At 44.2% G+C, this 60,948-nt stretch overlaps 2 protein-coding genes and 1 non-coding gene across 6 annotated transcripts; 2 read left to right on the forward strand and 1 right to left on the reverse strand.

Moving 5' to 3' along the window:
- The first annotated feature begins 4,643 nt into the window (after positions 1-4,643).
- Positions 4,644-4,807, forward strand: LOC116666851. Its single transcript, XR_004323677.1, has one exon. It is a non-coding gene; the product is annotated as a U1 spliceosomal RNA (small nuclear RNA).
- Positions 4,808-28,100: 23,293 nt separating this feature from the next.
- On the reverse strand, positions 28,101-59,237 carry PRMT2 (protein arginine methyltransferase 2). 4 transcript variants are annotated; one of them, XM_032485283.1, is made up of 11 exons: positions 59,082-59,237; positions 57,440-57,536; positions 49,295-49,402; positions 48,480-48,662; positions 44,743-44,904; positions 43,659-43,823; positions 33,023-33,198; positions 31,267-31,396; positions 30,429-30,565; positions 29,241-29,412; positions 28,101-28,624 (listed from the first exon to the last, which is right to left on the reverse strand). In XM_032485283.1, the coding sequence occupies exons 2-11, from the start codon at positions 57,476-57,478 to the stop codon at positions 28,592-28,594; spliced, it is 1,305 nt and encodes a 434-aa protein (XP_032341174.1). In that variant the 5' UTR covers positions 57,479-57,536; positions 59,082-59,237; the 3' UTR covers positions 28,101-28,591. The 4 variants fall into 4 exon arrangements, with proteins under 4 accessions (XP_032341174.1, XP_032341035.1, XP_032341108.1 ...); XM_032485144.1 differs by having other exon boundaries at positions 44,674-44,904; XM_032485217.1 differs by having other exon boundaries at positions 44,674-44,904; positions 57,440-57,539; positions 59,082-59,217.
- On the forward strand, positions 57,573-58,379 carry LOC102513367 (60S ribosomal protein L39-like). Its single transcript, XM_032485416.1, has one exon. It carries the CDS (start codon positions 57,734-57,736, stop codon positions 57,887-57,889), a length of 156 nt encoding a protein of 51 aa, XP_032341307.1. The 5' UTR covers positions 57,573-57,733; the 3' UTR covers positions 57,890-58,379.
- Positions 59,238-60,948: the final 1,711 nt, after the last annotated feature.

The raw sequence follows: 60,948 nt of genomic DNA on the forward strand, positions 1-60,948 counted from the left end.
ATGGGCTCCTCACTCCATTTTACAGAGCTCTCTTATCAATATCAACTCCATGTTGATTTTCCTTTCATAAGTGACAGAATCCAATCTGAAGAGTCTACATATGCATTGTATAACCCAATTTATATGAAATTCAGGAAAAGGGAAAACTAGGAGGTGGTAAACAGATCATGTGAGAGTTTTGAAATATTCCATGTAATACTTTAGTGATGTACATCTGCCAATATCCATTTGTCTAAACCCATAGTTCTCTATGGCCCAGCAAGTCAATTAAGTGATCAAGTAAGTGGTAGTGTCACAGGATAGAATACAGGATGTAAAAAAGAATCTGTATTAGAAAGGTATGGAAGCACTCACTGACACTGGTGGAGCAAAAGTTGCCAGCCTCAGTAACTGTGGGAATGAACAGAATGTGTAGACTAAAGGGAAAACATACTGCGCAGAATCTATAAAGTTCCATTCCACAAGGGTAGGAGCTAAGAATGCTGAAACCATTCATCTGGAGTAGAATGAGAAATGAATTGAATGGATGGAAGATGGTGGGAATGAGGATTCTCACTGTCTAACTGGGAGTTATGGATAAGCAGGGGGAGATGTACACTGTCCATATGATAATGGATCAGGTTGGAGGCATCAGCATACACTCGTCTTCACCTTAATATGAATACAAACAGTTCCACATAGAAATCTTTATAATTAGGAGTGTATTCTATTGGGGAGGGAGAAATTTCACTTCTTGTGGCTTTATAATTAGGAGTGTATTCTATTGAGGAGGGAGAAATTTCACTTCTTGTGGCTGGACAAGAGAGCCACAGGAGAAAAAGAAATTTTAATTCCTATACACAAAAGTCTCATAGAAATAGGAAGTAAGTAGTAAAACCAGGCAGATTTTATACATCTAGAAAATTATTGAGTTGTTATGAATTGACAGCCCAAAGAAATGTAGCTTTGGGGTACTCAATTAATGAAGAATCTTAATAGAGTTTGGGCTTGGGGGTGGTAAGTTAAAGAAGTAAAGTTATGTTTACGTGGGCTTCTGAACCTTTCAAGTGACAGATTTATTTCCTGCTTTTAGAGAGATAGAGTGGGAGTCAGAGTGTCCCTCTTCCTTTGGCCATTTTCTAAGTAACTTAAATTTTAAACAATCACTATGTAGTTGTGGTAGATTTGAGGGAAGGGGCGGGGAGTTGCTCCCTGAGCAACAATACACATAGGTGGGAAAACAGGCATACATTTCCTTGCATTGTCGGCTGAGGACATTTTCCTCCCATATGTAAGTTCTTAATACCATTCTCTAATAAAAGGACCCAGGACTCTTTGAAGAGATGGCTTATACTAGAAGTGAGACAGTAAATATATGATTCAGAATAATCTTGAAACTTGTATCAGAATATAAGGAAGTACCAGGGGTGGGGGGACCAAAATATGGAATGATCTCAAAGGAAACAGGAGCCAATGAAAAGAGGTCTCAATAGCCAAAGCAGGAATAGACAGAGCAACCAAATTCTGCATTGCTGGATTCTAATCAAAGATTAAAATAACTATCCATGTGTCCACAGTGATGAAGTTAAATGATGACATAGGTTTTTTGTTATTGTTGTTGTTTTTTTTTAAATAAATGGAATTGAATAGAATTCTCTCTATGCAGGAGAATTCCTAATAATCAATGGCATCCATCAAGGAGGTGGAGATAAACCCCCATCTCCCGAAATGTAGGTTCCACATAGTGACCTCCTCCTGTTTAGGTCAGAAGCAAGAAAGGTCTGAGATCCCACTGCTGGGCATGTATCCAGAGCAACACTCAAATGTGAAAAGACACATGCACTAACTGATTTTTTTACAACACTGGGCAGCATTAAATTGGGGGGGGGGGATGGTGCCAGGCAATTGTTTATCCAATGAAAATTTTTCATTTCCAAGAGAAATGAAATTGGATCGTTGCTTCACACCACATACAAAATTAACTCAAGGTACATAAAAAACTTAAATTTAAAGACAGGTAAAGCAACAATCAGCCCTCATCTGCTGAATCCACATTTGCAGAATCAGCCACCTTCAGATAAAAATAATAATAATAATAATTGGAGAAAGTTCCATAAAGAAAAACTTGAATTTGTTGCATGCCAGAAATGTTTAAATAATATTTCATTTTCTTCACAATTACTTACATATCATTTACATTGTATTAGGTTTTATAACTGATCTAGAGGTGATTTAAAGTATACAGGGAGATGTGATTAGATTATTTGCAAGTACTACACCATTTTATATAACAGATTTGAGCACCCACAGATTTTAGTATCCACAGGGTGTCCTGGAACCAATACCTCACAGATAGGGAGGGAAGCCGTATAAACTCTCAAAGAAATAGTGGGGATAAGTCATCATGACCTTGGGTTTAGCTATTTTTTTAGATCTGAAAGCAAACACAAGCAAGGAAAGAAAAAACTAAATTGCCTTTCCTCAAAATTAAAAAACTTTGTACATCAAAGACGCTATCCAGAAAGTGAAATGACCACAAACAAAAATCAAATAAAATATTTGCACATTACATAACTAAAAAAATTTTTATCAAGAACTTTTACAACTCATAAAAACACAAAATCCAATTTTTAACATAGTAAAAGGACTTAAATAGACCCTTCTCTAAACATAAACTTTGAAAAAAATGTGCAGTATATTTCTATACGTATTTACAGGTAATATAATGTATATGTGTGTGGTCAAACTGTAATAATTCTACCTAATAAAACTGAAAAAGGAAAAAAAACAGCAAAAATAAATAAAATTAGATTTTTTTTAAAAAAAATTAAATACACCCTTCTCTGAACAAGACAAATAGTCACCAGGCACATGAAAAGATGTTAAAAAATCAGTCATGATGGAAATGCAAATTAATACCATAATACTGTACCTTTTCAAGCACACTAGAAGCTGTACAAGCAAGAAAATTAAAAACAACCAATGTTGGTAAAAATGGAGGGAAATGGAAACCTTTAAACATTACTTGAAAAAGTTGACAATGGTACAGCTTATATGTACAGTTTGTCATTTCCTCAAAAAGATAAAAATGCAGTTACCTTATGGTTCAGCAATTTCACTCCTAGACATAGAACACAAAGCATTAAAAACAGGTGTTGAAACAAACAAAAAAAATTGTTTGCAAATATTCATAGCAGCACTATTCACAATGGCCCAAAAAGCAGAACAATTGAAATGTCCATCAAAGGCTAAATAGATTAACAAACAGGGTATATCCATAAACCGCTCTATGATTCTGCCATATAAAGGAATAAAGTGGTGCAGTCATGGTGGAGAACCACATGGGAGTTCCTCAAAAACTTAAACATGGGGTTAACATGTGATCCAACAATTCCACTTCAGTGTATATATACAAAATATTTGAAAGCAGGAACTGGTGTTCAACCACATTCGTAGCAGCACTAATCACAACAGCAAAAGGTGGAATCAACTCAACTGTCCACCAACGAATGAATGGTTAAACTAAATGTGGTGTATACACAATAGGAAACTACACAGCCTTAAAAACTAAGGAAATTATGACACATGCTGCAACGTGAATAATTCTTGAAGACACTATGCTAAGTGAAATAAGCCAGACACAGAAGGACAAATATTATATGATTCCACTTACACCAGGTATCCAGATGTCAAATGCAGAGATAGAAAGAATGTCATTGCAAGGAGCTGAAGGAAGTTAGTGCTTACTGGATACAGTGTTTCACTTGGGGAAAATGATGAAGTTCTGGAGATGGACAGTGAAGTATCTGTACAACAGTGTGAATTTAGTTAATACCTTAGGACTGTGTATTTAAATGGTTTAAAAGGTAACATTATGTTCTGTATTTTTAATAACAAAGAAAAATGTGAATGAAACACTAATGATACATGTTACATCCTGGTTGAACACTGAAAACATTCTAAGTGACAGAAGCCACACAGAAGAGGTCAAGATCATACTCATCTTATGCACTTCAAATCCATTAAGATTTTGAAAAAGAGGGAAAGTCTCAATAATAGTTTCAGAAAAAGAAAACTAGATCAGAATGGAAAAATACATTTCCCTAAGTTGGGGCAATGGGGAAGGTTGAAGTGGGCCTGTGGATGGGATTACAATGTGGAACCATAAAATTTCTTCATTTGGGGTTTATGTGCTGGTTCCCTGAGAGAGTATCCCAGTTTTAGAGCATTTTGTCAGGTGGTAAATGTGAGTACTTTGTAATCCTATTTACAGTTTTTTATATGTTTGAAATTACTAGAAAATAAATTACTTTTCAAAACAACCATTGTCAACACCGTGTTGAAAAAGCAGAGAAGACATCAGATTTCCCTTATAGAGGCCAACCCTTAACTAGATTCAGTTCACCCAAAGTTCTGATAATAACCACCCTTGTAGGAGTCCACAGGTAATTTAGAGGCCCTGTAGGAAGATTAGGAGACACTGTGTCTTGGGTGCTGTGGATGACCTGGATGGAGTCCAAACAGGGTGATTTCTGATTTCTAGTTTTCCATAACAAATCATCAGAAACCTGTTAGAACTGATGACTGATTTTAGTACAGCTACAAGGAACAAAATCAATAGACAAAAATCAGTTGTCTTTCTACATGAATAATGAGACATCATCATACTTACCTGGCAGGGGAGATACCGTGATCATGAAGGTGGTTTTCCCAGGGAGAGGCTTATCCACTGCACCTCGGATGTGCTGACCCCTGCGATTTCTCCAAATGTCAGAAAATCGACTGCATAATTTGTGGTAGTGGGGGATGGCATTCGTGCTCTCCCTTAGGAAAATAAACAAATAAATAAATAACGGGACATTATAAAGAGACTTTTTAAAATCCCATTTACAATTGCATTCCCCCCAAAAAACTACCTAGCAATAAATTTAATCAAGGATGTGAAAGATCAGAACACTGAAAATTCTAAGACACTGAGGAAAGAAACTGAATAGACACAAATAAATGGAAAGATATCCTGTGCTCATGGATGGAAGAATTAATATTGTTAAAACATCCATTCTAACCAAAGCAATGTTCAAATTCAAAGCAAACCTGGTCAAATCACTATGCCCTACATCAGAAAATAACAAAACCCTGTAAATTGACTATACTTTAATAAAATAAGTTTCAGTGTCATTTTTCACAGAAACAGAACAAACATCCCTACCATTTGTGTGGAAACCCAAAGGACCCTGAACAGCCAGAAGGATTCTGTGACAGGAGGACAAGCTGGAGGCATCTCCCTCCCTGACTTCACACAGCATTACAAAACTACAGTCACCAGAACAGTGTGGAATTGGCACAAAAACCAGGACACGGACCAGAGGAACAGATAGAGAGCCCACAAATAAACCCAGGGGTATGTGGTCGGTTAAGTCACAAGAAAGGAGCCCGGAACATATGCTTAGGGAAAGGACAGTCTCCTCAATAACACTGGGAAAACTGGACACCACACACAAAGGACATGGCACACTCTACACCACACACAAAAACTGACTAAAACCCACAGTTCCCCACATCCAGCCCTTCCTCTCCCTGGCCCTCTGAGGAGGGATTCCCCTCAGCAGTCAGCCCCTCACAGGAAAATTCTCACTTTTTCTTCCTCCTCACCCTGCCTTCAGTGCAGCAACTCCTGTCGGGTCCTGAGGAGATTGGGGTCCCTTCAGCATGGACATAACCCCCTGTTGTCTCAAAGGCCCAGCAGGTCCAGAGGAGACGTGGCTCTAGTCAGCTGCGCAGGAAGCCAAATCCTCGGGCTGAACGTGTGTTCCTGCCACAGGTAGGGGAGGCGGGCTCTGGGCCCTGCCGGCCAATGGGAAAGCACAGGCTCAGCCACCCTCACAGCCAGCGGAAGCTCCACCCAAGGGCAGCTCAGCTCAGTCCACTACACTACGGACAGGAAAGTGTGGAACAAGCACCCCTCACAGCTAGGGGCCCCACCCCCCTGAGAAGAGTTCAGCTGAGTCTTTTAAACTGGAAATTCAAGCTAAAATAAAGCCAAATATCCCTAACTTCTCCAAACAGCTAAGGAACAATTCATTGGAAGCCATATGGAATGAACTGAATGGAAACAGAAACTTTAACACTTACAACAAATTCACTCAAATTTATTCACACACATTTAAAATCCAAAATTGAGTTATAGAGATAAACAGAAGAAAATCTATATGACCTTGCATTTGATAACGTAGATTATGACCTTTGAGTTTTATCACACTACACGTAAAGCCAATCCACAAAAAAAGTAAGATTATGGACTTTATAAGATTAAAGACTTCTATTCTGAAAGACCTTATTCAGAAAACCAAGACAAGCCATAAAACTGTGAGAAAAATATTTACAAAACACGTATCTGATAAATGATTTGGACTCAAAATATACAAAGAATTCTAAAATAACCCCATAAAAAATGGATAAAGATCTGGACAGATACCTGATCCAAGAAGACATACAGATCATAAATAAGCACACAAAAATATGCCATCAGGGAATTACTAATTAAAATCAAAAGAGATCATGACACACCTGTTAGAACTGCTAAACTCCAAAAATATGACAATCCCATTGCTGGTAGTGAGGAACAACAGAATTCTCCCTCATTGCTGGTGGAATGCATGGACAGCCACTTCGTAAGACAGGCTGGCAGTTTTTCCCAAAGCTAAACAAGTCTCACCTTGGGATTCAGTAGTCCTGCTTCCAGTATTTAAGCAAGAAAAACTATGTCCAAAGACATACTGGGATTCAGTTATGCACAGCAGCTCTGCTCATAATGGCTAAAAACTTGAAATCAGGATGTCCTTCAATAGATGAATGGATAAGCAATTTGGGGTACATCCATGTCAAAAAGAACAGAATAAGGCACCCCAAAATAGGCTTCTTTGTCATAAGGATTAATTTAGTCTAATTTTAAAAAATAATCTTAGAAAACTGAGTGGATGTTGCCCTTTTGTAAGTGGCATTTACATTTATTAGGAAAATCTACATTTGTAAGTGTGTCCCTCTTTGTACCAGAAATAGAAGGCTGATTAAACCTTAACTAACTCTTATCAATAGAGAAGTCTTGACTTAAGTCTGCATAACAAACACACCTTTGTTTACTGAGCTTTCATGGTAACCCACCATAAATGACTTCCTCCCTCCCCAAGGCCTTGCTTTTGTTTTAAACTAAAGATCATATTTAAGGTGATGTCTTTGGCCATTTCTGGGGGGGGGAGGGGGCTCAGTTTTCCTGGGTATCTTCCCGGTATACTGGAGGTATATGTGTTATTGAACTTGTTTCTTTCTCCCGATAATCTGTCTTATCGGGGGGGGGGGGCTGGGAGGTCTCATCCAAGAGCCTAGAAGGATAGAGGGAAAACTGGTTTTACTCTCATATACATGCAATGGAATACTACTTAGCAATAAAAATAAAACCATCAACCCACAGAAAGACATGGGCAAATCTTACTTGTATGTTACTAACTGAAAGAATCCAGTCTGAGGAGGCTGCACACAGTAGGACCCTATTTAGGACAATTATGGAAAAGGCAAAACTACACACATAAGCAGATAATGGGGTGGGGGTGAAGGGTTGAAGTGTTCCTTGTGATAATTTAGGTTGTGTCACTATGAGTATGTCTAAGTCCATACATTTGTACAGCCCAAAGGTCAATCATAATCTATTCAAATTTAGTTGATTAGGGTGTAGGAGTGTTGCAGAATGGAACACACAAAGTGACAGAATCTAACTATTAGAAATGGGTGGAAGGTAGAGGGCAAGTCAGTAGAGGGCAAGAGGTGCTGACCTAGATTAACTTTTGAAATGTACAGAATCATTTTGCAAAGGCAAAATGGACTATTGTTAAACTGTGGGCTTTAATTTATAAAATTCTTTCTGGGGTGTAGTAGCTAACAGTTCTAAAACTGAGACAGGAGGGAAAGGGGCAGGGCACAGCCATTCAAGGAGTGACAGCAATTAACACCAAAATGGTGGAAGACTCAACTCCCACGTGGCCTTGAGGATTAAGTTGGCAGGAGGTTTGACTTCTAGTAGACTTTGAGTTTCATTATATGCTCATTGAAATAGCATGATAAATAACATGTCCACAGGAGCCATGACAGTCCCAAGGCTAACCACAAAAGGCCAAAGAATGGGTGGTGGCCCAATACCTGTGAATCCCAGCCCCTTCCCTAAGGTAGTTGGAATGGTCCCACCTGTAGGCATGTGAAGCTACAGAGCCCATAAAAGCTGGCAACACCATGCCTAGCAGCCATTTTTTGCTCCCTCCTCTTTGGAGACGGCCCACACTCTGTCTATGGAGTGTGTACCTCCTTTTACTTTAACCTGAGCACCCAATTCCCACAGCTCTTTCCTTGCCTTTCTCTTGCCTTACACTCTATGCAGTATGTACCTCTCTAAATAAATCTACCTTTACTCAACTGTGGCTTGCACTTGAATTCTTTCCTGCATGAAGCCAAGGACCCACACTTGGCAGGGCACATCCCAGGGACTCAACCAAAATCTGGGACATGGCCTTCCTCACACCCCACATCCATTTTCCTGCATCATCTCGGGGAGCTTTTCCTACAAGGGTCTGTTGGGAGAGGAAGGGATGAAAGAGCTGGGAGCTGGTGGACAAACCCTCACCAAGCACCTCTCACTTGGGCCATTTAGGAACACAAAGGGCCTCATTCCTGACTGAGGAGGCTGTCCTGGAAGGGGGCATTCCTGAGACCCACTTTCATCCTCAGCTTTGGGGTCAGGGTCATGGTGGGGGGCCCTTCACCCAGCACGTGTCTCCAGCTGACACTCTGGACATCTGATACATCAAAAGCCACCTACAAGGCGATCCTCCTATGAAGACCTCTGAGAGGCAAGTCAGAATGGGGTAAAGTGGGCTGGAAGGAATAGGAGCACGCCTTACCAAGGATGCCATCCTGGGTCCTTCCAAGGGCCAAGGTCTCAGGGGATTCCAGCTGCTGGACCCAGTCCCTTCCACTGCTCTCATTGACCCCCTTCCTTCAGCCTCTACACAGTGATAAACAAGTTTCTTAACACATCAGGGATTCAAGGAGTTCTCATTGACCACCCAGGGGCATACAGTTTTTGCCTAGGCCCTGGTCCTCCAGGTGTGCAGTGCTGAGCAGGCATCATGGGGGCCCCCACAGAAGTGTAGGGGGCGACACTGGACTGGACTTGTTCCATTATCCAATTTTGGACATCTCCTGAGCAGCCACCATGAACCAGGCCCCAGGCCAGTCACTGGGGATGGGGAGGCAGAAATCCCTCTGTGCTCAGACAGAGGATTGCCTGGGAGAGGGACCACAGTGGGACCACGGACCCCAGACGCACCCCCAACCAAAACCCTGAGCACTGACTCAGACCTCTAACCACACCAGACCCCACCCATTCCCAGAACACCCAGGGCTGAGGTCCATAACATGGGAGCATATCTCCTCAAGAAAACAGACCTGGGAGTGCCCTTGCCCCCGATGCAGCCCCAAAGTGCCCAGAAACCCCACATGCCCTAGTGGAAGGTTTTCACCCAAACAGGTGAACAGATCCGCAGGCTGGAGTTGGGGATAAGCCCAGAAAATCACACCCAGTGGTGGAAATGATGAGATGCCCAGACCTTTGTGAGCAGCTATCCCCTCCCATGAGTCCTCTCCCTGGACCCCTGGACCCTGGAGCACTGCCAGGGCTGGCAAGAAGAGCTGGGCTGAAAGCTTCTCTTTGCCTTGTAGTTGATCATCTCTTTCTCACACATGTTGGGGAGTCTTGGAAAGAAATGATGATTCTGTGATATGGGAGCACAAACTTGGGTTAACAAACTTTGATATGGTAATCATTGCTTTTACCAGATCATATTCCCACCTTTATGTATCCTCACCTTTACATAAACACGTAAGAAATGTATAATCAAAACCAATGCTTTCTATATTTCTCATTATACTGCTACTTCAAAGCAAAATGTCCAAAAGCATAAAAGGCTAAACTCTAGATACAAGTCAACACCTTATCTATGGAATTTAGGTTACATTGCCTTGAAGCTGCTTTGCCAGCAGGAATCTGCTACAAACTGTCTCCTTGCCATAAAAAGCAGAGACATGCTTTGCCTAGTTTGAGGTCATAGATTCAGGGCTGCTTGTGCTCATGGAAAACCATAACTTGTCCCCTGCGCTAACCAGCAGGACATGCTTCGCTCATCAGGCACAGGTGGATCGTGTGGGCTGCTCTTGCTCATAGAAGACGGTGACTTAGCCCTTAGCTGGGGACAGCTGGGCTGCTTCGTGTGCTTAGACGATTTCTGATTGTAGTATGGAGACTTTGTGGTGGTCTGGGTTTTCATTATTAATTATTTGGAACACTGTAACCTTGCTCATGATTGTTTGAGGCTTAAAGTAACCATTTGTACTATCAATATTGTAACCTTCTCCCTAAGTATAAATTAAGATTATAATCTCTTTTTTTTCACAAGCTGAAACTGCTGAGCTGCATCCCTGCACATACACCATGCCCTTTATTCATTCCTATGACGTATTTTACTTTGACTCTCTGTTTGATTATTCTCAATAAATACAAGGGCTTGGGAGGGCTTGGAGAGTTGGGCTCCAGGTCCCTCTCACTCTCTTGACTTAATAAAGTCTTGAGTAATTTTGTTCTTCCGCAGTGGGACTTTTGCTGGACAAAACCCACAATGAACAGAACCCACACTGTGAGATTGGTTTTTTCAAGTGGTTTTCTTCCTTCTGATGCTGAAACACAATGTTAGGGGCAAAGGAGCTTGATGCTGCCAAGGATGGACCAGAGTAAGGAGAAGTCGGAGCTGGGCACAGTTTGTTGCCCTCTGTCTCCCTGGGCTAACAGCCCCTAACAAACCTGGTAATGGAATTTCCAGTCATTCGTTCATGGCAGGAGGAGGTGGGGCAGGGGAGGACCGGGATCCTTTCAGCACCGTGGACATCTCCAAGCCAGCGCCATACACCCAGGTAGCTCTGCTCTGTATGCGTGATCCTGGTAGAAATTACATCTGGGCTCAGACGTTGTTAGTTTTCCATTCCAGGCTCCATGCCAGTGGCCCATCTGGCTGGGCTGTGGCCATGTACTTGCCACGGAGCTCGGGAGGCCAGCCCTGGGGTTGGTCAGCACTTGGCAGCAGCAGGAAATGTGACACGAGCCACAAGAAGGGGGCTTATAGGAGGGTCTCAGCTACAAGCCGAGTCACTGGGCTTTGAGTTACCGCTCCACAAGTGGCTCCTTTCCTGGAAAATTTACTTGTGGGGCAGCCTTCTCGGTCAACTCAGAGCTTCAAAAATGTCTAGTTTGATTTGGTGTGAACTAATGTAGTATGACGGGACCTAATTTGATCCTATTGACTTTGAGGAGGCTGAATTAGCTACTGTCCAGCCCTATTTCCAAAACGCACAAATATTGCCAAAAAGGAGACCCCGTGAGGTCAGGCAGCCCTGCACTGGAGGCCTGGTCTCTGGTGCAGCTCCTTGCAGACTGAAGACCTGGCATGCAGTTTGCAGAGATCACTGATGCCCTTGCTCCTTGGATGGTGAGAAAGACACCAGCTGGAGTCACAGCTCCAAGAACGTGGTACAGACCGTGGGAAACCCCTTGTCCCACCGGGGCCAAGGCATGCATGTCTGCACGATCGGGCCACGGCTCAATGAACAATAATGCAATAATGTCTCCTGGACCCAAGGAAGCAGCCCAGACACGCCCTTGCCCTGTCTGCTGGGCTTCTGATTTCTCAGATCTGATGCTCACAGTTCTGGTCTCTTCCTCTGGTCAGCGCTGCCAGCAAGCCTTTCCTGCAACAGTAAATGCCTCCTGCCTTCCCATCTCTGGGCTCCAAATTCACAACACTATGTTGAATATCAAGGGTGGTAGAGGCATCCTTGCCCAGTTTAAGATCTTATGGAAAAGTGTCTTAATAGGTCATCACTCAGCTGTTGATGGACACTTAGGAAGCTCCCATATCTCAGCTATTGCAAATAATGCTGCTATGAACAAACACCCTGACACTCATATTCTCAGAGGGACTCCAAATATAATGCTATCCTTTAGGATTAGGCTGGCCTGAGATGGGTGATATCGGGTGTAAAATATGCACTTAGCATACAATCCATCAATTGTACTCCTGGGCATTTATCTTAGAGAAATGAAAACTAACATTTACGTAAAAACCTGTACACAGTTGTTCATAGTAATAGCCAAAACTGCTGTTTAATTGCAAGAGCCCAAACTGCAAGACAGCCCTAATGTCCCTCAGCAGGTACGTGTAAGTTGGTACCTCCACACTGGGAGTCTTACTCAACAATAAAAGGGATTAAGCTCTTGAGACAAGCAACAACTTGAATGGACCTAGAGAAGAATGCTAAGTGATGAAAAGAAATCCCAAAATATTATATGCTATAAAATTATATTATTGTATTTAGATAATGTTTTGCAGAAACAAAATTATACTGATGGAAAACAGATTTATGGTGGTGATCTGGGTGTGAGTATAGAGGTAGCATGAGGGAGACCTTTGTAGATGAAACAATGTCGTGTCTTGATGGAGTCAGTGGTTACATGAAGCTACACGGTGGTAAGGTGACATGACTACACGTTACATCCATGTCAAACGTTTTTACATTGTACTATAATTGTGAAAGATGCAGCCATTGGGGAAACTGGATGAAGGGCTAATAGGATTTCTCTGTACATCTTTTACAACTTTCTGTGAATCTACAATTTTTTCAAAATAAAAGGTTTAAGTTTTAAAATGTAAATTTTTCATGTGTTCAAAGTTGCACAAGTTATATCACTGAGTATGTACTGCAAATTCAAATAAAAATTATGGTCTGGTCGTTGAACAAGATAAAGCTATACGCTTGTTTGAATGGAAATTTCAGAAATCTGAAATTCAGCTCTGAATAGCCACCACCCCAGCCTCACAGATGCGGCACAGTGGCCAGCGTAACACTGAATACCGGCACAACATCTGCCAGCTGAGAGAATTAAACTTCTGATTACCTTCCTGTCGTTGTTCTGGAACCCTGAAGGATAATTACCGAGCTTTAACTCAGGAACAATCTATTATTACCTCAGAAGATAATTGGGCACTTGAAAATAATCAGCCTAATAAGTAACAGGAGACACAAGGCATCAGAGAGGGCGATTTAGACTCCTGTGAACCTGCCAGACTGGGTCCCTGTGCACAGGACATTTCCACTTTGGATAACAAGCTGGTTAGTGCCCCATGGGAGATGAAGTCACATAGCTCCTTCCCCATAACTCTGGCAGCATATCATCAGTTTTCAGAACCGCCTGTGAGTCACCCCCCTTACCGGGTGCTACCCAGACTGGCTTTGGTAAGGACACTGGTGTGACTGGGGTCTCAGGGCTGCAGAGGAGATATTAAGCCCTTTCTGGAATTTCTTCTGAACATTCTATTCTCTTCTTTCTAAATCTAAAGTCATTCTCACATCGCTTACATTCCCCTCTCTATTTCAGTTTCTTCTTTGTATTGATTTTTTGTGGCATGATTACATTGTGGTTTTACTCTACGAGCTAATTTGTGCTCTCTCTTTTTTCTTCTTTGTGAGTTTGGCCAGAGGTTTGTCAATTTTATTTACTTTTTCAAAAAAACAGCTTTTGGTTTGGTGGTTGATTTATTCTATGGTCTTGTTAATTGCTATTTTATTTATTTCCTCCCTAATCTTTATAATTTCCTTCCTTCTCCTGCCTTTTGGGTTTTGTTTTGTTTTGTTTTGTTTTGTTGTTGTTCTTTTTCTAATTCATTCAGCTGGTGGGTTACATCATTTATTTGAGATTGTTCTTCTTTTTTGAGGAAGGCCTGTATCACTATAAACTTCCCTCTTAGCACTGCCTTTGCTGTGTCCCATAAATTTTGTGTGGCTGTGCTTTCATTGTCATTTGTCTCAAGGTGTTTTTTAATTTCAGCTTTGACTTCCTCATTGACCCATTGTTTTTTTTTTAATAACATATTGCTTAATCTCCATGCTTTCCTTTTTTTCTCCTTTGTTTCTCTGTTGTTGATTTCTAGTTTCATGGCATTGTGGTCAGTAAAGTGCTTGAGATAATTTCTATCTCCTTAAAATTGCTGAGGTTTCTTTTGTACCCAAGTACATGATCAATCCTGGAAAATGTTCCATGTGCACTTGAAAAGAATGCATATCCTATTTTGGGGGGGTGTGAAGCTCTGAAAATATCCACCAAATCTAATTTTTCTATTGTATTATTTAGTTTCTCTGTTGCCTTATTTATTTTCTGTCTGGAAGATCTGTCTAGTGATGTTAATGCGGTGTTAAAATCTCCAACTATGATTGTATTCCCATCAATATCCCCCTTTATCTCTGTTAGTAATTGTATTATGTACTTAGGTGCTCCTATATTGGGTACATATATATTAATGAGTGTAATATCCTCATCTTGTATCATTCCTTTAATGACTATAAAGTGTCCTTCTTTATCTTTCTTTATGGCCTTTGTTTTAAAGTCTATTTTGTCTGAAATCAGTACTGCAACACCTGCTTTTTTGGCTTTTCCATTTGCATGGAATATCCTTTCCCATCCTTTCACTTTCGATCTATATGTGTCCTTCTCCCTAAAGTGGGTCTATTGTATGCAGCATATTGAAGGTTCTTGCTTTATTATCCAGTCTGCCACTCTATGCCTTTTGACTGGAGCATTTAGTCCATTAACATTTACAGTAATTAATGATAGATGTGTGTTTATTGCCATTTTGAACTTATCTTTGCAGTTGAATTGGTATTTCCTCTTTGTTCCTTTCTTCTTCCTTTTGTGGTTTGGTAATTTTCCTTTGTATTATCATGAATTTTATTTAGTTTTAGTGACTCCCTTGTAAGTTTTTGGCTTGTGGTTTCCCTCTTTTTTAAGTCTATTAGCCCATTACTATAACTGTTTTTATTAAACTGATAGTAACATGATCTCAAACCCATCCTACCAAGAAAAAAATTTTTTAAAGAAAGAAAAAAAATTCTGTATTTTCCTGCCTCCCTCTCCCACTCTCAATGATTTGTATGTCTACTTTTATGACTTTGTGTTTATTTTATTTGTAATTTATGAGTTATCACCTTTCCAGTTGTGACTTTCTCATTTCTGTAGCATCCTGCTGCTTTTCTATTTAGAGTAGACCTTTCAATATTTCTTTTAGCATGGGTTTAGTGTTGCTAAACTCTTGTAGCTTTTTCTTGTCTGTGAAATCTTCATGTCTCCTTCTATCCTAAAGGATAGCCTTGCTGGATAAAGTATCCTAGGCTGCATCTTTTTTTCATTCAGAACTTTGAATATATCTTGCCACTCCCTTCTGGCCTGTAGTGTTTGTGCAGAGAAATCAGCTGAGAGCCTTATGGGGGTTCCCTTGTAACTCACTCTTTGCTTTTCTCATGCTGCTTTTAGGGTCATTTCTTTGTCCTTGACTCTGGCCATCTTGATTATGATATGTCTTCATGTGGGTCTGTTTGGGACCCTCTGAGCTTCCTGCACTTGGATATCTGATTCCTTCTTTAAGTTTGGGAAGTTTTCAGTCATGATTTCTTCAAAAACCTTTTCAGTCCCCTTTGATCTTTCTTCCCCTACTGGGACCCCTATTATGAGAATATTGGCATGCTTTATATTATCCCATAGGTCCCTTATGCTATTTTAATTTGTCTTTATTTGTTTATCTTGTAGCTCTTCTGATTGGGTGCTTCCATTGTCCTGTCTTCTAGGTCACTAATTCGTTCCTCTGCATTATCTAGTCAGCTTTGCACAGCCTTTAGATCATTCCTCATCTCGGTCAATGAGTTTACCCATTCTACTTGGCTCTTCTTTATAGCTTCAATTTCATTTTTGACATATTTTATATCTCTAAACACTATCTCTTTTAATTCCTTCAGCAATTTGATCACTCCTTTTTTGAAATCTTGATCTAGTAGGCTATCAGTGTCTATTTCATTGATCGTTCTTTCAGGGGATTTCTCTTGTTCTTTTAATTGGAAATGGTTTCTCTGCTCCTTCATCTTGCTCATACCTCTCTGGCACTGTGGTCTATGGAGTATCAGTTATCTATTGTGGTCCTTAAGGAGTTTATCTATCTAATGCCTGTGTAGGAATAAAACTTAGGGGAAAAAAAAGAGAGAGAGAGAAGGAATTTTAAAAGAGGGGAGGAAAAAAGGTTTGAAAAGAGTGTATAATTAATAATAGAAGAGTAAGTTGAAGCAGAATAGCAATTGGGTTGAGACATTCTTTTAAAGCCTTTAAAAAAGGGGGAAAGAGGAAAAGATGTATTTGAAAGCTGTGTGTAATCAATAACAGGACCTCAAAACCCAAGAGAAATAAAAATGAATTAAGAAGTAAAAATTAAGAGGGTAATAGAAAATAGAACAGGTTAAAAACACATTTAAAAAAAAAAAAAGGGGAGGGGGGGGTTGGTGTTCTCCTGGAGACTGTGTGCTTTTAATGTGAAGTCTTTCTGTCTTTGTCCTGTTTTGGAAGCTCAGCTTGCTGTTTCCAGAGGCCCCCCGTTGGCGCCCTCGTCTGTGCTGCTCCCAGTGCCTGTCGGCAAGCAGATCGCGCCTCCTCCCAACACTGGGTCAGGTGCAGCTCTCCTCTGCCGTGGGCGGGCAGGTCACTGCCCCTCCCGATGCCGCAGTCAGATGTTGCAGACTGGCCAGGTAGGAGGGTGGGTCGCGCCCCCTCCCAGCACCGTGGTCAGGGTCTGCGTTCCTGCCGGAAAGGCAGGGGGCCGCCCTCCCTCTCCCAGCACCAGTCAGTCCGCTGCTCTGTGCTGCTGCGCGCTCCACCTCGGGTCGGCGATCCGCAGGCGGGCTCAGGGAAGACCGAGGAACAGCCTTGTCCCTGCTCCAGGCCAGAGCCCAGCTCCTTGTTTGTCTTGGCGGAGCAAGTTCTCTGAGGGACCAGGACGGAAGGATCCTATCTGCCTCGGGCTGTAGACAAGTCTCGGTCTGGCTTTTGAAGCTGCTAAGTCCTTAGGTGCGGATGCAGGTTTCGCCCCCGCCCCCACCTGGGTGCTAAGCACCGGAGGATATGGCTGCTGTGCCTGAGCCCCGCCTCTCTTCCCCCGAAAACTTTCCGTGGGTTTTCAGAGATGGGGGTATACACCCTTCCCCCCAGGGCACATCAACCGTGTTGTTTTATGGAGGGCCCACGTTGTTCTGCCCTGTACACCCACAGCCACGGCGCGCAGCCCCCTGCAGTCCCCCAGGGCTGCCTCAGTGCAGGGGACGCCGTCCTCCGACCAGCTCGGGCAGCCTGGCCCTGCCCCCAGCTGCCAGCCCGCGTCTCAGGCTGGGTGTTGCGGGGACCCTCTGTGCCCGTTTAACTTAGTTCTGCCAGTCAAGGGCTGGTCTGTACAGATCCAAGCCTCGGAGGCTCCCCCTCTGTCCCGCTGGCCTCTCAGTTGGAGGGGAGACCCAAAGAACGAGCGCCAGTCCTCTTCTGCCGCTCCCTCCCCGCAGGACCCGTCCCGCGCTGCTTTGCCTTTTCTTCTTTCTTTTTTCCTTTTCTCCTACCAGATTTTTGGCGTCTCTATCTTTTGAAGAGGACGATGTTCTGTCAGAGTTCTGCAGGTGCTCTGGTTGGCTGAGTGGGTCTGTGGATGTGAGTCTTGGTGCATTTGTGGGAGAGGGTGAGCTACCAGTGGCCTTCTACTCCGCCATCTTCTCTCTTCCTCTGTGCACAAGTTTCTGTTTGAACATCTGTTTCCTTTTATTTGAGTATATGCCTAGTTGTACAGTTGCTGGATCATGTAGTAATTCTGTGTTTTACTTATGGAAGACTCACTGAATTCTCTTCTGTGAAGGCAGAACCACTTCACCTTTCTACCAACAATGTCTGAAGGGTGCCAGCTTCTCCACGCATGTGTCATATTTTCCTTCTTTTGGATTATGACAATCCTAATGGGCTTGAGGTGGCATCCCTTTGTGGCTTTGATTTGCATTTCTCTAAAGAATAATGGGGTTGGTCATCTTTTCATGTTCTTATTGGCATTATGAGTATCTTTCCTGGAGAAGTCTCTGTTCAGTGTCTGTGCCCGTGTATTAACTGGGTTGTTTGTCTTGTTGTTGTTGAGCTGTAACAATGTTTTACATATTTCAGCTCCTAGACCCTTATCAGATATATTATTTGCTAATAATTTCTCCCACTCTGAGTAGTCTCCTCACTTGCTTTATAGTGTCCTTTGATGTACACAAATTTTTAATATTGTGAAATCCAATTTATCTGTTTTTTCCTTGTGTTGTTTTGCTGCTTTGAATGTCATATTTAGGACACCATTGCCAAATTCAAGTACATGAAGATTTGCTCTTTGTTTCTTCTAAGAGTTTTATAGCTCTTCAGTTTAGTTATTTGATCTATTTGGGGTTAAGTTTTGTATATGATGTGAAATAAAGGCCCAGCATCACTCATTTGCATGCAGGTATTCTGTTGTCCAGCACTGGACACTGTTCTTTCCCCCACTGAATTGTCTTGGCATCCTTGTCAAAAATCACCTGATCACAGATGTACAGGTTTATCTCTGGATTCTCTCTCCTCTTCCACTCACTGATATCTCTAGCCTTGTGCCTGTATTACACTATTTAGTTATTGCAGCTTTGTAGAAAGTTTGAAAATCAGGAAATGTGAGTCCTCCAACTTTGTTCTTTTTAAGATTGCTTTGGCAATTTAAGGTCCTTTGAAATTCCATAGAAATTCTAGTATCAGATTTTCCATTTCTGCAAAATGGACACTGGGATGTGGGTAAGAACAGACTTGAAGCTGTAGGTCACGTCAAGGAGCACTGCCACCATCACGACACTGAGTCTCCCAAACCATGGACATAGGGTGTATATTGGCTCATCTGGGCCTTCTTTAATTTCTTACTACTGTGTTTATTAGATTTAGTGTATAACTCTCTCACCTCCTTGGTTAAGTTCATTCCTAGGCATTACATTCTTTCTAACACTATTGTAAATTCCGTTCCTTAATTTGGGGGGGTTGTTCATTGCTGGGGTATAGAAATACAATTGAATTTTGTGTGTTGATCTTGGATCCTACAACTTTGCTAAATTCATGTGTTAGTTCAAGAAATGTCTTCTTTTTGGCAGGTTCTTTAGGGTTTTCCACATACAGCATCATGTCATCTATGAACAGACATAGCTTTCCTTTTCCTTTCCAATACTGACAATTCATTTCTTTTTCCTGACAAATTGCTATGGCTGAAAATTATAGCGCAGTGTTGAATGGAAGTTGTGAGAGGAGGCATCTCTGTCTTGTGCCTGATCTGAGGAGAATGGAAGCTTTCAGTCTTTCACCTGCTAGTACGGTGCTGCATTCAGGTTTTTTCATATATGTCCTCTCTTGTGTTGAGGAAGTTCTCCTCTACTCCTAGATTATTGAGTGCTGTTGTTTTGGTTTGTTTTTTTTTTGTTTTGTTTTGTTTTTTGTTTTTTCAGGAACAGATGATAATTTTTTCAAATTCTTTTGAAACATTATTGAGATGATCACGTGGATTTTTCCCTCAGTGCATTGATGTGGCCTATTACACTGATCTTCACATGTTGAACCACTCTTGCACTTCTGGGAAAGATTTCACCTGATTGTAGCATGCCATCCTTTTAGTATGGTGCTGGGTTCAGTTTGTTCTGACCCTGTTCAAACTGTGATTCACCCTGCCCTTTCCACCTGGGGGTGGAAGTAGAAATGGACAGACCAGCCAGTCTCTTCTCCAGATAGGCTACAACAGTAATAGGGGCAGTTTGGTGTCACCTGAATGGGTCCCTGGGGTACCTGGGCATGAGGCAGAGGTGGGAGGAGCGTTAATGACAATGACATGGAGGCATTTTGAGGCCACTTTTTGAAGTCTTCTTCCCCCTGTTAGATGTCATGCCTGGAAATAGCCAACATCCCCTGTGCCGTGCAGCCACAGATGTTGTAAACAGAGACTAAAATCCTCTAAGATAATGAATTTCAGACCCAAAGTATTTGAGATACAGTAGGAACTGCTAGTTTCAGCTCAGTTTTCATACCTAAGCTTCCACCGTAGGCAACCCAAGAAAGCAGAGGAAATTAAACTTAAAGCAACTGTAAGAACATAAATAATAAAGATCAGAGCAGAAATCTATGAACTCAGAGCACAGGAAAACAGTAGAGAATATCAAAGATCAAGAAAGTTCGTAAACCTCTAGACAGTTTGGCCAAGAGAAAAAGAGAAGACATAAGATACAGAACAGGAACGAGCAAGAACATAACTAATGATCCCCGAGGCACTTAAACACTAGTGAGAGCACAAATGCCACAACCGACTCAAGCTTGTCAGTCTGATAACTCACACGAAGTGGACCGATTCCTCCAAGGACAAGCCACCAAAAGTCACTCAGAAGAACTAGGTAACCTGAATACCTTGTGCCTATTAAAAAAACTGAAGTTATGTTTAAAAACCTTTTGAAAAACTCCAGATCCAGATGGTTTCAGTAGCAAATATGCCAAACGCTTATAGAAAAATACCAGTTCTACACAAGCTCTCCCACAAAATGCAAGGGAAAGGAACACTTACTGAATCACTTTTTAAGGCGACCTGTATTCATGTCAATAGTCGATCAGAAAATGACAGACCACTCTCTCTCATGAACACGACACAAAAATTCCAAGCTAAATATCAGCCAATTGAATCCAGCAATATATAAAAAGTGTCACTTTTAAAATTTCAGCTATACCAGTGGGTGAATAGTTGTAATAATAAGACTGACTCTGTTTTTTGGATGCTTGCTGTCAGCTTTTAGGCATGTGTACTCACTTTTTCCCCGTGACTCATGTCTGGTCAAACTGATAAGGAATCTAAGGGCTCCCTCCTTTGGTGCAAGTAAGAGATTCAAAGCATTCAGCCCCTGCTGGCAGGTGTGAGCCCTCACCCAGGCCGCATCTGGATCACAATAAAAAAAAATAAAAAAAATAAAAAAATAAAAAACCCAGACCAATTTCCTTTATACTCCTGCTCTAGCCGTTTTGAGATCATCTCGGGAGCTTTGTCCTGCTCTCCCAGACAGAGCCTCAGCATGTGAATGACAAGCCTCTCCCTACCCCTTGACCTGTCAGTGGCATCATCAGTCTCAATTTATGATTAAAGGGAACAGTCGAGTAGAAGGATACAGGAGTCACGAGACACATCGGTAGGCAGTAGAAGGCACTGCAGTGTGTGTGCACTGACTGCAGGGAGATTAGGGTAATTCTGAACTCTCTAGTCTCAGCAGATCAGTGGAGCCCACGCTTCAGATTGGAGATTTAGAATGAGATGAAGGTAATCTATAACTTGGCCGTTGATTTTGAATGTGACCATAATATCTTCTTTTATCTTATATTAGTTAACCTTATAACAAACGTGACAATAAAATATAACTGAAGTCAGATATGTTTTGTACCACATATTTATGTATGCTTCAGTAATTATATATGCTCATTTGTAAAAATGAGCTATATAATACAATAAACATTTGAGAGAATATCATTGTACAGATGCTACTGGCATTCACTATGCATAGAACGGTAAGAGGAGTTACAGTTTTAAGTAAACTGTCTCTTAACACATAAAGATAGTCTTCAGAATCAGCAGAACGTTTCTAAGAGAAACTGACTGGAATAAATGGTGAAAACATGATACTTTCTGTTTTCATAAACGTTAAATTCTGCTCTTTAAGTATCTTGATGGTCCCTTGGTCTGATGTAGCTAAACATTTGACCATCTTGCAGGAAGTCTCCTGGAAAATTAATACATTCACAGTTATTCTGAATCTTTACATTCGTAATCAAATTATCTGTCTATAGGACGTGCTGATCTTGGTTTGAAGATCTAAGAGAGACTGAAAGACTATGATTTCCAGTGACGTGATTTTTGGGATCTTCTTCACCTTTCAAATTTGTATTGGGTTCATGGGGAATTCCTTGTTATTTTTGTTGTATATGTACATCTTCTTAATTCTCCCTCATAAGAAGAAGCCCGCAGATACGATTCTTGCCCACCTAACTTTGGCTAACACCCTATCACTCATATTCAGAGGGGTCCCAAATATAATGTTATCATTTGGAATTAGGCCCAAGATGGGTGATATTGGATGTAAAACAGTGCTTTACATTCAGAGAGTTACCCGAAGTATTTCTCTGTACGCAACCTCCCTCCAGAGTACATTTCAAGCTGTGACTATTACTCCAAGTAATAGTAAGTGGGCCTGGATCAAAACCAAAATTTCTACGTTTATTCAACCCTCTTTACTTTTTGCCTGGATCATCAACATGATCATTTATACTGAGATCATCTTAAGAACTGTGGCCAACAGGAATGCCACTCATGCTGGTCCTGGGTATTACACCGCTACTTGTAAAACCAGTGCCTATAACCAACATCTGGCAGCAACATTTCTAAGCACAACATTCACTCGAGATTTGTTCTTTCTCTCTCTAATGACATGTAATAGTATCTACATGGTGAATATTCTTTTCAGACATCACAAAATAGCTCAGCATGTTCGCAGTACCATCCACTCTTCACGAGGCTCTCCTGAAAACAAAGCTACCAGTGTTATTCTCATCCTGGTGAGCTGCTTTGTTTTATTTCACTGGACCAATACCTTTCTTACTGTTTATTTAATTTTTGTGCAAAAGAAAAACTGGCACCTGGAGAACTTTGGTAATTTCATTGCATCATGTTACCCTAGCATCTGTCCTTTCTTGCTGATTACAAATGAAAATAGAATTTCCGAGATAAATTACATCAAAACAAGGATGAGGATTTTCTCTTCCTAAAGTAATTAAATGATCATATGACCACTCCTTAGCATTCCTCGCACCACTGGAGTAATGTGCCTGAGGACAGAGTAACCTGTTTATCAATGACCTGAGTTACATTTTAGTTCCCCCCTGGACTGAGTTAACAAGGCTTAGGTTATGATGTCGTGTGTATAAGGTTTAAAATTTTAGAAGACAGTAACATATAAGTAATGTAGAATGCTTTTTAATAGAGGAAATATTATTAAATCATAAAATTACAGAAATTGATACATGCTGTTACTTTTGAGTATAAGGTAACCCTGACACTAAAGTAGGTGATGAGATATGCGTGTTATTTAAATTGTGCTCTATACCTTGGGATGTCAGAAATACTACATATTTAGTTTTTAAAATAAATAAAATTCTTCATATTTGCATATCAATTCAGAAATGTCTTCAGACTATGCAATAATTATTTACCTGCATCTAAGATAAAGTGAAAAGACATAAACATAAACAGCATCTCAGAACACCTAAGAGATTTTTTTATGTCCTGAGGACTATTGAGCATACAGGTGAACTTGGGCTCTGAATTGAAGATTAAAAAATCAAGGAGGCCAAAAACACAATGTCCATGATCTAGGTACCCCTGAATGTAAGACACATGGGAGAGTCTCACAATTACCGGTTCCTCCACAGGGCAACATGCTCAGCACACAGCACAGCGGAAGAGTTCATGTAGACGGTTTGGGACAGGGTTAGGGGTTCAGCTCTGAGTCTGGGCTTGGGGTTGGGGTTAAGATTCTGACTGGGTTTGGCTTTGGGTTAAAGTTAGGGTCAATTATACCTCAATAAAGCTGAAAACTTTTAAAGAGAATTCAATTTCTTTTGTCTTTAAAATAACTAGAGTAGATCCTGTTATCTGCCACAGAAACCTGATGGAGTAGACATTCTTTTTCCTATTCTTACCTCTAAGTATAACTAAAACCCCTGAAATTATATACAAAACAAAATAAGAAGACAGCACGATATGGAGAAACTTGATACACAAGGAATTACTTGGTTGTGGATTTCTTTTTGTTTGTTTTGTCTTGTTTTTGTTTTGTTTCATATATCCTAGATTTGAACCTGGAAAAGACAATATTGGTTATTGACAAATGAGACGAGCACACACAACAAAATCCTACAAAGAAACAGGGGAAGGCTCTTGACATTAGTCTTGACAATGATACTTTGGAATCGACACCTCAACGATAATAGCACAAGCAGCAATAGCAAAAAACAGCAAGACTACACCAAACCAAAACACCTTTGCACAGCAAAAGGAACAATCAACAAAATGAAAAGACAGCCTACAGAATGGGAGAAATTATTTGCAAATCATACGTCTGATAAGGCGGTGATATCCAAGATATATAAAGAACTCTACTACCTTTTTTTTTTTTTCTTTTTTGCTATGATGTGTACATTTTATTTTAAAAGAGTTGCAGACAGAAAGAAACACACTGGCTTGGCCAATATTCAGGGTCCTGTAGTTCTTTTAAGGCACAGTGTTATAATGCTTTATAAAATGTGATCCTACAGTATCTCATGCCTGGTAACACTGATACTTATCACTTAACAATCCCCTTACTCTCGTGATGTTATGATTTGAGTAGACAGAATATAAAATAATGGGTAATTTTAAAATAATGACTGCATTAATTATAATAAAGATAAGTGCCTTAAAGCCCTCAACATAGTTACAATTATAGGTATAATTAGCCTACACTAATCACTTAAAATCAATCTCACATTACTAAGATGACCTTGTGCCTGACTTGCCTAGGACAGTCCTGATTTGTGTCCACGTCCTAGTGTAATTGTTACCAGTGCCTACTTTCACTCCTTAAAAACTCTTGGCAAACTATGGTTTGTCTATGTGTAATTAACTACAGAATAATTATATTTTTTAAATTTTATGAATTTAGTGTTCAGTCTGGGACAGGAAATACCAACTGTCACCAAAATCTGGAAACTATGATCATCACAGTATATAATATTTAATTAACTTAAGTAATTTTCTTCCACTGAGAGCCAAAGTAAATTTTGTAAGTGAATTAACTCTACTACATATGAGACTATAAAAAAGATATAACTTTAGGTTCACCAGAACCCAGAAAATGGAAGGAGAGTGATGAAAACATACACAAAGTAGGCTTCTCAAATTTGGGAAGAGAAATAAACATACAGATTCAAGAAGCTGAGTGAATCGTCCAGTGAGGATTATCGTCCAGCCTTCAGAGCTAGTTGGATTTGCGTAGCTGGATTTTGGACAAGCCTGGGGCCCACCAGGCTTTTTTTCCTTCCAAGTCCCCCTTTGCAATGGGAGAGTCCATCGTACGCCTGTTCCATCACTGTGTTTCAGAAGCACACAACTCGTCTGGCTCCACAGGTCAGCGAAAGAGGAATTTTGCCTCTGGATGCATCCCACCTTGAGTCGCACATATATTTAGTTTTAATGAGACTGAGATGTGACTTGGGACTTCAGACTTGATGCTGGAGTGAGTTAAGACTCTGGGGACTGTTGGGATGGAACGAATGCATTTTGTACATGAGGACGTTAACTTGGGGGCCACGGGGCAGAGTGCTATGGACTAAGCTGTGTTCCTCCAGAGTCCCTACGCTGAGGCCTGTCTTTGTCTTTGAGCTGCTGCAGCAGAGTGTCATGGATGGGGCGGCTTACAGACAACAGAAATTCACTTCTCACAGCTCTGGGAGCTGGGAAGCCCAAGAGCAAAGCACTAGCAGACTCATCTGGTGAGGGCGCACTTCCCTGTTCAGTCTCCCTGCTGTGTCCCCACCCAGAGGAAGGGGACCAGGCTGTTCTCTGTGCCTCTTTTATGGGCACAAACCCCATTCCTGGGGCTCCATCCTCATAATCTAACCACATCCCTTTGTTGGTTAGATTTCAACACATGAATCTTGGGGCAACAGACATTCACTATAATGCAAAGCCCTAACCCTCAAGGAGACCGTATTTGGAGATGGGGCTTCGAAGAAGTAACTATGGTTCAATGATGTCACAAAGGAGGAGCCCCGATCCAGTGGGTGGGTGTCCTTACAAGGAGACGCCAGAGAGCTCACTCTCCTCACCACGAGAGAGCACATCGAGAAGGCATCGTCCGCAAGCCAAGAAGACAGTCCTCACAGGGAACCAGGTTGGCTGGCACCTCAGGGACTTCCCAGCCTCCAGAACTCAATTCCTGAGAACTAAATTCCTGTTGTTTAACCCACACAGTCTAAGGCATTTTGTGTTGGCCACCCAAGTTGACCAAAATGCTCTAAATCCTCCATCTCAGTAGCTGATAGAATAAGCAGACAAAAGTGTCAGTCAAGATCCAACTAGCTGAACACGACAACAGCTTTGTCTAAACCACATACATAGAGCTTTATATTCAGCAACAGTCCAACACACGTTCTTTTCAAGTACATGTGAAAATGACCAGTATCACTGAGTCATAAAACAAGAGCCAACACATTTCAAAGCACTGGAATCACTCAAGAGTTTGAGTTTGTTCTCCGACCACACTGAAATTAAGCTAGAGAGCACTAAGAAAAGGTAACTAGAAAGTGCCACCTTTTAAAATTAAGCCGTGCACCTCTAAATAATCTGTGGTACAACAGAAGAAATCATAACAGAAGTTAGAAATATTTGGAACTGCATGACACTGAAAGTGTATCACAATATGTTGTTGCAGCTAAAACAGTTCTAGGGGAAAATTCAGTTTTTGATGCATGAATTAGAAAAGGAAAAAGATTGAAAATCAATAATCTAAGCTTTTACCTCATGGGAAAATAAACCTTAATCCTCCTCCACATCAATGGCAAAAATCAATTCCAGGTAGAGAGTTGATCTAAGTGGAAAGGATGGAATAACATAGCTGTAAAAGAGAGTGTCGGAGAATATCTTAGTGGTTTGGAACAGGCAAAGGTTTCTTAAGCAGGACACAGCAAGTGTTAACCTTACAGAAAAGTAATGTCAAATTAGACAAAATTTAAGTTTTGAGTTTGATAAAACTTCTGTTTATCAAAAACACTTTAAAGTAAGCAAAAAACAACCCTCAGTAGTAAAATAGGCAGAAGCCCTCAGAAGCACTCCAACAACAGGGCACCCTAATGAGCAGCGAGTACATGAAGCCACGCTGCCTCAGGAAAACGGACCCTCGGTCGTCAGCGTGGGCACCCACCAGAGAACATGGCCCGCAGTGCGTGTTGACGAGGGTGGGCGCTTTGCAGCTTTCCCAGGGGGCTGTAGTGACGCAGGTCCTCTGACTCTGCACAACCATCTGTCATTTCTAGGGAAGCTGAACTCCTAAGTGTGTACCGAAAACAAATGTGTAAACACATGTGCACCACACAAATGTGTGCGCACACATGCACCAACACACAGAAAGGTGTACACATATGTGCACCAAACACACAGAAATGTTCCCCTTCACCCCAGTCATAACAGCTGGACACCGAAAACAACCAACACTGGAATAAGACACGTACATTGTGTGCATGCAGACGGTGAAGCACACGGCTCATGGATGAATCTCACAAACACATGACCTACAGAAGGCAGACACCGAGGGACCGGCAGCCCCCAAGAACACCGCATGGAGGGCTCAGAGGGTGGACGTGGGTGCTCAGAGTCATGGAGGCTGGAGGTCCCTACTACATCAGGGCCCGGCCCAGCGTCTGGTGGGAAGCGTGCTCTGGTTCGCGGACGCTCCTGCTGGGCCCTCACGTGTAGGTCAGGCAAGAGCTCTGCGGGGCCCTTTATAATAAAGGCACTAACCCCTTCACGGGGCACCACCTTACGACCTCACCACCTCCAAACACTACACTGGGGGTTAGTTTTCAGCACATGAGTTTGGGGAGGACATGAACATCCAGTCTACTGAAAATTCACTAAGTATACAATTCCTACTCATACAGTGTTGGAAACCAGGCTAAAGCCACTTCCAGTCTTAGAAGCCAGGCACCACCTTGGGGGTGGTTCTGAGAGGAAGGGCCAGTTGGGACCCCGAGTGTGTGCAAGGGTTTTGGCCTGAGCGCTGGCTACATATTTGTCTACTTTGTGGAATGTCATCCATCTGTACGCTCACAACTCGTGCGGTCTGGGGTATAGATTTTATATTCCAGTAAACAGCTGAAAGTCAAATTGACACACACCCAAAAACCTAGACATGGACCCACTGGCGTGAAAGTTTCTTTGTAATATTAGATGAGAAAGGTTACAGAGCAATGCACACAGTTTGACCCACCCAGTAAAAAATACTGTACGTGCACAGAAGCATTCATTTATTAAAAAATATTTATTGAGCATGTACTATGTGCCAACACGTAATTCGTCTGGAAGACATCGCTACAGCCGGACCACCCCATGCAGAGCCGCATCGCATTCATTGCACCTCCAGCCCCGCACGCCCCACAGCTGGGCGGCTGAGCCAGGGACAGGAAGAGCACATGGACACACGGTGCACAAACAGCCACCTTCACAGGAGGACATGGTTGACGTCTGTGTCCTGTGAGCTCAGAACTAGACCTAGCTCAGGGACACTGTGCCACCAGCTACCCACAGGTGGACACTAGGCACACAGCCCGCTTCTAGGGACGGACAGGGCAGTGACACGGCAAGCCCGTGGAGCCCGGGGCAAGGCTGTTGTCACTCCATCAGAGAGAAAGTGGCGGCTCACAGGACACGTTCCCATCCGGGCGCGTCTTCGCTGGTCACGTCCGAGCCTCCAGGACCACACGCTGCCTTCCAGACAGAGCTTGTTTGCCCTGTCACCTCCAGATTGGAAAGACTTTCTCCCCAACCTGAAAAAGACAAAGAAAACAAACCAATCAGGTAATAAATCATTTCAGTTTGACCAACATGCAGTATTTCCTAATAATCATTTAGTATTTTCAAGAGTCTGGCCTTCAGGTACAGACTTTAACAACAAACATTTCAACTTGTCACATAAAATGAGCATAAAACAAAGCACAAAATAGGTGCTACAAAGTAAAGGGAAACTATCTGATTATTTTCTTCTCTCTCCTACATTAACCTGGAGTCTAAAGGAGAGGACTTTCAGTGGCCCACCCAGCCACACATTCACTCCAGCCCTCACACCACTGCCCATGGCCAAGGCACTGCGGTGGGCGCAAGGCCCTCAGCAACTCTGCAGCCGGGGGTCTCCTGGGCTGGGACGGGCTCTGTTCTCACTGACTGGCCGTCTCACAGCATATGACTCACCTTCCTGCTCCTCCGCTTCCTGTTCTGTAATAAGAGCACCCACTGCCCATCACGACGATGAGAAAAGTGACACAGACAAGGTCTGGCCGTGGGGTCTGTGTGGTGGGGATGGGCATCCCCCACTGTGATCACCCCCAGACCCACCATCTCCCGAGACCAGCACCACAGCACATGACTCTCGGCTAAATGCCTTACTTTCGGCGACGCAGGGTCTTGTCTGGAAGTGATGGACCAGCTCAGGGTGACAGACATGTGCCGCCTCCACACTGGGTTTCTCTGTAGCACAACTGCACCGGTGACCACATCTCCCGCGTGGACCGAGACGGGCTCGTCCATCATGAACAGCACCTGCTTCCAGTGGGTGGTGCTGCAAGACAGGGACGCAGTGTCACCCAAGACGCCCTCCCACCCTGTCAGGCGCCTGGCTGCAGGCTCCCACTGGGACAGACACACTCCCGCCTTGTAGGGCGAGGATGCAGCCCTGGGTGCTGCTCAGGTTCCCTGAGGCGTGGGGGTCCTGCCTGGCGCCTGTTCCCCAGCCCCAGCCTCCACGTGCTGGCACAGCAGTGTCCACCCAAAGCCACCAATGAAATCGTGTCCCCAAAAAAAGCTGTTATTTCTGTGAAAGGTCAAATGTGAGCAAGACACAGGCAGCATTTGGGGGAAAGCGGTCCCCCCGGGGGTCTGAGGTTGTTGGCTCAAGGGGACACCAAGCAGTGAGGCTCTGGCTAACCTCTCCCCCATCATGACCTGTCCTCCCTGACTCCTGGGCAACCCCTGGGCCACCGTGGGGGGGTCTCTTTCCCTGGCCCACACCCCACCTCGTCCCATATCACCTGTGTGGAGGACCCCACAGCAGACGCTCAGGAGGGAAACTGACAGGCACCCAGCATCCCGGGTGGTTCCCAAGGCTCCTACCCTCAACCTCCACCCCGCGACAGCTAGCACCCGCGCGGCCCTGGAAGGTGGCCTGGCTGGAGTCCCTGCCCCGCCGCCTCCACCGGCCGCTCCGGGCAAACGGCTCCTCTCTTGAGGTCCTCCGGGACCCAAGGGCCACGGAGCGCCTGACCCGGGCCTGGGCGATGCTCCCCGGGGCGGAAGGACCGCGCAAACCCCCAGCGAAGGCTACCGCGTCCCGCACCAGAAGGGATGCCGTGCGCTCCCCAGCGCGCAGGAGCCAGCCTGCAGCCAGGACAGCACTGCGCCAAACACGTGCTCAGGAAGACATCGGCTGACCCAGAGTCCAGTCCGAGTGAAACCCCGGGGGACTCTGACCACAAGAAGCTGCAGCAGCGTCGGGGCAACCGAGGGTGGGGGGAGCCTGAGGCGGGCGGGGAGGGGCCTGCGGTCCCGGAAGGGCTGCGCGGCGCGAGGCGCACTCACGGGTGCAGCGGGCCCGTGCTCAGCACCAGCTGTGGCTCGTCCTCCTCCAGGTTCTGAAACCGGACGCTGAACCAGGCTGTGAACCCGTGCAGGGTGCCTGCCTTCCTGATGTCAAAGCACAGCTCGCCTCTCATCGTCTGTGTGCAAGCAAACCAGTGAGAAAGGGGCCCGCCTGGACCCCGCACCACGCGGAATTACACACGCACCACAGCCCGCTAGTGCAGTTGCGCACATCACACGGCAAAACCTGCATCCTGAATTCAAAGGCCGCACAAAATCAGAAAAGGTTTCGAGCAGTCTGGGCCTCATTCGCCTGACTTTCTGTTCCCGGATTCGAGCGGAAAACTTTTCATTTCTTCGCACAGATAGAAAGCTCCGGATCCCAAACTAACTACAGCCTCCAAAGTTCAGTCTGCACATGGCTCAGCCCGTCCAAGTTCTGCAACCGGGTCTCCTCCGCCTCGAGCAGCCCTTAAAACGGGTCGTTCTGAACCCACACGCGCCACCTCGTGGTCACAGAGGGTAAGTAAAAGAAACATTCTTAGGAATTCTGTCTTCACTGGGAGCTAAAAAACTTAGAAAAAAATTTAATTCAACTTCTATGGTGAAACTTATATGATTTATTTGAATCGGAGGATGCTGAGAATATTAAACATAAATCTAAAAAGTAACTGAAGATGTTAAAGAGGTTAACTATAAAGAAAACAACCTAAAAATATAGACAGCGACATCAGAATAGAACGTAAGAAAGACTGAGGGCAAATCAACAGCAGAAAGTTTAAGCCGTTTATTTGAACAATGGTTACTTGGTGTAGAAGGAAGCGTCACCTCTCCTCACCTCCAGATCGGTGATCTGCACCGTTCTCATGTCCAGCTGTAAGATGGTGCAGGGCTCAGAGAGACAGTCTTCTGGTTTCAAGATGTGGTTATATTTGGGCTTCGAAAAAAACTCCTTAATTGCTAAAGATCTGGGGAAAAGTCAAAGTGAGCGCTCAGGATCCGACCACACATGTCACAGTCTTCTGTATCAGTTCCTGTATCCCGCTGAGCGGTGCTGCCTCGCCCTGCAGGTGGCCAGGGCCCTCGGTGCCCTCCTGCAGGACAGCCTGCTGAGCCTCTGCCTGGACAGCAGCTGGGTGTGGGAGCAACAGGCACCTCCCTCTGCCCTGCTGGTGGGTCTCACATACCCAGAGGACATGGAAGCCATGTGGAATTAAGTTTTAACATAAGGTGTAGGGAACAGACGCCTTCTCCAAGGGTAAGGGTTAGGGTTAGGGTTGGCTGTCCCCAGGTAATGTGTGGCCTCAGCCCTCCTCCCTCCAGCTCATGATGTGCCCTCTCCCAACACACTCCAATCAGAGCTTCCTAGCCTGCTGCTCTGCTCACCTGTCTTTCCCGTTGCCTTCATTATCACGATGTGCACACGAGGCAGCATGAGACTCTCCTCCTTGCTCTTTTCAAAACCCTCCCAGCCGGGGGTTGGGAGGGGGAGGGTACTGTAGCTCAGTGGTAGAGCATGTGCCCAGCATGCACGAGGTCCTGGGTTCAATCCCTAGTCCTCCATTAAAATAAATAAACCTAATCATCACCTCCCAAAAAACCTGGAAAACAACAACAACCCCCTCAGCCCTTCCTGTGCATCTGTCCTGCACAAACCAGGAACAGCTCTGTCAGAGACCTTCCCCTCCACCCGCTCTGGGATTTGGGCTGACAGTGCAATGATCCAGCACATTAACTGGGGAAGATTCTATACCTTTATGTTCATTTTTTTTCTTTTTCTTTTTTTTTTTTGAGTTTTGTGTGTGTGTGTGTGGAAGTGGGCAGAGGTAATCAGGTTTCTTTATTGTTCTTTCTTTATTTTTTAATGGAGGTAATGGAGGTACAGGACCTCATGCATGCTAGGCACATGCTCTACCACTGAGCTATACCCTCCCCAGTTTGTGAGTTTTTAAATAACAAAATAAAAAGGCCCAGAGCCCTCGCGTCTTGCTGCCAACTCCCTATCTGGGCATCCAGCAGGTGTCCAGGCTCACGAACAGAAGTTTCCTGCAGTTTCTGACAAAGGAGGCTCTCCCTGATTCCCTGATTCCCAGGGCTGAGGCTGGGTGCCTCCTGCCTCCTCCCTGCCGCCCTGGGGAAGCAGCTCGTGGATGTCACCGCCCTCCTCTGGTGAGGCAACACTGCAGATGTGAAGGCCTTGTGAGGAGATCACTTTATGTTAAAACCTGAAGCTCCACTACAAGCATGTCCGTATGTTCAAAACCAGGAAACCATCTATTCTGGAGTACTGCTTTCTTTGCAAAGTGCCAGGAAGGACTTCACTAACACATTTTCTGACTTATGAAAAATGTATGGCTCTTAGTGGGAACTTCCAGTTGTGTTTAATGGCCCACGTGTTCATACACATGACCTTATTTTCCCACTATAATTGGGGTCTTATGAACGGGACAGTTCAATCCCCATCACATGTTATCAGTTTAAAGGCCTGTAAGGTAATGTGTCTAAGTCATGTCTTAGATCAGGGTTGTGGCGTATTCTAGACCGAGCGGCCACTCTGCCCCGCCAAGAGGCCAGGAAAGCCAGCCGACACTCACTTGAGGGCGCTGAGGTCAAACTCATAGGCGTTGTCCCAGAAGAGCACCTTGCTGCGGTAGTCTCTGTCGGCGCTGCAGGGCACGAGGTGCAGGGCGGCCGAGGTCGGCCAGATGACCCCGCCCTCCTTCAGCCAGGCATCCCGGGCATACAGGATGGACTCAATCATGAACTCAAACTGCACGGGAGGAGACACACAGAAGACGTGCTGACTGAGAGCCCTGTCTGCCAACCCCTCGCTACATCACACCCTCGGGGGTCTGCACAGTTGTCACCCTCGAGAGCAACCGCCGCCCGGTCCACTTGGAGGAACGCGCTCGCACCCCCCCAGACATGGTCACTGACTCTATCCCAGCCAGGGTTTATGTCCCGTGATCCACATCAGGATTCACCGGTGCGCATGGCCAAGGTCAGGGAAAGCGCCCTCTCGCCCACTGGTCACCCAGGAACCAGCTGCTCCCACACATTTAGGAGCTGGTGCCGCAGGGTCTTAACTCTCCAGCAACGCGGCATGGTCTGGGTGGTCCCAGAATCTTCACAGCCCTTTAAGTTGACTGCAGTCACTTCTTAAAAACATCAAAGCAGGAGGCCACAGCGCAAGTGAGAAGAGCAGCCAAACGCCACTGCGCTCGCCCGGAAGGCAGGATGCGGGTGCCGGCACCCCAGGGTGCACCAGGGAGCCAGGGGGCCAGAGACGCTGTGTCTCGTGGCAGATGGGAAGCCGGGGGGTTGCTTCTCTTAAATAACTGCAGGCAGCTATTGTTACAGAAGAAATACTTGTTCGGTATGGAAAAACGGAGAAAACTCAGAAAAGCACAAACAAAATAAAAATCATGAGTAAACCCAGCAGCAGAAGGCATCACTTTTTTCACCTGAGATGTGTGTCCGAACATCCACCCACACCCTCACACACACCCCCACACCCCCGCATACACCCATTCACACACACGTGTGAAAACTGCACAGCATGTAACTTTTAAGTTTAGTCTTTGAGTGATCATACAGTGAACCAGTCTGTGTAAGCTCGGTCAGGACCCAGAATGGCTCCATCAGCCAAACACTCCTCGCGGTGCCCTTTCTGGTCCAGGCCTCCCACCATCCGCCCTCTCTGGAAATCTCTCACCTGTCTGTACCCCGTGGTGTCTCTCTGAGAGGGGCAAACAGATGAAAGCTTGGAAGGGGCTACTCTGTCCTAACAAGTAAAAAGCTGAACAAACTGAAATATCAACAACTCTTCCTAGATCCGAAAGAGAAATGAGGTCAAAGAGCAAACTGCTGCGCCCAGAACTGGAGAAATCGAGAGGCTAACACACATGGTCCCTGACTCACCAGGTTCAACTTGGGAGTTTTCGACTTTACGATGGTTCGATAGCCATTCAGCAGAAACCACGCTTTGAATTTTGAATTCTGCCCTTCTCCCACCAGCCACACACAGTGACACCATGTGCCCACAGGCCACGGCTCTTCGCGGCCGGGCATCAGGAGGATGAACAGCCGGCGACAACAGCCCTCCAGCTCCTCCCTTCCACGCAGCGTCAGCCAGCACTTCAGTACCAAACGGGCTTTGTGTTACACCTGCGCCCAGCCGTAGGCGGCGTGAGCGTTCCGAGCCCGCTTACGGCAGGCGAGGCGAGGCGGGGACGTCCGGTCGGTCAGATGTACTATGCGCATTTCCGACCTAGGTGCGTGCAATTTACGACAGGTTTCTCAGGACGAGACCCTGTCGGAAGTTGAGGAAGATCTGTACAGAGAACCACAACTCACTGGAGCAGAACCTCCCCTGGAACCAGAGTCCAGGGAGGAAACACGAACTGCTGGGGGCTCATTGTGGAGAAGCCCGAGAGTCCGAAACTCCAGCCACAGGCCCCACACTTCCGTGAGCTCCCCTCCTGGACTCCACCAGGGTCCCAAGGTAAGTAGCAGAGAGAAGGCCCCTCGTGCTTCCACAGGTTAAAAAGGAACATTTTGAAACATGCCAGAATATTCTGTCCTTCTTAACAGGGTCTGCCCTCAGGAGAAACTGTTTAACCAGAGCCTAACTAGGGTGGGGAAAGACAGAGCCAACTCAAGCCCCTCCGATCCCACCTAAAAGGGGGAAAGAAACTGAGACGCACTTGCGAAGGTCACAGAGCAGAGGCCCAGGCTCCTCGAGCCCTGTGGCCTGGCGAGGCCTGGAGGACAACTCCCTCCCCCACATCACTAAAGCCCATCCACACTGATCCTGTATGCAGTACATCATGACTGGCCAACACGCAAGAATGAGCACACAGACTCAAGGGCAAGTAACAGTCTGAGAGACTCAGCAAGCCTCCGAACCAGACTCAGACAAGAAACGGAGGGCAATGTAAACAGAGAAATGAACCATCTTAGAAAGAACCAAAAGCAAACGTTTGAGATCAAAAACCACGTAACAGGAATGACAGGTGCCTCGATGGGCTCAGCAGTAGACTGGGCACAGGTGAGCAGCGAGTCTCTGAGCTTGAGCACATGACAACAGGAACCTCCAAGACTGAAAAGCAAAGAGAACAAAGCCTAGAAAAATAGAACCAAATACTCAAGTGCTGCAGGAAACTACAGAAGGTGTAACACACACAATGGAAGTACCAGGAGAACAAGAGGGAGGAACAGAAGGAGCACCAGAGACAATACTGACTGAGAACTGCCCCTAAATGACTGTCCAACACCGACCCGCAGACCCAGGAACGCAGAGCAAGAAGATCCAAGAAGGATCAATGCTAAAAAGAAAGTACAACTAGGCAAGCCACTTTCAAACTACAGAAACTCAGAAGACCAAGAGCAAACCCGAAAGAAGCTGGAGGAAAAAACACCTCACCTATGAGGAACAAAGATAAAACTTCATCTGAGTTCTCAGAAAACACACAAGCAAGAAGAGAGCGGGCTGATACACTGAAGGGGTTGAGAGGAAAAAACTCACCAATCTAGAATTCTGCACCCTGTGAAATTATCCTTCAAAAATGAATAAAATAAAAACTTTCTCAAACAAAAATTGAGGGAATTTGTTGCCAGTAGGCCTGCCTTGCAATAAATGCTAAAAGAGGCTCTTCAGAGAGAAGGAAAATGATCTAAGGCAGACCTCACCTCACTGCACCTCATAGAAGCTGTGCTTTGTACAAAGTGAAGGTCTGGGGCAACGCAACATCGAAAAAGCCTACTGGCGCCATCTTCCCGCAGCCTTTGCTCTCTTTATGTCTCTGTGTCACATTCTGGTAATTCTCCCAATGTTTCAAACATTCATTATTATTGTATTTGTTGTAGCAATCTGTGGTCAATGATCTTCACTTGTTTTTTTAATTATTTCACTGAAGTTCTGAAGTCCAAAATGGGTCAGCACCATTGCATTCCTTCTGGAGGCTCCAGAGAAGAATCTGTTTCCTCACCTTCTTTATTCAAGTTTCGAATGTTACACTCCATTTACAGTTACTACAAAATACTGCCTATATCCTCCAAACAACAATCTTTGATGTTACTGCTGCAAAAAGATTACGATTTGCTGAAAGCTCAGATGATGGTTAGCATTTTTAGCAGCAAGGTATATGTTAATTAATGTATGTACATTGTTACTTTAGACATAATGCTATTGCACACTTAACAGACTATAGTATAGTGTAAATATAACCTTCATATGCCCTAGGAAACAAAAAAATTCTTGTGACTCGCTTTATTGCGACATTCGCTTTACTGTGGTTGTCTGGAACTGAACCCACAATGTATCTCCAAGGTCTGAGGTCTGCCTGTAGATCAGAAACACAGATCTAAATAAAGATAGGTACCGAGAAAGGAATGAAAGATTAAAGATAAAGTTAAAACTTTTAATTCTCTTATCCTTAATTAATCTAACAATTTGTGCAAATAGCAGCAACTCAGTATTTGACCGTATGCGCTTATGTATGCGTATACAGCTATGCTTACACATTATAAAAGCAATGGCAATGACGACACAGGGACAGGAGGGGCTCAGGATTATTCTGTTATCATAAACCACACTACCATGAAGCATTACAGTGTTCAAAGCAGATCTGCATCAGCTGCAAATGTGTGTTACAAACTGTGGGGCAACCACTTTAAAAAGCAAAAAGGAAGAAGTATAACCAATACACTAAGAAAGAAGAGAAAACAGAGTCATACAAAATGCTCAATTAAAACCTCAAAAAGCAGAGCTTTTCCTCTAAGATCAGGAATAAGAAAAGGATGCACACCCTCACCATTTTTATTTAACATAGCAATAAAGTCCCATCCAGAGCCATGAGGCAAGAAAAGGAAATAAAAGGCAACCAAATTGGAAAAGAAGAAGTAAATATGTCTCCATTTGAAGATGACATGGTAATACATAGAGAAAACCCTACACACTCCACCAAAAAATTGTTAGAACTGATAAAAGAATTCAGTGCAGCTGCAGGATACAAAACCAACATACAAAAATCAGTTGCATTTCTATACACTAACACCAAACTATCAGAAAGAGAAATTAAGAAGACAATCCCATTAACCTAATCAAACTTATTCATAAGCTTTTGCACAGCAAAGGAAACCATACACAAACAAACAAAAAAAAAGACAATCTACAGAATTGGAGAAAATATATGCAAACAATGCAACTGACAAAGGCGTAACTTCCAAAATATAAAAACGGTTTGTACAACTCAGTATCAACAAACAACCCAATCAAAAAATAGTCATAAAACCTATAGACATTTCTCCAAAGACACACAGATGGCCAACAGGCACACAAAAAGATGCTCAACATTGGTAATTGATGGAGAAATGTAAATCAAAATTATAATGAGGTTATCACCTCACATTGGTCAGAATGGCCATCCATCAATAAAAAGTCTACAAATAATAAATGCTGAAGAAGGTGTGGAGAAAAGGGAGCCCTCCTACGCTGTTCGTAGGAATGTAAATTGGTGCAGCCACTGTGGAAAACAGTATGGAGGTAACTTAGAAACTAAAAATTGAGTCATCACATCATCCAACAATCCTACTCTTGGACATACATCTGAAAAAGATGAAAACTCTAATTTGAGACAATACATGCACCCCAATGTTCATAACAGCACTATTTACAATAGCCAAGATATGGAAGGAACCTAAGTGTCCATCGACAGATGACTGGACAAAGAAGATGTGGTGTATATATACAATGGAATACTCTCAGCCATAAAAAAGAATAAAATATTGCCATTTGCAGCAACATGGGTGGACCTAGAAATTATCATACTAAGTGAAGTGAGTCAGACAGAGAAAGGCAAACATTATATGATATCATTACATGTGGAATCTAAAAAGTAATACAAATGAACATATTTACAAAACAGAAACAGACTCACAGACACAGAAAACAAAATTATGGTTACCAAAGAGAAAAGGGGGGGGGATAAAATTGAATTAGTAGATACGCACTATTATATATAAAATAGACAAACAAGGATTTAATGTATAGCACAGGGAACTATATTCAGTCTCCTGTAAAACTTATAATGAAAAAGAATCTGAAAAAGAATGAATATATATACAAAATATATATATATATATAACTGAATCACTTTGCTGTACATCTGAAACTAACACAGTATTGTAAATCAACTATACTTCAACTTAAAAAAGAAAGAAAACAATCTCATTTACAATTACATCAAAAAGAATGAAACCTAGGAATAAATTTAACCAAGGGGGTGGAAGATCTGTACATTGAAGGAAACCGAAGAAGACATAACAAATGGAAAGATATCCCATGTTCATGGATAGGAAGAATTAGTACTGTTTACACGTCTGGACTACCCAAAACAACCTAAAGAAACAATGCAATCCCTATCAAAATTCCAATGGCATTTTTCACATAAATAGAAAAAACAATCCTAAAATCTGTAGGGAACCTAAAAGACCCCAAATAACCAAAGTAATCTTGATAAAGAAGAACAAATCTGGAGGCATCACACTTCCTGATTTCAAACTACAGTAATCAAAACAGTATGGTACTAGCATAAAAACAGATACACAGAACAGATCAACAGAACAGAACAGAGAGCCCAGAAATCAACCCATGCATATAAGGTTAATTAGTTTTCAACAAAAAAAAACAAGAATACACAATGGGGAAAGAATAATCTCTTCAAAACAGTGTTGGGAGAACTGGATAACCACTTGCAAAAGAATAAATATGGACCCCTATCATACACCATACACAAAAATCAACCCAAAATGGATTAAGGACTTGAACATAATACCTAAAATCATAAAACTCCTAGAAGAAACCAAGAGGGGTAAGCTCCTTGAGACACAGGTCTTGCCAATAATTTTACGGATTAGACACAAAAAGCAAAGGCAACAAAAGCAAAAATAAACAAGTGGGACAACATCAAACTAAAAAGCTTTTGCACAGCAAAGGAAACCATCAGCAAAATGAGAAGATATACTGTAGAATGGGAGACAGTATCTGTGAAACACCTATCTAATAAGGGATTAACATCCAAAATATACAAGGAATTCATACAACTCAGAAGCAAAAATAGTAACAACAGTAACCCCATTTAAACTGGACAAAGGCCCTGAATAGCCATTTTTTCAAAGACATACAAATGGCCAACAGGTACATGAAAAAGTGCTCAACATCAGTAATCATCAGGGAAAAGCAATCGAAACCATAGTGAGATATCACCTTGCACCTGTTAGGATGTCTGTTATCAAAAAGACAAGTGACAAAAACTGGAGAGGATGTGGAGAAAAGCCATTGGTAGCAGGAATGCAAACTGGTGCAGCCACCATAGGGCTCCTCAAAAAATTAAAACCAGAACCACAGTCCAGCAATTCCAGATCTGGATTTATATCCAGAGGAAAGGAAACCAGTATCTCAGAAACGTCTGCACTCCCATCTTCACTGCAGCATTAGCACAAAAGCCAAGTTACGGAAAAAAACTAAATGTCCACTGACAGATGAATAGATAAAGAAATGTGATGTATATACTCACACACACAACAGAGCATTATTCAGCCATTAAAAAGAAAAAAAAATCTTGTCATTTGCAACAACATGGATGAACCTAGAAGCCATTATGCTAAGTGACATAAGCTGGACAAATACTGCAGGTGTCATATAATGAATCTAAAAAAATACCTGAACTCATAGAAACAGGAGAAAAGTGCTCGCCAGGGGCTGAGGAGGTGCAGGAAATAGGGAGAGGTTGGTAAAATGTACAAACTTCTAGTTACAAGATGAAAAAGGTATGAGGATCTATTCGTATACCACGGTGACTACGGTTGAAAACACTGTGTTGTATAAGTGAAATCTGCTAAAAAAAAAAATAGAGTTTAAATGTTCTAACAACAACAAAAAAGGTAAATATGTGAGGTGATGGATATATTAATCAGCTCAATGGGGACAACCCTTTGACAATGTACACAGATATCGAATCATCATACTGTACCGTTAAATATCTCACAATTTTGTCAGTTATACCTCAATAAAACCGTAAACAGATACACAGGTAGATAAACAGATAAATGAAGTAAGCTTCAGGAGAGAGATTACAACTGAGAATTTTTTAAACTTTGAAGTGGTTTGCAAAGTGGATAGTCCATCAATTTATGAAAATACGTATCTTAAGTTTACATTTATCAACATGTGATCATGTCAGGCTCTAAACCAACATATGCCTGAGCACTGAATTAATTCACCCTTTATTCATGCTGATTAAATTCCCTATCTTTAGGTGCTAAACACACACACAGAAACAGAAACATAAAAAGCAGAAAAAGAGAAGAAGAAAACAGGAACAAAGAAGAGCAACAGAGAAAACAGTAATTAATATGGTAGCTATTAATCCAGCTGTATCAATAATCACTTTGAATTCCAATGGCCCAAATACTCAAATTAAGACAGTGGATCAAAAAACAACTGTATGTTGTCTATGAGAAACCCACTTGAAATATAAAGACACATGTATATTAAAAGGAAGTGGATGAAGATACACCATGTTAAGAAAGCAGGAATAGCTTCAGACAGAGCAGACTTTAAAGCAAGAAAAGTTATCAGGGACAGTGAGGGGCATCACATAATGACAAAGGGTCAATTCTCCAGGAAGACTTAGTGGTCCTTAACACGTATGCACCTAACAACAGAGCATCAAACTGTATGAGGCAGAGAGTGATACAACTGCAGCGAGAAACAGTCTCCCACTATCAAAGCTGGAGACTCTGAAAGCCCTGTCTCAGAAACAGTCAGATCCAGCAGGCAATCACTGACCACCACCATCAGGCAACATACACAACTGACACCTACAGACCATTTCATCCAGGAGCAGCAGGGCACACACTATTCTCAGGCTCACACAGAACATTCACCCAGACAGACCCCGATCTGTGACAGGAACACATCTTAAAATTCACGAGAGGAATCATACAACATCTCCCCTCATACCACAGCGGAATTAAACTAGAATTCAGTAACAGAAAGCAGATAGGTGGAAAATTCCAGAATACTTGGAGATTAAACACACTTCTAAATAACATGGGTCAAAAAAGAAATCATGGGGAGGGTGTAGCTCAGAGAACGTGCTTAGCATGCACAAGGTCCTGGGTTCAATCCCCATACCTCTGTTAAAAAAAAAATAATCAAATAAAAGAATTTTTAAAAAAGAAATTAGAAATTGTTCAAATATTTTGTCAAAATTTTTGTGCATTAATTGGTACAGCCCTGTGATTTTTCTTCCTTAGACTGTTAATATGGTGGATTACATTGACTGATTTTAAAATATTGAACCAGCCTTGAATTCTGAAGATAATCTCTCCTTTGCAGCAGTGTATTATTCTTTTTATGTATTGCTGGATTCAATTTCTAATGTTCTGAGGATTCTTACACTTAGTTCATGAGTGTTATTGGTCTGTAGGTTATGTTTTTTGCACTAATTTTGCTTTTGACACTAGGGTAGTGCTGGTCTTGAAAAACAAATCAAACATTCTCTAGCTTCTCTACATGCTTTGTTCTTACAAAGAGCTTCCCATCCCAACATCAGATCAAATTTTTAGCACCTGTTTTATGTTTCTTTCTTTAGGAAAAAAAAAAGGTTAAATCTATATATCCAGTTCCATCTGGAACTTATTTTAGCATATGGTGTGAGGAAGGATCAAAACATTTTCTCCAAAATAATCAATTGCTTCGGCACCATCTTTGAAGGATTCTATATCCTTACCTCAATGATTGGAAACCTCTTATTATTATAAACTAAGTGCACATATATTTGGGTTTGTTTCCCAACTTTCTACATGTCAAGCATAGAGTAGGAAGACAGGTGGGAGACTGGGGCCCGGAGGTCTGAGCTCTGGGAACAGGCAGTGGACAGGAAGGGCAGCCACAGGGATGCAGGGCTCTGCACAGGATGAGGGTGGTCCAGCTGATGAAGCTGTGACACTGCCAGATGCCCAGCCTCCTGTCACCACGTCTACCACTTAGCCTGACAACAGTCACCACACGGGCCCCTCCTGGCCTGCACAAAACCACCAGACTCCCAGCATCATGTGACTAGACACCTCGTCCTGAGTGACTCGCTACCCCAGTTGTCCTCACTGTCCCCCTGTCCTCGGTGTCCACAGTCTGGCTCCCCAGGTCCCATCACCCCAGGGTGCCCAGTTAAAATTTAGTGAATGGACACTGGTGTTTCAGGGCAGAGGCCAATGACCACCTTATGACTAAAGGTGTGGTTAGTTCTATTTTCCCGTGTGTCATCTCACGAATCCACAGATTACACCCCAGATTACAGATAAGCATGTCTGTTTACACTTTATTTCCAGACAACGTAATTTCAACAGTCAAGACCCAGTGTCACTGCTGTCATTTTCCTCAATCTCTGCAATCTGTAAGAAGCCAGCGGCAACATTCTATTATTCACATAAACTGCTCCCTTATGATTTAAACAGGTTTCTTGCTGGAAACACTGGTGGCATTCCCCTCAACTTCACCCAGACGCCGTTTTTCTAGGTTTTTACAGAGACTGAAGCCCAGGTTGGGCTGTTCTGCCACAAGGTCTCAGATCCTGAGATGCTGAGCAGGAAAGGGGGTTGGACTGAGGGTCCTAGGAGGGTCCCACATTCCTGCCAGCCCGGCTCCCGCCCACATCTCGCTTGTCCTTGGAGCAGAGTTTGTGAGCCCAGAAGCCACTGTGCAGGGAGGTGGGCAGAACCAGAACTCTCCACCCTGCCCGTGTGACACCGGGGGAAGAAAGATGGAGAACTCGGGCTTTGGCGAGCCTCACAGACACTAACTGGGGGCTGCAGGGACAGGGGAGACCAGGCTGGGGACACATGACAAAGACTTTGCTGGTATTAAAAGAACAGCCTAATACATTAAACACTGGATACCCACAGGTTCCCAGAGAGAACAGAATTTATGTAATCATTCACAAGAAAGTTGCATTAACTTTGACTTAGATTCCTCATAAAGGCGTGTTTTCAATCAGTTAAAAATTCAAGCTACTGAGCCAATGGTCATACAGGAAATCAATTACACATCCCTTAGGAAGAAAGTCAAAATTAATCATGATTTGTGAAGATTCCAGAGACCAGACCAGCCACCCCAGCAGTCTCTGCCGCCCCCCAGCCATCCACACCTTATCCCAGGCCCCTTACCAGCAGGCAGGTCCCCATCCACTCAGACACCAGCACATCCACCTTCTCCGGCAGCACCACGTCCTCCACCTTCTGCTGGAACACGGTGATGATGTCAGCGAAGCCATTCTGCATGACCAGCTGCCCTGTGTGCTGGGCCATCTCACTGGCCTCCACCGCGTACACCTGCATGTGACAGAAGCACTGTTGGAGCATCCCGGCCCCAAGCTGAGGCCCGCTGTCACTCTGCCCAAGCCTGAGTCACCTCGCCTGAGTCAGAATCAGCGTCAGAGAAAATGACAGCGGCAGAACGGAGGCATGTTCTGGACGGCAGCAGCCGACCCCCCGCGCCGCCCACCACAGGGGCCCCAGGAAGGAGCTGCCTCTAATCCTAACTCCACCTTCCGCCTAAAACGCAGACACAGGGCTGCAGGTGGGCAGGAGCCTCTGCATCCACGGGCTGCCCACCCCCGAGCGCGGGGGAAGGCCCAGCGGCCTGGCTCCCGTGCAAGCAGCAACGCCATCTGTAAGTGCCACAGGAGGTCCCTGGCACTCGACTGAGCCCAGGTACTTGCAGGCTACCAGCGGCTAACGACAAATCCAGGTTCCTAGAAGGTCCTGAGAGCTATGGCCCGGCTCCGGTCCCTGCGCCGCAGGCCCACTGTAAACTAGGAGTTTCATCCACCAGTGTTGGGCCGTCAGGAGGCTGCACCTTGCACGGCCCAAGCAGGCTTTCAAGGGAGGGCAGGGGCCCAGCATGAGTTGTGGAGGGTGGTCCGTCCTGTCCCTGCCAGGCGGTCACCGCCAGGGCGGCCCAGGCACTGGGACAGTGATCTGTGGGTGGCATGGCCCAGACACGTGGACACACACGTTTCCTCGAGTCCCTGAAACAAACGTTTCACAGACACATCCCTCCAGACGTGCCTCACTCAGATTTTCTGTCCTATCCTGTTCCACTCTGCACTATTTGCAGCTCATTAAACCCACAGCCCAGGCCCTGGAGGGCTCAGCCCACAAGACACGCCACCTGGCTCACCTGCAAGGCCTGGTACACGGTGGAACCCTCGCCAGGATCCGGCTCAGAGGGCAGCTGCCGCCTACTCACCGCTTTGGGCCGAGCATAATGTGCACAGAAGAGGCTGATGATCCCGGTTCCACAGCCAACATCCAGAATCACTTTATCTCTCAGGGCCTCTCTGTTCTGCAGGATGACACTGTGGTATTTAGTCGTTCGCGGCTGGTCTGCCAACATCTCCAAGTGAAGTTTCTGGGGAAGATGCACATGAAGAACCATTGCCTGTAGTCAGAGCGGCGGCAAGCTCTGGCTTAAGACGGAGGCTAGAGCCTGACTCAACCCCTAACCCCAACACCACACACGTAAAAATGAGGGCAACAAAGAGGTTTAAAAAATCCAAAGACCAAAATATGCCAACAGATACAAGTAAGAGTGGACAGTGAATGAATGAGATGGGAGTTTCCAGAATCCTACCAGTAGTTCTCCCTGTACCCACGCCCCAAGAGCCAGGCAGGCAGAGAAGCAGGTGTGGACCGCGGAGGCAGTGTGGCTGTCGCCCTGCTGGCCACCGCTCCCACCTGAGACAGGAGGCACTGCCACTTTCCCAACCAGACACAGCCTGGCCAAGATCCCCCAGGGGAGAACAGGATGAGCCCGGGAGGGGCGCCCAGGGCCCTACGAGGGTCCTCCTCACGCAGCGCCCAGGAGTCCTCTCACATAAACTGCCCTTCACTGGCTTGGGGAGCAGAAACTGCAGCTCTGGAGGGAGGTGATAACCCACTGACCCTTGGGGGTGAGCTAAGGGACCCCAGCCACGTCCAGGGGAAACCCCAAAATCTGAGGGCACACCCCGTGGGAATCGGGCCAGTCCCCAGATGCTTCGCAAAGCCACAGCAGGTGGTCAGAGCCCCGGCTGCCGACAGCGGTGCACCCACCGCTCCGTCCCCATGCCCCACTCCACGGGTCTCAAGCTGCATTAGCACAAACAGAAGGTCTGCACGGCCCTCACAAGCCCACATGGCTCCTCAAAAGATGGACAGAGCGGGGCTGTGAGGGTAGACAGAGTAAGACCCAGCCATCCCACCAGCAGCATCCACCGTGACGGGAAGTCAGAGCCAGAACACAGAGGCGCCGGCAGAGGGGAGGCTGGCAGGGCGGTGTACACGGCAGACAGGATGCAGGCAGAGCACGAGTGTTCCCAGGAAGAGCGTCAGGTCCTAATAACACGCAGTCACTTCAGCAAAAGGACATGGTCATTCCAAACAGTTCTGCATCTAATAACAGGGCTTCCAAATACATAAAGAAAAGCTACCAGGAATGCAACAAGAAATGGACAAGTTCACAACTACCGTCAGAGACGTAGCACCCGTCTCTCAGTCGTCGGTGGAAGGAGATCAGTAGAGACACAGACGTGAACAACACCGTCAACCAGCTTAACCCCACTGAGCTGGAAGAACACTTCACCCTGCCACTCACGATAATACACAAGAGTACCCAGGAACAGATTTAACTAGAAGTACACAAACCCTGTTTGAGCAAAACCTTGAAACTCTGAGAGACATAACGTAAGGCTTAAGAAATGAGGAGAGTCGGTGTGTTGTCACTTCTCCCTAAATTAACGCTCTTTCTCTGCAACACGGTAAAAGGCAAACCAACTTGGCGGGGGGGGGGGGGGGGGGAAGCACTGAAAAAGACAATAAAATTACTTAAAAAAAAATAAACAGACAAGGCTAGCCAGGAAACTGCTGAAAAATAGGAGAACTGCCAGAGGCCTCAGTCTTCCAGCTGTTGAAAAGCTGCAGTGATGAGAGGTATCTGGAACGCGCCGCAGAAGAAACAAACGACCAGCGGAACAACAGAGACCCCAGAACAGACCGCAGAGACTTAACATACGACAGGTGTGCACTTTGTGCCACACAGAAAAGGAAGACGATCCAATCACTGCAACAGCTGGACACGTGTGGGGAAATTAAGTCAGAAGTTTTCCTTATTCTTTACAGCAAGTAAATTCCAGATTGATTCAAACATTTCACTGCTAAAAATGGGATCATAAAAGTTCTAAAAGAATGCATGGAAATTTATAATCTTGGAGTGAAAAAGGCCTTGAAAGTAGGATGCAAAACCCAAAAGCTATTTTAAAAAACAAAGGATAGATTAGACCACATAAAGAAAAAAGGTTCCACAGGGGAAAAAGAGTGGCAAACTCTTTAGGAGTGACACAGACCACAAATACAAGCGAAATTGCCTATTTAACACATAAACTGACAGAAACCAAATTATATGAAAGCTCACCAAGAAAGCAAGATGCAAAAGACCCATCAAATTCGACAAACCATCAACCTCTCGTTACAAAATGGAAATCAAAATCGTGACACCTTTTCACCTTTAAGACTGGAAATCTTTTCTCACTGTGATGGCTTGTGGTCATGAAATATGCAGTCTCACGCCATTGGTAGGTGTAGAATCAGTGGATCTTTCTGGAGGGCGATTCGGCAAGACCCACCCAAGTAAAAACACATAACACACCCCTTGAATTTACCCAGGAAACTCTAGCAAAGGCTTAGCGGGATCTGTGCAGGAGGGCATCCCTCACAGCCTCGCTGGTCATGATAAAAAGCCATTAAATAAGCAAATACGGGCCTTTTGAAATCAACACAATACTCTGCAGCTGTTGTAAGGAAGAGCCCACAGTAATTACAGCTTCATGGGAAGAGCAAGGTGAAAAGCGTGTGCAGAAACATCTTTCCCTATGAATTTAAGAGAACAAAACAGATACAGCGCAGACTTGGTAGAACACCTGCTGAAAGGAGTCTCTAAGAGCAGAGCGAGGAGACAGACCCTGGGTTCCCATTACGTCTTTCTTAACAGATGGAAACTGTTAACCGTGTACACAGTCAGTGCTTTCTCATTTACTTTAATGTTTTTAATTGTGAAATATGACATGTCCACAAAATGTACATTAAACAGTGCCTGCGGAGCTTATCCAACATAGCTACATCGCAAACTCTCTAGCAGCCAATCCCAGAACCCTGCCGGCACCCGGTCCTTCCCACCTGGACCCGCTGAACACGGACCCTCTCTTTCCAGGCACCACCACCCACATCCTCAAGGGAGCCATGTCCCTGACTAGAGTTTCACATAAATGTTCGTAACAATACCTTTTAATGCTGCTGTCTCACTGACATGATTGAATCAAATGTAAGATACCCTCTGATGTCTTGCTTCTTTCGCTCAACACTCTAGCTGCAACATGCGTCGTGCAAGCATCTGCTTTATCTGCTTTAAAGTATAAACAGGGGCTGCGCAGACCGCGGGGCTGGGGGTCTTTACCCAGACAGAAACACAAACCAATGAGCTACTTGTCATACACACTACTGTTGACTCGTGCAACTTTTTTGTAATTTGTTTTTTAAGTAAAATTTATTACTTTTAAAAAAAATATTGAGAAAAGTTCATAATCCCAGCACTAATATAGTATCTCTAAACAGGGGTCAGCACGTTACAGCCCGTGGGCCAGTCCAGCCCACCATCTGCTCTGTATGGCTTGCAAGCTAAGAACAGCGTTTACATATTTTTGATGGTTTTTAAAAATCAAAAGAAGAATGTGACACTTGAAAATCCTATGAAATGCAGATTTCAGTGTCTACAGGTGAGGTTTGTAGGAGCACAGCCCTGCTCACTTGATTTTTACAGCTGCTTCGGCACTTGGACAGCAGGGAGGGGCCTGCTCCGAGCGGTGAGCAGCCCAGAAATTATTTTTTACAGTGAGAACCTACAACTGGGGAGAAGCAGCTGCCGCGGCCAGCTGGACAGGGTAGGGGCAGTACCAGGGTCCCGTAGCTGCCGAAGTATTCCTCGTCCTGCCAGGAGTCCTCGGGGCCCCAGTCCTCCAGACACTTCCCCAGGTGGTTCGCTGGGATGTACCCGCAGCAGCCGGCCCGCTCGCCCCACCACCAGTCTGCAGTGGTCTGTCTCAGGATGAGGATCTTCTCTCCTCTCAAAAAGCTGAGCTACAAAACACATACGGAAGTGAAAATTAAAGGATGACCTGTAGTTGGCATCTCAGTTACAGTTCAGGGAGAAATCCCCCATCACTGGGGCCCAAATCACTGTGATTCCAAAAAGGAGTCAATGGGTAATGACACCAACTGAGTTTACAAACATGATTCTAGGATGTAGAGATTTTTGTGGAACATCTACATGAAACAAAAGCGTAGCTTAATTCATTTTTTAAAAAGATTTAACATTTTCAAACAGCTTAAATTTCTCAGAACAGAATTTCTAACAGCCCCTCCACCGTAACCAGGTGGTAACTGGGGTTCACACTAAGACATTTCTGTTACAAAGCAGAGAAAGCTACATTCAAGCAGATACTTTTATTTCACACCCAATTTCTCATTGACTAGAACAGCTTCTAAATAAGGGTTTCCGAGCAGAAACTCCCTCCTCCCCTTCCTCACCCCGGGTCTTCCACATCAGGCCTGGATCCGAATATGCTAGGCTGGGAGAGTCACTCACAGGTTCCGGGTGGCTCTAAGTACCTGAACACTTCTTTCTTTAAATCTGGTACAACTTCTGCAAAACTTACGTCTAATTCTGTCACTGAACATGCTGAGCCCTAAGGCATGGCCCACACGGCTACCTGCGTCTCGTCGGTGGCAGAATAGTCCGCGATGGCCACGAACTCCTCCAGGCACTCGGTCCCCTGGGGGTGCTCCTCCTCGCCCGGCTCCACAGGGTCCTCCCCCTCCTGCTCAGATTGAGGGGGACAGGAGATGACTGTGGGCTCCCACACGCCGTCTCCCTCTCCCTCCCCACTCCGCTGTCTCTGTCTCTGTCTGTCTGTCTCTCTCTCTCTCCTCGGGTCTCCACCAGTCTCTGTCTCTGTCTCTCTCTCTCCCCCAGTCTCTCTCAGTCTCTCTGTTTTCTGGCTCTAGGTCATCGGTACGGTTTCACATCAAGTCCACGTGACCACGTCTGTATTGCACAAACATTTCAGGTCATCTTCACCAGCAGAGTCAAGGGATCACACCCTCCCTCCATCTTGACTCTCCGTCTCTAGCGCAAGATGGTTTGAGAACGTCAGGAAAATAAACCAGGAAGAGGCACTCTTGAGCGTCTACTCAGTAACAGACGCGGTCACAGCAGCGCTTCCTCAGACTGATGACCAGCCCAGGAGGCAGGGGCCTCGTCAGACCCAGGGTAGAGCTAGGTGGCGTGCCAAGGCCTACAGAGTGCTGCCGGGGTGGCCCGTGGATAGCCCCGCCGCTGACATGGGCCGCCCAGGGCCCAGAAGAGGCGCCTCACACCCTGGGGCCACGGCCCAACCGCTTCACGTCAGAACGGGCCTGCGGGAAGTCACCTTGGAGCCGAACCCAGAGCCCCACCCCCAAACACACATGTAAACAGATCTTCCTAAACACAGACATCACTCATGTTCACTTTAGAAAATGTGCGAAAGCACAAGAGCACACAGGAAAATTAAAACCATCTGTAGTCTCACTCATTGGTCAGATAAACGCTGGTGATATGATAACACGACAGTATTTCAGGCTTTCTTCAGTACACACGACACCCCTTACACAGGGTTTGCTGGGGTCACACAATTCTGCCTAATGACACGTCTTCCACTTTTCTGAACATTTTTCCTCATTCTGAAAGATACTTCTAAACACATCTTAAGTATCTGATAGTATTTCATCCTATAAATTACTTTAACTTACTTAACAAACCTCCCAGTTTTGGATACTTAAGACTATTTTCAGGTTTTACTATTATAAATTGTGTTGAGATAAACTCACTTTAATATTAATCAGTCAGTCCCTGATAACTTTCTTGGGATAAAATCCTGAGTGTGAAACTAACGGATCGAGGTCTTTTGTGGGTTTTGAGTCCCCCACCAGCTGCTTCCTGGAGGGTGGACAGTCACCCCTACATGTGAGCGGGATGGACAGCAGGAGCGGAAGCCCTGACGTTCCTGCACCCTCGTCAGCAATAGACATCACCATGGCAACCCTGCCAACAGATGAGGAGAAATCATCTCTCTGGTTATTAAGGAGGTCAAACACATCTTTAAGTACCTGCTGTCATCTTCTTCACTTTAACAGCTGCTTGTTTGTATCCTCTGACTCCTTTCAAATCAGCCTCGACCCTGTCCCTGCTCCCCAACATCGTCACCCGCTCACCCCTACCCCTGACCCTCTATGGGATAGTCTGACGGGGCTGAAACAGGAGCATGGCTCTCTTTCACACCTTTGTCAGATTCTTCCCATAAAGGGTGCAGCACTTCACGCCTCACCTGCAGTGCACGGAGTAACTGTCTTTAATGCTTGCCAGAGTGACAGGTGCAAAGTCCACAGAAAAGGTAAATATGTGGGTAACACTATTACTTACATTTTATAAAAAAGACTTCTTATAGTATAGAGAAACAATAATAATCAATTGTGGGGTTTATAACATATATGGAAGTGAAATATGTTACAACAATAGGACAAAAATGGGACTGGTAATTTCTGGTCAAGATGGCAGAGTGGCAGGACCACAAGCTTGCCTCTCCTCGCCATTACAACGAAACCACAACTGAATGCTAAACAACCATTGAAAAAAGACTAGAACCTAGCAAAAAAGATCTTCTGCGAATGGAAACATAGAGAGGGAACCACAGCAGGACAGTAGGAGGGCTGTGCTCACGATATAATTGGGCCCCATACCCCAGAGTGGGCGATCCACAAGCGGAAGAACAGTTTAGTCGCAGAGGCCCTCCCACAGGAGTGAGAGTTCTGACCCCAAGTCAGGCTCCCCAGCCCGGGTTCCAGCATTGGGAAGAGAAGGAGACCCCAGGACATCTGGTTTTGAAGGCCAGTGGGGCTTGGCTCTGGGAGCCTCATGGGACTAGGGGGAAACAGAGACTCCATTCGCTTGGGAAACATACACGGAAACTCACGTGCATCAGGTCCAAGGGCACAGGCAGTGATTTCACAGGAACCTGAGCCAGACCTGCCTGCTGGATTTGGAGGGTCTCCTGGGGACGTGGGGGACGGCTGCGGCTCACTCAGGGGACATAAAAGCTGGTGGCGGACATTCCAGGAGTGTTCATCTACATGAGCTTTCCTGGAGGCTGAGGATCTTGACTGGATCATCAGCACCAAGACCAAGCCCCACTCAACAGCCTGTAGAGAAGCCTCAGGCCAAACAATATAGAGTGGGAACACAGCCCCACCCATCAGCAGACTTCCTGAGCCACAGAGGCCTCTAGACACAGCCCTACCCACTAGAGGTCCAGGACCAAGCTTCACCCAGCAGTGGGCAGGCGCTGGCTCCTCCTGTCAGAAAACCTGCATAAGCCTCTAGTCCAGCCTCATCCACCAGGGGCAGATACTAGAAATAAGAAAATAATAATCCCAAAGCCTGTGGAAGGAAATCCACAAACACACAGAAAGACAGACAATATGAGGTGGCAGAGGAGTATCTCCCAGGCCAAGGCACAAGCTAAAATCCCAGAAGAAGAAATAAGTGATGAGGAGATAGGTAATTCATCCGAGAAAGAGTTTAAAGTAATGATGGCCAAGATGTTCAGAGAACTCAAGAGGAGTATAGACGCACAGAGTGAAGTTTTTAGCAGAGTTGGAAAATATAAAGAATACTCAAACAGAGCTGAAGAATAAAATCACTGAAAGGGACAACACACCAGAAGGAACCAAGAACAGACTAAATGAGGCAGAAGAACAGATCAGTGAGCTGGAAGACAGACTAGCAGAAATCACTGCTGCAGAACAGAAAAAAGAAAAAAAGAAAAAAAGGAATGAGGATAATTTAAGAGAACTCTAGAACAACATGAAGCGCACTAATATTCAGATCATAGGGGTCCCAGAAAGAGAAGAAAGGACCTGAGAAAATTTTTGGAGAGATAATAACCGAAAACTTCCCCAGCTTGGGAAAGGAAACAGTCACCCAAGTCCTGGAAGCGCAGAGATTTCCACACAGGATCAGCTCAAAGAGGAGCATACCAAGGCACACAGTCATCAAACTGACAGCAATTAAGAATAAGGAGAAAATATTTAAAATTAGCAAGAGAAAAGCAACAAATAACATACAAGGGAACTCCCACAAGGTTATCAGCTGAATTTTCAGCAGAAACTCTGCAGGCCAGAAGGGAGTGGCACGGTATATTTAAAGTGATGCAAGGGGGAAACCTACAGCCAAGAACACTCTGTCCAGCAAGGCTCTCCTTCAGACTTGAGGGAGAAATCAAAAGCTTCACAGATAAACAAAAGCTACAAGATTTCAGCACCACCAAGCCAGCTTTACAACAAATGTTGAAGGACCTTCTCTAAGTCATCAAACCACAAGAAAAGAGAACAGAAAGAAGAAAGAGAAAACAAAAAGAGAGATCAACATAAGATTGCTTTGGCTGTTGGGGGTCTTTTGTGGTTCCTTATAAATTCTGGAATTGTTTGTTCTAGTTCTGTGAGGAGTGTCGTTGAGTATTTTGGTGGGGGTTGCGTTGGGTCTGGATTGCTTTGGGCAGTGTGGCCATTTTGATAGTGTTGATTCTTCCAATCCAAGAGCACAAGAAAGCTTTCCATTTCTTTGTGTCATTTTGGTTTTTGGAGCATAGGTAACCTCCTTGGCTGGGTTTATTTCTAGGTATTCTGTTGTTTTTGATGTAACGGAAACGTCTCTGCCAGTTATAAAATTCTGGTTTTTGAAGTGAAAAAGAAAAAGTGAATGAATGAAGGGCCACAAATGGCAAAGTATCCTTCTTTCTTATGGGTGAATTGTATTCCATTACATACACATGTGCTGCATCTTCATTCTCTATTCAACTATTGATGTGCACTTAGGATGCTGCCATATCTTGGTAATTATAAATAATCTTGCTCTTAGTAGCAGGGTATATGTATCTTTCTGAATGAATTCTTATTTTGTGGTTGGCTTTATTCCTTTGATAACTATGTAAGCTTAAAAAGCTAAAGCTCTAAACGTTCTTAGACACAATGAACAGTACATATATGTAAATTTAAAAATATGTGCAGTAAAAATATGGGGCTGGCAAATGGAATTAATTTAGAGGATACTTACACTGTGAAGTTGTCAAAAAAAAAAAAACTGGAATAGGTTAAGGATGCGTATCACGATTTCCTGGGTAACCACTAGAATAATATAAAAAGGTACAGCTACAAAGCCAATAGAGGAGATAATATAGAATTATAGAAGATATTTTATAAATCTAAAAGAAGGCAAGAATGGAGAAAGGGACAAAGAAGAAATGTGACAAACAGAAACAAACAGCAGGATGTTAGACTCATTGTGTCAATGTTAATGGACTGAATACTCCAATTTAAGGGCAAAAATTACCTGACGGGAAAAAAAAGAAACAACCATGGGCTCTTTACAAGAGGAAGACTTTAGATATGAGGAGTTAGATAAGTTGAGAATATAGGTATATGTGTATGTGCACCATGAAACATTAACCACAAGAAAACTGGAACATGATAAGGAAATTACTATCCAACATATATAAACAGCCCATACAACTTAACATCAAACAAGCAAACAACCCAATTAAAAAATGGACAGAAGACCTGAATAGACATTTTTCCAAAAAGGAAATGCAGATGGCCAACAGGCACATGAAAAGATGCTCAACACTGCTAATTATCAGGGAAATACAGATCAAAACCACAATAAGATATCACCTCATACCTGTTAGAATGGCCATGATCAAAAAGAATACAAACAACAAATGCTGGCGAGGATGTGGAGGAAAGGGAACCACTATGCACTGTTGGTGGAAATGTAAATGGTGCAATCACTGTGGAAAACAGTATGGAAGTTTCTCAAAATACTAAAAATAGAACCACCATATGACCTAGCAATTCTACTCCTGGGTGTATATCTGAAAAAAACAAAAACACTAATTCAAAAAGATAGATGCACTCCAATGTTCATAGCAACAATATTTACAATTGCCAAAATATAGAAACAATCTAATTGTCCATCAACAGATGAATGGACACAGAAGATGTGGTACAAACACAATGGAATACTACCCAGCCATAAAAAAGAATGAAAATTTTGCCATTTGCAGCAACATGGGTGGACTTGGAGAGCATTATACTAAGTGAAATAAGTCAGAGAAAGACAAACACTGTATGATATCACTTACATGTGGAGTCTTAAAAAAATAATAATAATAATGAATATAACAGAAAACAAGCAGGCTCACAGATATAAAGGAACTAGTGGTTACCAGTGCAGGGACAGGGACAGTACAGGGGCTGAGGAGGGGGAGGCACAAAGTGCTGGGTGTAAGGCAGGCTACAGGCATGTATCGTACAACATGGGGATACAGTCAATGCAAATGGAGTAAAACGTTTAAAAACTGTACAAAAAGTAAAAATAAAAAATAAAAAAAGAAAGCTGGTACAGCCATATTAATATAGACAAAGCATGAAGTATTAATCAGTAAAAAGAGAGATTTCATAAAAATGAAAGGGTCAATTAATCTAGAAAACAGAAACTATTCTAATTATATGTACCAAATAATAGAGATTCAAAATATCATGAAGCAAAAAGTGATAAATCCAAAAGGAAATAAGCAAAAAAAATAGACAAATCCACAATCACCATAGAGATTTCTGAAGCTCAGACCTCTCAGTAATTGACAGACCAAATGGACAAAATATCAGACAGGATATAGAGATCCTAGCAGTACCAATAACCCATCTGACCATAATGACGTTGAACACTAAACCCAACAACTGCAGAAGACATAGTCTCCCAAGTGCACGTGGAACATCCACCAAACAGCCCGCCAACCAGGCCGAAAAGCAGGCCTGAATACATTTCCAAAGACTGAAATGGTATATTTTTTGACCAAACATGATCAAACCAAAATTAAGTAACAAAAATATAAAATGTCCCAAATGTTTGGAAATCAAGCAACACACTTCTGAATAGCCCAGAAAATTTCTAATTTCCATCGTGATATATTAGAAAGTACTTTACCTCAACACTAATAAAAATACAGTGAATTCAAATGTCTGAGGTGCAGCTAAATGGTGATTAGAAGGAAAGTTACAGCTTTAAAGACACACATTGGAAAAGAAAGGTTTAAAATCAGTGACCCAAGCTTCCATCTCAAGATGCTATGAAAAGAGAAAATTAAACCCAAATAGAATAGAATAAAGGAAATAAAAGCAGAAATCAATGAAACAGAAAACAGAGGAACAAAGAGAAAGTAAAACAAAGGTTTCTTTTAAAACACAAAATTGGTAACAACCCAAAAGATAAAACACAAATTGTGACCGTCAGGCATCTCTTCTGCAGCAGAGGGTGCCACTGCCAGGATGAACAACACTACCGTGACTTGTAAGTAATCAGGAAAACTAAAATGACAAGACACCATTTCTAACCCATCAGACCAACCGAAATCAAAAAGCCTGATGCTCTCAAGGGTTAGGAAGTACTCGGGGCTCCTGGGAAAGCCACCTGGGAGAACAAGTGATCATTACCGAGTAAAACTGAAAATACGTAATGCCTTCCAGCCCACAGTGGCATTACTGGCAGACACCCTGGAGCACACGTGCGCAAGGAGACACACAGCAGGACAGCACTGTCTGAAACAAAGGAAAACCAGAAACAATGGAAGTGTCCCACAAAAGGGAGAGAGATGAAATGTGGTACACATCCACTGCCTAGCAGTAAGACTGAACCGACCTACATACCTTCTGTGAATGGGATACATTCACATAAAGACTATGCTACAGGACCATCCTTCAGGACTGAGCCAGCTCTACACATACATTAAGGACAAATCCCTCAAAACTAACGTCGGTGGAAAAGGCCGGCTACAGAGGACACACACTCCGTGCCACCACTTAGGTAAATTCTAGGAAGCATATTGTCATTCTAGTGTCACAGTTCACCGCAGAGTTTGCCTGTGGAGACAGAGGAAGACTAGGAACGGGTGGGGAACAAACTTTACTCACGGTTCGGTTATTCATATACATACATATACACACACACAAGCAGACACTCTGAAGCAAATATGACAAAATGTTAACAAGTTTTCACTTCTGTGTAATACATACTTGATGTTTACAATATTATTCTGTAAATGTTCCTATATTTTTTACTTTCCCAAAATAAAAATGAACCATCCATAAAATCAAAACTTTTAATGATTAATTTTTAAAAAGATTAATAAAATGACCCAACTACAAACAAAATTTCTATATATAAAAACTCAAATGAATTTAGAATAATCATTAGAATGAAAAGAAAAAAATGTTAAAATTGATATCACAGACACAAAAATGTTTGATTTTTAAAAAAACATTATTTATTATTCACTTGCTTTTTAATTTTATATAATCAACACTCCTTGAAATTTAAGGTGACTTTTTTTTTACTGTTAACTTAAATGAAATTATATGTGTCCCTGGCAGAAAAGCAGTATGAATACATAAATATTTTCTAATGTGTCCAAGCTGTCCATAACATATTATGTCTGGGACATTTTTAAACAACTAAAAAAATATGCTTTCTTCACCAGCTCAAGTACCAAACATGGAACTCCAGAATCCTGGGAGGTGTTTACAACGCCCAAATCACAGTGTCACTTGTGACCTTACAAACAGTGCATTTCCTCTAGTTAAGCATTCCCTCATTGGTGGCCACCTTCCAAGGTCCAAGTAAAGCACCATCACCCTGGGCTAAGTTCAGCTCTCTGAAATGGTCGGGTCTTTAAATACAAGTCCTTACACAGCAGAACCAAAATTACCTGCAGCTCACTTCCGGGGCAGTCACCTGGTGTTGCCATCCTTCCCCTGGGATCTGCGCATAGCTGCTGCTTTAACCTTCCATTTCCCTCTCCATTTCTGCTTTTAAAAGAGGGAAAATGAGAAAATGCTTGTTACATTGCATGATAACTAAGTTCACATAACTTCTAAGGTCCATGGGAAAGGTCCTCTGCCAAATGGAAGTAAAACATGTAAAGAACGAACAGAAATGAAATTTATAAACGCAGTTCTTTACACAACCAACCGAAGACGTGCGGCTGAATTTGCTCCTGGCCATGTCTCCTCTTAAGACTTTCAGGACCAGGAGATTCCTGGTCAAGAAACAAAAGCAGAATCGTCCCACTCCCCAATGGGTCCAAATGAAAACCAGAAGTAAAATCAGGTACAACTCCAAGAGAAGACACTGGAGAAGAACCAAGTGGGGTCTATAATGAGCCTCACACATGAGGTGGCACCCAAGTTTATGCTGTGTCAAGGTCACGTGCATCTTCCCAAATCACTCTGTCTGAATGGCTGGGTGTGTTTAACTGGGAAAATGATTTTTCTCTGTGTCAGTGTTTCTGCACTAGTGCTTTGGCTCAGTAATAAATGTTTGAGACTTTTTGTTGGGGGAAAAAAAAAACAGTTGAAAGCATTTAAAACTGATGAACTCCAAACAGTATATATTTTCGTAACTAGTCTGCAAAGTGTTAATCATACTCACTGGCAAAGCCTGTCACTTTCTGTTAGATCACTGGGTTGATTTTTTAAAATCAATTTAATAAATTGATGCCAATTCTTTCCTTGGAACCATAACAGCTTTAACTCCAATTAAAATTTCCTACCTGGGGCTTTATGGTGTTTCCACTAACAGGAACCAAGGTCTGCCTCTTTCAGAGGCTTTTCTTCTCATTCTCATTCTCATTTTTCCAGTGACAGTGTAATTCCTACTATGCTCTAAGATGAATGTGTTTTCTCAGTTACACAGTAGTTATTTAAATACGTGCTTCACTTATCAATGAAGACCTAGTACTTGTTTTGTGACGTTTAATTGCAAATACTAATACATATACATTGCATTTTCACTGGAAAATACTGCATTGAAGCAAAGATGGGACTCGACCAGTGGGTGAGCCAGGGACAGAGCGGTGGGGCCCGGACGGGGCGGAGCTCGGCTGACGGGTGGGAATGGGACAGGGAGCGGGGAGAGGACCCAGGATTTAGAAGGGCCGGTGGCTAGCCGGGCGGGTTCGGGGAGAAACGAAGGAAGGGAGGATGAAGGGCGATGCGGCGCGTGATGCCCGAGTAGAAGGGGCAAGGAGGAAACGGAGTGTGATACACGCTCGGGGCGGAGGCCAGAGGGCCCGACGCCAAGGACGCGCGGAGACGGGAAATGGGCGGGGCTCAGGAGGGGCGGGGCCTGTGGGCGTGGCGGGGGCGGTGGGAGCCGCGCCGCGGGCGTGGCTGGGGAAGGGCGCGGCCCTGGTCGGGGCGGGGCGCCGAGCTCCCGGACCGCACAGAGGCCGGAAGGCGCCGGTAGGGTTCGGAAGGGGCGGCGGCCTGGGTCCGCCTACTGATGCACACGCCGGGCGAACACCTCTCACTTGGCACGTCTAGATGTCCGAGCTGCCCACGGAAACCTACCTCAGTCACGTTTCTCCGCTGGGTTCTCGTCCACACCGCTGGTGCGAAGGGGGAGACAGCACCCACCAAGAGCCCGAGCCACCGCCCTCGGCCCGCGCACGCGCGCTGTGCGCCCCTTGTCCGCGTTAAAGACCCCGCCTTGGAACCAGCTCCGCGCATGCGCCGCTATACACGCCCCAAAGTCTGGAGAGGGAAGCCCCCGCCCTCGGCTGCGCAGGCGTGCTCTGCTCGGTCCGTCTGCGAGGTGGTCCTGATGTGGTCCGAGCGCACCGCGGGCAGGCACACCTCGTGGGAGCCGGCAGCGGCGGCGGCGAGCTCCTAGGTTCCGGCTCCGCCCTGGTGGAGGGACGGGGTCGACGGGAGGGGCGAAGCCCGGGAGCCGTCCTGCTCTGGGGACCACAAACCCACCCTGGGGACGGAATGGCTGTTCTCCCGAGCAGGACCCAATTTCTCGTGATTTTCTTGTAGTAATTTAATTAACCTTCCCATCCACACTGTGTAGTCCCTATGTCATTCTTTCCACTTGACAAGTGGAAGCAGAGGGATGGAGTTTTTATTTTACAGAGGAAGTCTGGGATTTAAAGGAAAGTGGAATAGTGTTAGTGCTCCCTGCTGTGCGTGGTCTCCGAAGGTTGTAGGGAGCTGGAGTGGGAAGGGTAGGAGGGAGTCAAACCTTGGGGAAAGGAGGGTGGTGGGCGCCAGGGGCTGGAGGAGAGGACGTGAGGGCGACATACCCACTTTGACCACTTCTGTTTAACGTTGTATGAGAAATCCTGGCCAGCACAAGGAGGCAAGTGTAAAATAAAATTCGTGTTTTATGACAAGACAAGAAAAATTTAAACCTGAAAGTTTTCTCTGCCCTTTGACCTCCTCTCTCCCCACTGTGCACTATGTTTCTGCGTTATTGGTTGACCAGCCTTCCCTTCAGCAGGAACACCTGCTCAACAATAAAGAGCAACGTTCTCCCAGCACCAAGGAGACAAATCCTGAAGAGAGAACATTTTTGATCTCATAAGGGGTCACGATGACCCAGCACTTTGTACTTACAGATCCGTATTATACAAACGACCTGCATCATTTAATGCACAGCCGTTTGTCTGAAAAAAATCCTGTACAACTGTGCTCTGACCTCTAACGGGTGTAACAGTTCTCGGAGCTTTCTGAGAGGCTGTCCCCGGGATATAATCCTCAGTTTGGCTTGAATAAAATTTTTCACTTCTTTCTTAGATCGACTAACTTCTTCATGGACACAACTGAAGCAATGAATAAATACAAAGAAGAACTATTAGAAAGGGAGAAATTAAATTCTATGTATTCCCAGATGATTAGCACGTTTGCATGAAAGCGCTTAAAGAGACTCCAAAACAATCAGTAGGACCCAGTGAGTGAGCATTAGCAACCTTGTGGGACACAAGGTCAACTTGGAGAAATGTGTTCTGTTTATTAGGAGCAAAATGAACTGTTTAGAAAAACCATTTATAATAGCATGGTCGTGGCCGCACCTAACAATATGCCTTTTGAATATAATGTAGGTGCCTGACATTAAGCTTTCCTGCTGAGGCATCTGCTTCAAAGACATCCATCTCAAGCAAGCACACCACCAGCCACAGGACGAGGTGAAGGGTCAGGCCACCCCACCCACTGGTTGACCTAGATATCTGACCCTTTGACGGCTTGCTTTTCCCTTCCTGCTCCTTAATTTCCACTCTTATGTCTTAAATTCACCAATAAAGAGTGAGCCCGAGAACCCCTAGGCCTCACCCTCAGTCCCAATAAAGGCAGAACCTCAGAGGACGAACCCTCCCTCTCCACCAACACCCCCACCAACTGTGGCCCGACCGTGTGGCCCTGGGCCTGTGTGGGCTCT

This window comes from Camelus ferus, chromosome 1 (assembly GCF_009834535.1).
Source record: "Camelus ferus isolate YT-003-E chromosome 1, BCGSAC_Cfer_1.0, whole genome shotgun sequence".
NCBI classification, from domain to species: Eukaryota; Metazoa; Chordata; class Mammalia; order Artiodactyla; family Camelidae; genus Camelus; species Camelus ferus.

Bases quoted from the DNA above. Each gene is read 5' to 3' on its own strand.
- LOC102513367 (XM_032485416.1), top strand. From the start codon at position 57,734: ATGTCTCCTCTTAAGACTTTCAGGACCAGGAGATTCCTGGTCAAGAAA.
- PRMT2 (XM_032485144.1), bottom strand. From the start codon at position 57,478: ATGGCAACACCAGGTGACTGCCCCGGAAGTGAGCTGCAG. The intron at 43,824-44,673 runs GTGAGCCAGGTG...TGTCACATGCAG, and splicing joins CCGTGTACCAGGCCTTGCAG to GTGTACGCGGTGGAGGCCAG. The intron at 33,199-43,658 runs GTAAGGGGCCTG...CCTCCCGTGCAG, and splicing joins GGATGGGGACCTGCCTGCTG to TTTGAGTTCATGATTGAGTC.